The sequence below is a fragment of the Pan paniscus genome, chromosome 9, assembly GCF_029289425.2.
Source record: "Pan paniscus chromosome 9, NHGRI_mPanPan1-v2.0_pri, whole genome shotgun sequence".
Classification (NCBI taxonomy): domain Eukaryota; kingdom Metazoa; phylum Chordata; class Mammalia; order Primates; family Hominidae; genus Pan; species Pan paniscus.
Window position 1 is genome coordinate 131,540,951 of NC_073258.2, and position 72,089 is coordinate 131,613,039.

Below are 72,089 nucleotides of genomic sequence, written 5' to 3' on the forward strand. Positions count from 1 at the left end.
AGACATGGGGGTCTTCAGGGACTAAGGCTGAGTGAGCAGCCCCGTAACCACTTTTTTCAAGGTTACTGGTTGGTTGAGCCAAAAGGAAAAGAGAGCTCTGAAGGATGTCTCAGCACTTTTAAGTGGGTAGTAGGTTTGCTCATGTCTGATTGGCTAGAACTGGTCACATGGTATCATTCAACCAGGAAGAGTCTGGGAAGTACAATTCTCACAGGTGCCAGGAAGGCACAAAGCTGGGAATATTTGGCAATTAGTACAGCATGCAAAGTACCTAGCACTATGACTGGCATGTTTTTTGTGCCACTCCACGCCAGCTGTATTTTAGTTCAGATCTGTTATCTATAAAATGTTGTGCATGTATTGTTTAATATATTCAAAAGTGTTAATTGCTGGTAATTGATATATTAAGTCCTCCCTTTCAGAAGTTCCTACAGCTTAATAGAAATTCCTGGAGTGACTCAGTTCTCAGCCAGTAACTCAGTTAGTGGAAAGATTTGGGAAGTTTTCTGAAGGAGGTAGAATTTGAACTGGATTTGGATGTTTCGGTAGCATCTCAGTAACAAGCTATCAGGTAGGACTTCCGACGCATGGCACAGAGTGCCTGAGTTCTTTGCTTTGCGCATGCAATTTATTTATTTATGATTTGCCCATTTGTTTATTCATTTAGTTATTCATCAAATGTTTACCAAATGTTTATATGTGCCAGGCACTGGAGATATTAGCGTGGAAGAAGGCAAAGATGTTTCTCTTTGTGAAGCGTGCATTTTAGTAGGAGAAGACACTCAACCAAAAAAAAAGAGAGTAAATATAGTAATAGTATAGTAGGTGGTGATACGGTTATCAATGAATGAAGCAGAGTAGGGGGTAGACATGCAAGGGTTACAGAGAGTGGGAGGCTGTTGCTGTTTTGTTCGGGGTGGTCAGAAAAGCAATAGAAGGGGCAGGCTCTGTGCAAATCTAAGACAGGAGCATTCACAGAGTGACCAGCAAGGGCCACTGCTCTGAGGGGAGAGTCTTCTGGGCCTATTTGGGGAAAGAGTGAAATGGTGGAAAGAACAGACACTAGGAGCTGGGTTATTATCAGGGTTTTAATCTTGGCTCCAGTGTTGATTTGCTGCTGTACTTGGAGCTGGCAATAAATAAAGTGGTTGCAAGGATCCATTGGGAGCTAGGCTGCCTGGGTTTGAATCCCAGCTCTGCCCTTTACTAACTGGATAAGTGGGGTGAATTACTTCTCTCTCCAAGCTTCAACTCCTCCATCTGTACATGGGGGTGGGGACCCTCATACTTCATGCAGTCTTTGGGAGAATTAAGTGAGTTTAATCCACATAGAGCATGGAAACCAGGCCTTGACATGTGAGCCCTCTCTGATGTTAGCTATTGCTATTAGAGCAAGTTATTTCCCCTCTTTGGGATTTCATACTGTTGTCCAGCGATTGTGAGCTTTGGAGACATGGTCTCTAGCTTCTCTCAGGAAGTCTGAGGCTAATTTATATGTTATTCTGTGGACCATTTGCTTGTCATTTGTTCTCTCCTCAGGAACTGTGTTTTTTCACAGTCCTCTTGCTGGATTTAGCTTCTTTCCAGTGAAGTTGAGCATGGGATCTTTCATTTGTCTTTGCTAGACTTCCATTTCTCTCTGCCTCACTGGTGGGCTTTATTCCTTCCTGGAACTTTGCACACTACTTCAGTACATTTTGTTGATTAAAAACATTCTCTCTACAAACTTCAATACACTGGCAAAGGATCTCTGTAGCAGAAACTTTAAAACATGAAACTGCAGGCTGCTTTCTGTTTGGAGACCAAGCATCTGGGAAAGATGCCATTTGAACTAAGGGTGCACCAAGTCATAGACACTCTTGGATGGCCCTTCCTGCAACATAGTCACAAATGCCAACAAGCATCTTACTGCTGTAGCCATGTGCTCTGGTTGCTAATCATATAAAGTAGTGCATTTGAGAACCCATCCTATCCTTGGTCTGAACATTTGTCTCCATCCAAAATTGACAGATTAAAATCCTCAACACCAAGATGATGATACCAGGAGGCGGAGCCTTCGGAAGGTGACTTGGTCTTGAGGGTAGAGGCCACACGCATGGGATGAGTGCCCTCATAAGAGGGGCCTAAGGGAGCTTGTTTGTCCCTTCTGACATGTGAGGTTACAGTGAGAAGATAGGGTCTATGAGGAAACGGGCCATCATTTGACACTGAACCTTGCTCTCTGGACTGTGAGAAATGTTTTTTTTTTTTTTTTTTTTTTTTTGTCAGCTACCTGATATGGTATTCTGTTATGGCAGCTCAGACACAGTCCTGCGTCTTTAGAACTCAGGGTACACTGTGTGCTCCGTCAATGCTCATGACCATTTGGTACTCACGCCGGAGCGTGGGGGTTCGGAATGAACACTGAGACCAGCCATGTGGCATCTGTCCTCTCTTTCTGTGAAAAGTGCCGTTCTGTGTGTGACATGGACCCCTAGCTTTAGACCCTACAGATCACGGTGCAGTGTCTTTCACAGAGTGAGTGTGCTGGGTACTAGTGATACTAAGCTGGGTGATAAACCCTGCTAGGCCCCAGAGAGGTGCGGCCTGCATGGAGTGGAGAGTGTGTGACCAGGTGAAGCAGCCCAGACAGAAGTGCCAGCACCACCATCCACTAACTGGGTGACCTCAGCCATGCACCCGAGCTCTGGGCCTCATCTTTCCCGTCTATAACATGTGGGCATGTACCTTTGTTTTGGCAAATAAATGACAATATATGCTTTTAGAAACTGGTGGCTACTAATCTTATGTAAAGAATGTGTGTATTTATCTTGCCAAATAAATATATGGTTGCTCTTCAATTTCGGATCATGACAAGTCGATATCATAACGAATTTGTTGTATTTCTTGGTCAGGGAAGAAGGAGAAAAAAACCAGTGCCTAGTGATGACGCCAAGTCAAGGTGAAACCTGGCCAAGGGTGGACCTGGCTCCAGTGTCTCTTCCAGTTCTCCTTCACCCTGGGGATTACTCATTTATCTCTATGAATGCAGATTTATGGACCTATAAATGAATATATGTGTTAGGGCCACCATTGCTTGTTGTAACTCCACAAAGCATGTTGACCACAAAACCTATTGAGGGCCATAGGGGCCCAGCCTGCAACCCAGCCCATCTGCTCCCCGCATCCTCATCCACCGCCTTCCTTACCACCGCCCACCCACATGCCAGCACTGCCGCGCGGCCTCTGCTCCGGCCGTCCCTTGGCCTACACTGCCTTTTCCTAATCTTTCCCAAGGCGACTCCTAACACCTTTTAAGACTGCCTAGAATCACCGGGAAGGCTTCGCTGGCCCGCCCCTGCCCGCCCAGCTTCCCCAGGCTGGGGGAAGTCCTTCTTCTGGGGGCTTCTGTGTGCACCTCTGTGCCTCCACGTCCCTCCTCACACGGTGACTTTCTGATGATGCGCCTGCCTCCCCTTTCCATGGATAATGAATTCACCCAGGACAGGGCTTTGTCTTTTTCATTCCTGAATCCGAAGCTTACCTGCTACTAGAGAATTTGTGAATTTCCGTTGAACACATGGAAGACCTAGGAAGCTGTGGGGCAGAAAGAATGAATGACTTTCTTCAAGGCCTCCTGGCAAAGCAGCAGGGCAGCGGGAACCGGAGCCGGAGGACGCTGGCTCCTCACCTAGAGCCCTCCCTCCCTTGGGTCAGGGTGGCTCTTCTCTCCCATACCTAGCGTCCGGCGCTTGGCTTTGTTTCCCGGAGTGGGTGGCACTGTTTGGCCGCCACAGGCACAGCATCGCCCCTAGGCATCGCCCTCCGCACCCCCAGGGATGCGGTGTCCCCGGCCTTGCCTTTCTTGATGGCTAAAGCAGCAGCGCCACCTTCCGGCCTCAAGGCCACCGGGTGTGGCCGGACTTGGGAGACCTTGGGCGCCCTCTTGTGGAATTTCAGAAGTTGGGCTGCGAAAATGACTCCGCTATCCCCAGCTGACCATGAGGCCCGCTGGGCACTTCCACCTCTGAGGTTTGAGTGGTTCAGTGGGCCTGTGCAGGGAAACCCAGCCTAGAAAGCAAGCCTTTATAGCTACCTTGGTGTAGAAGATCAGAGGCATATGAGGTGAGAAACAGGTGACATGTCATGCTCCCTGGAGACAAAATGTCCAGAAAGCTCCTCTAGGCAGCAAATAAAGAAGTTATGAAAAGGAACCGTGGAGAAAAAAGAGGTGAAGGGAAAAGAAAGGGAATGTTATTCTGACCCACATGCCTCACCGCCAGGGCTGAAGTCACTACTAACAAGGCCATTTAGGAAGAGCAGGCTGGAGTTGACAGCCTTTCCCCAGGAGTCCTCTGGTTTCCAGGTCCCCCTGGTTTGAAGCACTCAGGAACACACTCAGCCCCTGAATCTTCACTCAGTTCCGTGGTGTTACTGGCAATCGTTGGCTATCCCTGGCTGGGGCTCAGCCTCAGCTCCGGTGTCAGCTACATAAGAATCTCAGCATCTTGGGAACGTGAGCTCAACTTGAAATACACTTCCCTGAAAGGATTACTTTGTTTTGGGACAAGGCTCATATCAATCTGTCCTGCCAAGAGATTACTGCTGTTAAACTGTTGGTTTTCATTGCTGTCAAACATAATCTTACAAGGAGAGAGAGGGGCAATCACCCTCAACACCCAGCTGCAAGAGAAGACTTTTGACTGGGCAGGACTTTTCCTGGCACTCTCTGGAGAATAAAAAAGGAATATGTAGAATGGCTGTTGTGTGATTAATGCTTACACCCACAGTGCGGCTGAGCCATTCCCAGGGGTGCACTGAGTGGGATCCCTCTACATGCAACGACCCTGCTGGCATTTCACAGGTGCCCGTGGAGAAGGCCCATTGAAGACCTGGGACTGAAAGTGCAGCTCCACTTTGCACATATGCTTGGATTTCCTCTCTACTCCAAGGCAGACAGTCCTCAGGGTTTGGCCTAACACACAAAGGATGGGAAGAATAAAGAAACGACGTTCCAACAGTATTTCTGCAGATCTAAGCTACTGAAGGGATGCTGGACCAACCACTATAGATGCTTCCTTTTCCGCAATGCCTCGAAAAACACTTAGGAGTGTGAAGGAGTGAAATTTTATGCTATTGGCTTTGTTCTCATTTACTTTTGATTATTATAAAATTATTCTAACGCAAAACCCATAAAAAATTGGTAACTCAGAATCTCGCCAGATGAACTGTTACATCGGACTACGCTCTAGAAAGAAGTATTAAAAATCAAAGATATTAACTTTCCAAGTGTTCATTTCCATCTGTTTTCCCTCTCTGGGACTCAGTTTCCTACTCTGTACAATTGGGACGGTGACCTACTTTCAAGGACCTTTATAGTTCAAATGCTCTTCGGTTCTGTGAAAAGAAGCCTTACGTCATCCCATGGTGGGCTGCATGTCACATTATCACACAGAGTGGTCCTTGCTTTACAGAAAAATATTCATTTGCTCATTCATTCACCTATCCACTCATTCCACAAACAGTGAGCACCTACGATATTCCTCACACTGCTAAAGGCAGAGCTGTAGGGTGAGCTGTGAATAAAGCAAGGTCCTGGCCCTCATGGGGCTTGCATTCTTATGGGAACCACACACGGTGAAAGATTTAAACATATATAGTGTAACCTGAAGTGATGTAAGCCAGGCACAGAAAGACAAATACCACATGGTCTCACCTACATGTGAACTCTAAAGAGCTGGATTCATAGAAACACTGAGTAAAATAGTGGCTAACAGGCTGAAGGGTTGGAGGATTGAGGAGATGTTGGTCAAAGGACACAAAATTTCAGTTAGGAGGAAGAAGTTCAAAGATCTATTGTATAACATGGTGATTACAGTTAACAACATATTGTATATTTGAAAATTGCTCAGAGTATATTTTAAGTGTTCTCACCATAAAAAATCATATGTGAGATAAGACATATTTTAAATAGCTTGATTTGGTCATTCCACAATGTAAACATATATCAAAATGTTATGCTGTACCCAATAAATCTATATAATTTTGTCAATTAAAACAAATATAGTATAATGTAATATAGTATAATAATAGAATATAAATCAATAGTAAGTGCTATGAAGAAAAATCAGCAGGATAGGGATTATGGGATAAGGAATGTTATTTTTTAGACAGGGTGGTCAGGAAAGCCTGAGAAGGTGGCATTTGTGCAGAGACAGTGGAGTAGGGGAGTGAACCATGCCGGGTAGAGGAAAGAGCAAATGAGAAGGCCTCATATTCAGGCATGTGCTTGGTGTGTAAGGGCACTGGTAGACCAGGGGAATAAGGCTGTATTCCTGGATGTGGTCTTAGGTTTTGATTCTAAGATGGCTTTAGAGTTTAAGAGCATTCTCAAGAGTCAGTGTTGTGTGCAAGGCTCACTGCTAGGCCCTGGGAGTACCCAGAGATAAAACACTAGTCTAGTGCTAGAGGACACTCCTAAGGGACATGCACTCATCTACACGAGAGAAGGTACTGACGGTGGAAGGACGCATGTGCCAAGCATCCAATGCATGGCGCAGACACTAGTTCTGAAGGAGCTCCAGAGATGGGGACTTGGGCACTGAGAGATGCCTGGGCGAGCAAGGGGAGTTTAATGTGGACCTTGAGGAAAGGACCAGGCAAACTGAGAGGCAGACTGTTCAGGCAAGGAAGGAGTGAGCAGAGGGAGTCGGCAGAAGTGGGCATGGCCTAATTGGCAATGGCTTGGTTGGAACAAAAGCATCTCACAGCAGAGCCATGGGAAATAAGGGGTGTGAAGAAGCTAACCAAGGAGGAAGGAAGTGGCCTGATTCCTCAAGGCTGGATAAGAAGGTGCTCCTCTGAATTCAGATGAGACTCCATGATCAACATGGTTAGGACTTTGATGCTATTATTCTAGGAAAGGGTTAATGGTTTCCCCTTGAGGCCTCATTCTCTAAGTGCTGAAAGGGCTGTATACCTCACAGGCCACTAGGCCCCACCTGCCCCAGAGGCCCAGTTAAGGAAGGATGGCTGCTTAGCGCTGCCTCCAGGGTGGAGTCTTCTCATGTGAATGGCTGCTCTCCGCACTCTGCCTAAGTCCTCCAGCTGCTCAAGGGCCTTGTGACCAGAAATCACCTTTCTGAAAGCCAATCTGACTGGCCCAGGAGTGAGCCCATCTCCATCCCAGCCTGTGTCTTCCTGTCCCTACTCCTGAGTATGAAGATGTGCAAGACCCTAACTTACTGGAGCACGGCTTGGAGCCTCGGGCATCAGACCCTGTGTCCACTGAGAACTGTGGATGTGGAATATGCCCAGGACTGCATTCTCAGCCGTGCCTGCCAGCCGCACACTGGTGCCCGCCTGCTGCACCATCTATGAGATAATGTCTCTCCATTTTGGGATTGTGACATAGTTACATCAGACCTCAATGGCCAGTGCTTGCATTCCAGGCCTGAGATCAGTGTGACAGCAGAGAAACCTGAGCCGCGAGGGACATTCTCAGGCTCAAAAATCACAAACCCGACAGGGAAAGGAATTTGATCAGAAAACGACACCATTTAGGTTATTTTAATGCCTGGATCTGAGCTGCCCTTTAAGCAGAGCCCCTTCTGTCGCAGGACTTTATTACCAAGTGACCCCGGCAGATGACTTTCATTTGTTTTTAACTGTAGAACAAGGTCATGTTTGCTTCGGGCATACTACATGGAGTGGACTTTGGGTGACAGGGTAAGCCCTGGCTCAGGCCTGTTTTTCCATGCATGCAGCATGCAGGCTGACAGGGCAGAGGCCAGGTTCTGAGGCTTTGTAGCAGATGGCCTCCTGTGTGTGCAGGGAGAACTTCTTCCACTCTTGCACATACGACTCCTAAACCTTCTACCTTTACGGAGGCATATACTGTTGAATGCCACCTAGGCATTCTTTGATCATCTGAAACTTGCGACTAAGAGGTGGGAAGAGACAACTGTCAACCACTTAGAGGTGACCATTAGTTCCCCGAACAGTCAATCAATTTAGGAATCAAGAAACATTTGTGTATCTATTTACTAAGCATTTTTTATGTGCAGGAGAGAGTACAAACCAACATGCAACATAGTCTTCATTCTTAAAAAAGTACATAATAAAGGTATGAAAAACAACATTTGTATTCAGAGAACTCTAAGACAAATGGTCAAATATTCAAATGGCCTGGCACTAGTGGTAATTCCAGCGGACAAACAGCATGAGAAAAGGCCGGGAGACAGTAATAAATACGTGCCCATTGCAATGAGTTACCCAGTCAAGCCCTTTTACCTCCTTAAGATGGCAGATTAGAAGACCCTCTTCCCCAGGAGAGCGGGAGCGTCTGCCTTCGGGCTGTCAGTAATATTAAATAAGAGTGCTGGATTTATAAATTTTAAAAACATAAGAAGGTTTGACATTCTGCCCAGAGCGACGGAGGGCAGCGTGGTTTACCAGCGAAAGGACTGAACAGAGTGCCAGGGGCCCTTAGCTCTAGACCTACTGAACAGAAAGACCTTGGGGGAACTTCTCATTGAAACACTGAAGGCTTTAGGTTCACACCTGTACACGAAGGATCGTCCTGGTGTAGGGCAGCAGAAATGCCACTGAGCTAGAAGCTGGAAGACCCAGGTCCTGGCTTTGCTAATAATAATGACATTTATTATGCACTGTGTGCTAGAGGTTGTTCTTAAACGTATGAGCTCATTTAGCTCCCGTGCCCACCCAATCTCTGTGAGGAAAGCTCTATTCTTATGAGCATTTAATGGACAAGGAAACTAAGCCACAGAGGTGTGAAATCCCTTTCCTAAGGCCAGACAGCTAACTACTGACAGAGCTGGAATTCTACCTGGTTGGTTGTCGGCATAGCCCACGTTCTTAATCCCCGTGCTGCTGCCTCCCAATAAACTGGGTGAGTGATCCTGGGCAAAAGACAAGCTCTCTGCATTTCAGTTTCCTCTTCAGTAAAATGAGAACATGAGTATTAATAACTTGCCAAATTACCTTAAACAGTGATTGTCAAGATCTAAATAAGACATTGGATATGAAATACTTTGTGATATAGAAAGTCCTATACATGTGTGAAGTCTGTTCCTCAGAGGAATGATGAAAAGATGAAATGAGATGGCTGATGGGAAACGCTCTGGGACATGAACATAAAAGTGCGACCTAGATGATCAGTGCCACCACCATCCTGGGAAAAGCTAACTGGCGGTGAGCATGCTCTTGGACTCCATGAAAATTTAAGGATGTGGCTTCTTTTTCATATCTGTATGGTATCTTTACTCAACTTGATTTTGGCAGGTTTAAAGAGGAAAAATGAAGGATAGGAAGTTTTTATCCTAGAAGCCTAGAGAAAGTGAAGTATATTCCTTTCAAGAAGAGAATCCCCGGGTTTCTTTCCTTTCTTCCTTCCTTAAATTGAGACCCAAATGAGGTGGAAGACAATCTCTACTGAGATGAGATGCATTTTTAGGACAAACATGGAGACCATCATCGTTGTTCCGGAATCTGGCCATGTGCTAAGAGACAGCTTCTGCTCCCTATCTGATATTACCAAGCTGGACAGCATCTTTTCTATGATCCAGTTCAACTTCTTTGTATGGAAGAAACTGAGGTCCAGGGAAGTGAAGAGATTGGTCCAAGATCACTGGAACCCACGACTACAAGGCAGCTCTTCCGATGCCAGGCAAATGTGTGTTCCTCCCCATTTCGCTGCCTTTCCTTTGGGTGGATTTGGGGGGAGTGAAATTTTTATGAGAACCCACATCATAATCCTGTGACAATTCCAAAGAACGAAATGATTTTTTAAAAAATCTCTTCTCTGAAATGGCTCCATCTCTGCCTTCATATTGCCTGAAGAGTTAAACAGACACAATCTGGATGAGTCTCAAAGATAGTAAGAATCACCTGTTTTCTCGTGGTAAGAAGGTGCTTCCAGAAGGCTGATTTTTCACTTCTCATGCCTTCCCTTTTCACACACTGGCGGCAGAGACTCTCTCCTACTGACAGGAAGAGAATTAGCCTCCTTTGGTGTTACTGCTCCTTTCCACTTTAGCTCAGCATTATACACACAAAACGGGTGGGTGCGGAGCCCTTTCACCAGGAACTGGGTTGCAAAGTCTGTTAGTGGAAAAAAAAGCAACACCCTTCTTGAGCCCGTAATTTATCAGATTTTTTTTCCTGTGGCGATACAGAGGCCCCTTCACCCAGCAACCAAGAGGCTACAGCTGGATATGTGCTTATGAGATGGGTCATAGTTAAGAGCTGCCAGCCTGGGGTCTGTTTCTGGGACATTTCCACCTTAGATTAGACAGGCATTGGAGTCAGGAGCTAGCTGGTTACTGTAGCAACAGGCCTTCAAAGCTTCACATTTCAAATGGAAGCTGCTACGCTATGAAACTTGCTCAGGACACCCTTTTTCTCAGTTTGAGGTTAAGTACTCCTCCGCCCCCCACCCCCGACCACACCCCATGCCCAGTATACTCTTAGAGCAGAGAGGAGGTCTGGAGGAGACAAGGGCCTAAGGCTTCACCCTTGCTCACTTGGAACTAGGCATTCTTGCTGTCATCTGGTTTAGTCAAGGGGGTTGTGAGGCGTGTGGGCTCCATTGTGAGTGTAGGAAAGATGGAAAGAAAATTGCCAGATGGGGATGAGGATTCCAAGCCTATCAGGAGGAAAGAAATATGTTACTCACTGCCACAAGAAGGTTGCCAACGTCATTTATGGATCAGCAACTGCTTGTAGGCAAAGTCTGTTACATGCCTGTCACTAGGCTATGCACCCGAGGATGGAGGCACTAGCTGAGGCTTACGAGTTAGAATAGATAAGGAGAAGATTGTCTGCCATGGTATATGCTGGAAAAACTCTGGGAAACAAGACAATCTGCCTCCAAGGGATTAACAGCCCAGTAGGGAAGACAGACCAACAGGCAAACCCTAAGGGCGGGTTAGAAAGAAGCTTGACTAGTGTAGGTGCTTCAAAATGAAGACAGCTGTGTATGTCTCAGTCAAGCTGTGCGGGTCCAGCCAATTTAAGATAAACTCTGTTTAATTACATTTTACGTTTTAAAAGGAAACTTCTTCATTACATTGCCTATCAGTGCAGTTAAGTAAAAAGGCACATGGAACTATATGAACAGATGCCATTAACAGGTTTTTGCTTTTACATATCATCTTTCCCATTTGAGCATTAATTACTCAGTATTTTCTCATCAGTTTTCAGAAAGTTTTTCGAGGATAAACTTGTAGAGGGATTTGGGGAGAGGAAGCTTTATTGGGATCTCTAAGGGCTATTTTATATTTTCCAATGTCTGAACTGTTTTTACAACAGATTTTCCACAGAAGGCTCAACAAGTCACTAAACTTTCTGAGTCTCAGAATCTGGGACTTAAAATCAGGGGAAGAGATGTGAATGGCTAAACTTTCTAGTTGTGTGAATAGTTTGCAACATATAAAGAATTGGTCAAAATGTTTATTCTTAGGGTCGGTAGTTATTCTGACTTCACAGAAGGGAATATCTGGCCAACTTTCCTCACAGAATATCAATTGTGGAATCAAGTATAGGGAATATCATGCATTTAAGGTTCACATATAGCCTTAAGTTGATGTCCATATTGATTTAACTATCAAAAAGGCAATTAGATTAGTGGGGTAGCCAAGTCACCCACAAAGACTGATGAGCTGATATAGAAAAAAAAAAAGGAATAAAGAAAAAGCAATTGTGAAGTTCCATGAGAACAGGAGAAATGACAGATATGAAGAGTTTTTTGAAGAAAGTTTCTTCTCTGTTGCTATTTAGTTTTAACAAAGGAGTTTCAGAAATGAACATAGAGAAGCAATTGGGTGAGGCTCCCTGCTAGATGAAGAAAACTTCTATCACTTGGGAAAAATCCACAGAAATCCTAATCCTATTAAAAACTTAGGTCATTCCACCCCAACAGTACTCTTTCTTCCATGTCCAAAACCATACGTGGAGCTTGCTTGTGTTTCAGTACAAGCTCTTGCCTCAGTCCTCTCCAGATTGCTAAAAGAAGGTGTATAACCCTGCTCTTCAGCAGAAAGACCGCAGGTATTCCCGCCGCATCCACATATGCACACTTACTTCCCTTGGATGTGTGGCAACGAGCTCTGCTGCTGCAAGTGTCATATGCCATCCGCACACCCACAGGGATGCAGGGTGCACACCTGAACAGGGGGTAGCCTCTGATGAAACATTTGAGCAATGGATTTCTTTACCTCACCCAAACAGATCCACTGAAAAGGAAACTTTTTGGGTTCCCACCCACACGCAAGATGTACAAAGCTGTCTGGGGCAGGTCTGGTACAGACTAGCCAGTGCCCTCCACTGGAATAAGTGGTTAATCTCAAAGAGGTTTACGGTGGTTTCTCCACATATCTTCACCCTTCAAGCCTTTCCATAAAAGTCACCAGCACCCTGTCTCTGGGATGTGGAAGGTTGGGAGAAAGGAATCAACAAAATGAAAGTAACAGTATCAAGATCCAGACTTACTCACAAATTTTGCCTCTTAAATAAACATAATCTTTAATTAAGTAAACTTTAATATTTATTTTGTACCTATCATGCACTAGGTATATACATATAGTTGGGGGGGCATAAGGACATAATAGGACTAAAAAAGATAAAAGATATGTTCATTGCCCTTGAAGAATTATAGTCTCTTACTGAGGACTTCATATACATGCACATTGACTAGAGAGGCAGTGTAAATAACTGAAAAGAAAGTGGGAAGAGTTTTGGCTGGTGCAATCAGACAGTGCTTCTTGAAAATGGAACTTGAATTGGTCCTTATGGGCAGAGGTAGCCTACTTGCCCAGCTGGAGAAGAGAAGGTAATCTACCACGTGGAAGGAAGGACATGAACCAAAAAATGAAAGCAGGAAGGAACATGGTGGTTTGGGCAGAATAAAAAATCCCTAGATTTCTTTGGAAGTTTCTCGTCTAACCTCCTGCCTAAACCATCTATAATACATTCTGTCCCCAAGAAAATGCTCTACTGCCAACTAAGCCCATGTGATTCTCCTAGAGATGCATGAGTCCTTAATGAAAGCTGCCCTCACTATTCTTGAAAAAGCCACTTGCATTTATAGATAACAGAGGGTAAACTTTAAACACAACTGCATAAAGTGGCAAGGAACTGGCCTGCCGTCAGCTCACTGAATTTGGATTCCATGCAAGCAGGATGTGTAAAGGAGGTAAACTCCAAAAGTGTTTTTCCTCCCTTAATAAGGTCTATTCTTCTTAGTGTCAAGGTATGAAAAGCAGTATTTCATATCAACGTTCACGGTTAATCTTTTTGATAGTTACAGGAGCAGGATGATTCTTCACCCAGGGGCGCGGGCAAAAGGGCTGATTACCTATGCTCACAAGTCACCAAATCCAGTTCAACACAGTATAAACAAGCCATTGCTTCTGTCGACATTTGAGTCCTTTTGTCTGCAATCAGGGAGTTCTGTGTTTATCTAGCTGCGTCTTTACTCTCATGGGTTAATCAACGTTTCTGGAAGTAATCGCAGCCAACTCTTCTTTGCTTATAACAGGGTGCAGCAGTAACATGGAACATAAGGTGGGAAAAGACAAAAGTGTGGATGGTTCATACATTATTCACAAACTTACCTTCCTAATCACTACAACACCTTAATATTAAAATTAGCTTACACTTCCTAAACAAACACTGACTGGTGACAGAGGGATTGGGTTAAAAGGAGCAGATAATGTCACTTCAAGAAATGTTTTCTAAGTTTGGATCTTGATTACTGTTACCTTCGTTTTGTTTTTTAAATTCTCCCCTCCTAAGCTTCCGCATCCCAGAGATGGTGTGCTGGGGGCTTTCACGGAAGCGCTTGCAGGTAAGGCTTGGAGAAGTGAAGACAGGTGGAGAAACCAGGTTTCGTCAAGCTGTTGAAGAGACATCAAAGCCAGGAGTAATTCTCTGCATCCTGTCACATGCTTGTTTCTGCCTCCAAGAAAGCAGAGTTAAAATGGACTTTCAGACCAGAGACAGGTGAGGATGACAGGGAGGCAGTGCAAAGGCTCCGCAAGTCTGAAAATAGCATAGTGTGTCTGCCAAGGTCTGCGGGTGCCCAGATTTCCCCCACCGCTTCACGGTGGCCTTGGCTTTACACACTGTTGCTACCAAGTCACAGAAGGAAAAAGATTCTGATGATTTTCACTTGTTTCACGCTTGACAATTAAAACATTCTTCTGGATTTCCTTTTTTTTTTTCTCTCTTAAACCAGTCAATGTTGTCTTTGTGTAATAAGAAATATCAGGTAAGTCTTGGGATGTGGACATCATGTTTGGGGCAATGTCTCCCTCACCGCCTCTCTCATCCTTTATACCATAAAAGAGTGATGGCAATATGCTAGCTGAAATTCATCCTTCGATGGTTTCATTTTCTTGTCTACAAAGGCAGGGTGAGCGACTGCTGCCCTGTGATTTCTGGCACTCCCAGTGGAAAGGAAGCAGAGGGGCCAAGTTATGGCAGAGTGCGCCCAGTTAGGCCTTCGACTACAAAAGTATCATGGTTTCCCTTCCTCCCCAGTTACCATTCTTTCCCTGGTTCCCATCCCCTTCCACATCCAGCAGTGTGGGCTAACCTTCCTTTTCTCATCCTGGGAAAACACATCTTGCTCCAGTGCAAAGTTAGATTGGACAAACAGCCGGTGTGGAGGGGGCTGTGGGAGGTACGGCTTGCCAGGACAACCTGGCTGAATGGGTTCCTGAAACAAGGCATCTCCAAATGCTCCCTGCCCCTCAAACAGCAGAGGAGTGTGATAATCATGCTGTCAACATTTTTAGAACATAGCACTTACACTTTTACTAGGCCTCACTCCGGACCTATTGAATCAAAATTTGCATTTTAACCCGATCCCACGTGAATCACACACACATTAAAATTTGGTAAGCAGTATTCTAACTCACTAGACCGCAGGTCCACAAACTGACTCATGGGACAAACCCGGCCAGCTGCCTATTTTTGTAAATCAAGTTTTATTGGAATACAGCCACACTTGTTTATGAATTGTCTACAACTGTTTTTACGCTACAGTGGAAAAGCTGAGTAGTTACAACAGAGACCGTACTGCTGCAAAACCTAATATTTAGTCTCCAGACCTTTACAGAGAAAGTTTGCTGGCTCCTATACTAGACTGTAGACTCCTTAAAAGTGAGAACCTGATCTTGTTCTGCTTTGTAAGGTAGAAGGGCAGTTTAGTATAGTGGATATACTACGTAGACTCAGAGGCAGACTGACATGGTTTGTATCTAGGCTCTGCCACTCCCTTGCAAATGACTGTGGGTAAGACATAACCACTCTGTGCCTCATGTTCCTCACCTATAAAATGGGGATATATTAGATTGGTGCAAAAGTAATTGCATTAAAATGGCAAAACTCCAATTACTTTTGCACCAACCCACTACATCAGAACCTACCTTTAAGGGTTGATTTGTGGGTTAAATAAGTGAAGATATGTAAAGACTTTAAGTAATGCTCTCAGAAGATGTTAACTATTAGCTGGTACCAGGCATTTTGGGAGTAGATAGGGGGTCTGCTGAATGTTGGCAGAATGACCCATCCCTAGAGCAGACATTGTCTATCAATACCCATTCTCTGCTTCTTCCTTGCTAACATCAATTATTTCTGTAGATATCTGACCTTCATGGAAGATGACCTCATCTCTGGGGGAAAATACTATTGAAAGCCAATCACAATGCCATTCTCAGTGTCAGTGGATTGGCATGAGGTGGGTGGTTCTAGCCAATGAGTCATAAGAGGTTTTTTGTTTTATTTTTTTTTATTTGGGGTCTCACTCTGTCACTTAAGGCTAGAATGCAGTGGTGTGATCATAGCTCACTGCAGCCTCAAATTCCTGGGCTCAAGTGATCCTCCTGCCTCAGCCTCCCTAGTAGGTGGAACCATAGGCGAGAGCCACCATGCCCCGCTCATTTTTTATATTTTTTGTAGAGACAGGCTCTTGCTATGTTCCAGGCTGGTCTTAAACTCCTGAACTCAAACAATCCCCCAACCTTGGCCTCCCAAAGTGTTGAGATTATAGGTGTGAGCCGCTGTGCCCGGCCTAGAAGAGGATTCTTGAAGGACTTCTGGGAAATGGTTCCTTCATTCCTTAGAAGAAAACACAGAAGAGATGCTCCTGTTCTTTTATGAATGTTATCTCTGGGTGTGATGCCTGAAACTGCAGCCGCAGGAAGGCAGGCAGTCTGAGAGCACAGCTGACCTAATTAGAATGGCAAGGAAGAAAGATGGAAAGAATTCAGGCCCCTTAAGAGGTCTCAGAGTTGCTGAATCACCAAACTCCTGGGCTTACCTACTCAAGTACTAATGTTATGAAAGAAAATAAATTTTCCTTATAATTTAATTCTTGTCCAGAGCATCCTGATTCATATAGCCAGGGACCATAGTTACACATATTTTTACTTCCTCCAGGACCTAACAACTGGTGTTGTGTGCTATGAGCAAAGGAAGAGCAGTAGCTGGAAATGAATAACCTGGGTAGGACACAGGAAGACTCAAAAATGTTCTAGGCTATGCAAATCAAAACCATGAGATAGCAATATCACCTAATACCTTTTAAGATGCCATTATGAAAAAACAAAACATTACAAGTGTTGGCGAGGATGTGGAGAAACTGGAACCCTTGTACATTGTTGGTGGGAATGTAAAATGGTCTAGTCACTATGGAAAACAGTATGAAGGTCTTCAAAGAATTAAAAACAGAACAATATATGATCCAGCAATCCTACTTCTGGGTATTTATCTAAAATAATTAAAAGCAGGGCCTCGAAGAAATAGTCATACTCCCATGTTCACTGCAGCATTATTTTCAATAATCAAGGCGTGGAGCCAACCTAAATGTCCCTCAATGAATGAACAAAGAAAATGTGGCATAGCCATACAATGGAATGTTTTCAGCCTTAAAAAGAAAATTCTGTCACATGCTGTAACGTGGATGAACCTGGAGGACATTATGCTAAGTGAAATAAGCCAGTCAAAGGACAAACACTGCATGATTCCACTTATATGAGGCGTTCAAAGTAGTCAAACTCACAGAAGCAGAAAGTAGAACAGTGATTGCCAGAGGCTGGTGGGAGGGGAAATGAGGAGTGGCTGTTCAATGGGTATAAACTTTTGGTTATGCAAGATGAAAAACTTGTAGCAGTCTGCTACAAAGCACTGTGCTGCTTCTAGTTAATAATGTACCGTCTCAAAATAAATAAATAATGTACTGTACACTTAAGAGGGTAGATCTCACATTATGTGTTTCTTTACAACAATAAGAAAATCACCTTGTAAACTGGAAATTTCCAAAATGGAAATTGGAGTAGCTTGTATTGATTTTAAAATTTATACATGCTCTCACTCATAGGTGGGAATTGAACAATGAGAACACTTGGACACAGGAAGGTGAACATCACACACTGGGGCCTGTTGTGGGGTCGGGGGAGGGGGAAGGGACAGCATTAGGAGAAATACCTAATGTAAATGACGAGTTAACGGGTGCAGCACACCAACACGGCACATGTATACATATGCAACAAACCTGCATGTTGTGCACATGTTCCCTAGAACTTAATGTATAATAATAATAAAAATAAAATTTATACATGCTCCTATGCTCAGATTTAGGAATTTATTTTCCATTTAGGTTTTATTAAGTCTAATCCAAAAATGCAAAAATGAAACTGTGAGTTATATGTGATGAAAAAGTATAGCTTTCTTGAATTCAAATAAGCAATGGCAAAGATCACATTTAGAATTTGACAGAAAGAACACAGCATCCCTGCCTCGTCTTTTTTATAGATATTAAGAAAAGGGAAAGTAGTCTTATTTCAAATATCAAAATTCTGACTTAAATGAATAAAATTTAGTCACGAGTAAATACGAAAAACAAGCAAACAATAAAACCTTCCTGGATCAGCACAGGCCCAATTCTTCCCTGCCTTTTATCACCCTGTCAGCTGGGAGTATCTTTTCCAGCTACCTGTGGCTCTCTACCAATTGTTACTCTCTTGTTGTCTGAACCTGCTACCCAAACTTGGCAGGTCGTTTTCAAAGCCAGATGAGTTCTGATTGTTCCCTTGGCAATATCCATTATTTCCCTCCTGGGTAGAAGGAGGATCTGAGGACAGCTTATCTTTTTGGGGTACATGGAGTAGAGGTGGGGACTCTTATATAATACGAAATAAAAATAAGTTCTTTGGGCTGGAAGTGTCAAAAGATTCCTTAGAATTTATAGCCACAGGGATTTCATGGTGTGTCTGATGTACTGATTTTGTGCCACATTTGAGCCAGAACTGGCAGCAGATTCAAAGCAACACAGGTGGCTAAGTACACATGAGGGGAAGGTATGGGGAGAGAAAAGTGGCATAAAACAAGGCTGTCCCCCTATGCTCATCGAGAATAGGATCTTAGCCCTCACTGAAGGAGCTTAATGATCAGCTCTAATACATTGGCTGGACTCCTGCAGGTACTCACGGAAGGTAGAGATGCTGAGCTACCTTTTCTTGTCAAAGTCTAGGGCTGGAGATGCTTCAAGAACTTTGGAGCCATAAAGTCACTGTAATGGTCAACTTTTAAGGCTAGAAGGGGCCATGAGACATCTCATTCATCTCCTTGCCTTTGGGCAAGAATTGCACACCTAAGCCTCCCGAATACATCAGACACAATTTAGGGTTAAAAGCCTCCAGAGGGGCAAAAAAGTAAAAAGATTTTACAACTTTCTTCCACAAACCACTTTAATTGTGTGCTCATCACCGACTTCAGAATCTAAGAGAACTTTGACACTTGTTTTTGACACCCCATTGCCTTCTCATCAGTCTAACTCCAAGACCTTCCTCCAAGTGGTAGGCTCTGGTAATTCAGCGAAAGCAAGGCGCTAACAGGCGAGTGTGAAGCCAAAGGGCTCCCAGTGACATCCTTGACATCTTTTTGCCAGCTATTCACATGCATTTAATATACAGCACTTCCCTGTGACTGTCTGCAGCCTTTTCTACCAGCAATTCCTCCTGATTTATCCTTCTCCAGCAATTCCCAGTTGCCTTGCCTTTCTAATAGATGTTGCAGTCTGACAAAACACCTTTGCCTTCATGCTGGTGTTGTTAAAGGACTGATTATAACCGTAAGGAATGGGAAAGAAGAAGCTATTCCTTGTAAGTTTGCTAATCTTACCTGTTCAGAATAATAAAAGTTCTCTGTCAAGGACTTAGGAAGGGAGATTTCATCCCCCAGGCTTGCTAGTCCTACTCTTTGTGCATTCTTAAGACTGGAGGCAAGTGCTTTCCATTCTCCTTGGAAAAACTGAGGCTGAATATGCAGCTTGTCATGCAGTTTTGCTGAAGATAGAGAGAGGGTCAAAAATTCAAAAACTCAATTGCTCTAGGGCAGGGGGTTGGGAGCAAAGCCAATAAATAAAATGTGTGGTATAAATGCCTTTCAGGAAAGGGTGTGAAGGGTGGGGTGGATTTCCCAGAAGCTTTGGCAGTCAGCTTTGAAGTCTTCTGGAAAGGAAAGTGTAGCCTCCCAGGCAAGCAGCCTCATGACATCTTCCATAAGGCTGATGTGTTGGGAAACAGCAACACATGAGCAAGAAGTTCCTTGAAAAATTTTCTTCCCTCCTTCTTCTTCTGGAACTGTTGGGAAACTAGATTAGACCCAGGAGTCTGGCTTTTGAGAATGGCCCTGAATGAATTTTTAGTTTCCGGGTAGGAACAGAGAGCTGAGAAGGTTGTTTTCTCCTCCAAGGAAATCTGGCCACAGTTTTTTTCCTGTTCTACCTAGAGCTTGTGTGCTGGTGGATTAAGCACATGTGTGCACAGGGCCAGGATTCTGGCAAACAATCTCAGGGAGGATGGCAAAAGGAGAAGCAAAAGGGGTTCATTCCTCTACCTCACAGCTTCTTTTCCCAAAGGAAACAGGATCTACTCACCAGCAACAATCCCAACATCACAAAAGGAACAGGGAAATAAACATGCATGCAACTGGGACACAGAGACCCCTGTCACCTGCTACAAATGGAGCAGAAGTGGGAGAGAAGTGAGCCACCGAGAACCTAGGCCTTCTTAGCTGTAGCCTACTTGAAGAGGGCACGGGCTTCCTGACTGGTCTCTGGTGGCCGAGTAACTCTACTTCCCTGACCTGGGAAGAAGGCGTGAATAACCAGCTAAGAGGAGACACCCATCCTCTTAGAGTTGCCTGGGGTATCTGAGGCAGAGGTGGTAGCAGCAGACTCCTCAACAGAGGCACTGAGATCCAAGAATTCCAGGATGATGTCCCCAAGGCAGTAAATCAAATGCCTGAAACGAATGGACAAAAAACTTAGGGTCTGGCTCAGTCAGGAAACACAAGATCCTGTTTATGACATTTATTTTCTCCTCCCCCATCACCGACACCCTAAACTTCAATAGCTTGATGAAACGTCTGCCATGAAATTAATGTTTTTTGAACTAATAAAGCCTCTGACCCTAATAAAGGCAAGAACAGTTTTTATACAAGACTAGTTTTATATAAGACCAAGTTTTATAAAATTCCATTTCTCTTTACATAGTTACATTAGCACTGCTCTGAAGAACTGTGATAAATCCTTGAGATGTCAGGTTACTAGACACTTTCAGAGCTCCTGACTACTGCTGTTTCTCATAATTAATTACCTCAAATTTATAGGCTGCCTTACAGGCAGTGAGGTAAAGCCAGGATCCTTGAGGAAGTTAACAAACACAGTCTACTTTGGGGTAGGGTTTGAGTGCAAGGTTACTCAATACTTTCAGAAGAGTAACAGCCCAAGGGATGGAATCTACCTCTTCTGGATTATTCTAGGACTCTTCACCCAGCATTTCTGGTCCCTTTATGAAATTCCAACCTTACTATCTTGTCTACCTGATATGAAGCAAAGACAACTCCTGGTCTTGACATGAATCACAGCTTTGCTATAAGGCCAGGGCTCATGGTGAACATCTTTACATGGTCTGTGATACACAGGCCAGGGTACGCTCTTGGAGCATTCACAGGGGCTGGCAGATGTTGGAAAGAGCACTGAGCAAGTACGCTGAACAAGCCTGGAGGATAAGAGGTCATTTTCAGCAGCTCATGTTGGGGCCTGCATAGAGTTCTTCCAAACACAAATGGTGGGTGGTCCAAGAGTGATTTCCTAGCACATGACGACCTGCTCAGAAGCCTGATGGTGTGGATTTTACTTAGTGTGTGGATCTGGACGTCAAACTCTGTAGTCAGTGCCCAGAGCAAGTAAAGACTACAATCCTATTCTTTGGAATGTGGGCTTTTCACTCAGAAACCTTGGATACCTCTGAGACCAGAGGTGGCTTTATGCTGATGTTGGAATAACATTTTCCCACTTACCTGTTGATGAGGGGTTGTTGTAGTGACTCCAGGACTAGACCCCAGCTCAGCCGGCATTTGTTCACCCCAAGAATTTCTACTACGAGATCTGAGGAGGAAAAAACAGATGGAATTTGCATGTTATCACTGAAGTTTTAGATTCTAAGGACAGTCTCTCCCCGGGATCTCTGCCGTTTTTACATAGGTTAGGTATTTCGGGCCTACCTCTAAACCATACAGCCAAACTAAAATCCTCACAAAACAGGAAAAACCTGAGAAAAATACGTTTCTCAAGTTAGGTGTCTACATAAGAATGGGCTTCAAAAATTATTTTGTAACCTGTCACTCAAATGCAGGTACTCCTTCCAATGTAACAGTTTAGGTTGGCAAACAGAGTTATAATTAATAAGGGTAAATAAAACTGATTGTCCAGAGCTAAGTTCACAATTGTTTCCTGGTTATCACAGCCATAGGCAACAAACTGCCTTCCTGGCCCTCTAAAAACACAATGCAAGGAAAAACAACCTTCTCAGATTTTGTTTTAACTTATTGCTAAAGGCCATGTACCATACTCAATGGCTGCAATTTATTAAGTTGGAGCTTCTGTGAGACATGTGATTTTCTTCCTTGGTCCCAAAATGCTATGAATTGGCAGAGAATCTGAAGTCTTCATCTCCTGGAAATGGCTCTGAGACCTGTCCCTGCAGGCAGAGCTTCCCCAGACCTGCCAGCAGGTAGAGAGAAAGTTATTAACCTAAATATCTGCAGGATTGTCACCTAGTATTTAGGGTGCAGCTGTAGAGTTCCTTTCCATTCCCTTGGCATCAGCTGAGCAATGGATAAAAGAATTGCAGCCCTGTTCATTTTCCTATTAGCCTGGGAAATGATGGGTCAGCAGAGTTTTGAATCTAGCCACATTCGGGGCCCTTTTACAAACAGGAAAAGGTGCAGGGGTAATGGTGGCAAAGCAGAATGGAAGAGAAATGTGATTGGTATAATTGATCTCATTGGTCCAATTACCTGGGAGGACTCCCATCAGGCTCTGCAAAGCCTGTTTCTCAGCAGCCAGTTTCTGCTCTTGGGTCCTTACGGGCCGTGGAAACTTAGGCAAAACTCCACCAGGCCAGATGGACTCCTGAAGAAGCCGGAGGTACTGCACCCAGCGCTGTGGACTTGTTAAATTAGCTACCTGCACCTCTAGCCACCTGTGGTAGAAGAGAGACGAAAGCTTAGATAAAGCTGAAGGAAAGGAAATAACAAGGCAGCGGACTGACTGTTTATGTTCCCCTGCAGATTCGTGTGTCAAAATCCTAACCCTCAAGGTGATGGCAGTAGGAGGTGGGGCCTTTGGGGAGGTGATTAGGTCATGGGGGCAAAGGTAAATGCCCTTATAAAAGAAACCTGAGAGAGACTTATCACCCCTTTTGCCATATGAGGACACAGGGAGAAGACAGCTGTCTATGAACAAGGAAAAGGGCCCTTGCCAGACACCAATTCTGCTGGTACCTTGACCTTGAACCTCCCGGCCTTTAGAAACTGTGAGAAATAAATTTCTGTTGTTTATAAGCCATTCAGTTTATGGTATTTTGTTATAGCAGCCCAAACAGACTAAGATACCATGAATTACATGAGCAATCAGAACAGGACAAAGTCAGCACTGACTCTTGCAAAGCAAACCAAGACAATTCAACAGCCTGGGATAACAGAATTTGAAGATGAGTAACAATAAGAATCGTGTTATTTATGGAGCGTTCACTATGTGCCATCTACCGTACAAGAAGTTTTACAGAACAGAACACTAAAAGGGCCTCGGTCTCTGGGTGAGCCTGCACCTATACCTTCCCAACTCTCCTCTGGCAAGGCAGCACCTATTATCTTTCTAGCTCTCCTCTGACGGGAAGCATCATAACCTTCTTGGTAACATGTACACACAGACTTCACAGCTACGGACTTAGCAATCTTTATACAAATTCCTCTCTCTACCTCCCCAGCCATATCTTCTGGTCCTCATGACTGTCTTAGGGATTTCCTACATCTGCCCTTTGTTCATAATAGTTCTCTCACTAACAAGGGCCTCTTCTCGCCTGGCCTGAAGAGCAAGTCTCAAGTCTGCCCTTCTGGCAAGACCTGTTTCAACCCTACTTCCTCCATGAAATCCTTGACCATCACAGCTGGAAGTGCTCTCCTTCTCCATAGACCTCCTTTGGCAGGTAGCTCTGGAACAATTACTTTGGAATATGAATCTTTTTAAAGGTGTTTATAGCTTTACTTCTTCAACTAAATTATAAGCTGTAAGAGTTCTGTGTCTTGTACTTTAAAAAAACTCCCCGCCGTGCTTGGTGCTCAAGAAATGGTTGACTGACTGATAACTGTTCTTATTTCAATGAAAAATTTTCCCTTTGTCTTACTTTCGAAAATGAGTCAAAATTTTCCCTTTATCTTACTTTCAAAAATGAGTCAAAAATGAGGGGGAAGATATACCAAATCTGGAGTTCAGCTGGAAACCTAGAAAGTGGTTCAACGTTATTCTTGATCTGTTCCTGCATTTTTTTCAAAGTGATATGGTCAGAAGTGAGGTTCAAGGCTGTTGAGGCCTCCCCTTCACCCACCTCATTTAAGACTGACATAGCTGTGTGGGTCATGGATGGACAATCAACCACTTCTATTCATGCACGGAAGACTCGTTTGATCCTGCACCACATGGCAGCTCATGCCATCACTCCTCGCTCCTATACTCGAGTCACTTGTCACTCATCCAAGAGCAGAGGGGGCTGCCAAGGCAAACTTTATTTAACCTCCACTCTGCCAGACAGTCTGCATTCCACTCAAGCTGGGCATTCCAGCCATGAGGGCTGCAATCCCCCAAGCCCAAGGCTCACAACTGATTCTAAGAATAGGAAGTGTGTAAGGTAATAGCAGGGCAAGAATGGCAGCCATCGATGGAGATCAAGAGTGGCACAAAGCTGTTCTTGTCCAAAATAGCCATCACGATCGTATTTGTTATTATTATGGCCGCATCTCCTTTTTATAGGGCTTTTCATTCAGTGAGCCTAAGACGCCTGATGAAAGGGATCCAGTAGCAAGAATTCCTGTTCCTGTTTATGTAAGAGGGTCACTAGAGGGAGGTGGCTGCAATGACCTGATCGGCTTCTCTGCAGGGGATTAAGTGACCCAAGGTCTCCTTTTTTCACCTCAAGCCATGTATACTTCTGCAATTTTTGCTGAGGAGAATGATGTGTCTTAGGGTCTCATCTAACTGTCTTGAGGGAGAGGGGCAAAGTCTTGCAAACTAAAATCTTTAGCCACATGATCCTTCCTAGACTGAACATGTTGTAACATGCCAGCAAGCCTAGGTACCTCAGCCATCTTCTGGCATGTCTTACAAAGCAAGAGTTACATTCTTTTGAATGAACATTAATTTATCTGATGGGGACAGGACCTCACATGGCATTAGGACAAGGATATCCTCCTTGTTCTCTTGCATGGTGATTAAGTGTCTCATGTCCATGTGTGGGATGCAAAATGAATTTTATCATGTGGCAAAATATAAATTTATAAACTTATACAAATCTATAAGACAGCTTTTCAAACTCTAAATGGAAATGTTGGGGAGAGACATAAAAGTAGGAAAAGTAAAAATAAGCACCTGATGATGAAGATGAGTCTACGAGTCAAATAAATTTGTGGAAGCTAATAAGCACAACTCACCGACGAAAAGGAGTGCCATCTCTGAGTAAGTATCAGCTGCTGATGAGACAAAGACACTGTCAAGCACTGTACATACAAGGCACAGAACTGGCCAACAGGAGGCCCTGGAAAAAGTCAGGCCCAGGAATATAAGAAACAGGACTTTCACAAACTGGCAGAAATAAACTCCCTCCAGGCCTACAAAGAGGGACAGAGTTTGGAAAGTGACTTCTAGTCCCTGGGAGCTGCAGAGTGCCAGCTTTCCTTATTCTTCTCCACACTCTGAAGATAAAAGACACAAACCACACACTTGCACCACACATGGTTTAAACATTTGCTCTCTTTCCTGGATTCTCCTCTTGCCTACGTTCTGCCCGCCCTTCCCCCTGTCAGCAAACAGAGGCTTTATCCTAGGCCTTTGGGCTCAGCATGGTCTTATTTCCTAGTCCCAGGCAGCCTGTGTAGAAGACCAAGTGCAAAAATCTTTCTTGTTCACAGAACTTCTGAGCGATGGTGTCTCGTTAAAAATGATGAGCACGCCAATCTGGAAGGAAAACATGATAAAGAGCAAACCAAAAAAATCACCACCACAACTGCCACTGCCCTCACACAATACAATCTCTAAATTTTTTAAGCTGTAATTCAATTTCTAAGACACACTTTATTATCACTCACTATGCCTTTCTTAAGTTGTAAATGGCTGTATATTCAGGGATTTGGTATACTTTGCCTTGCCCAACACCTGGATGGAACCAACTGCCACTGGTTCTTGAGAGCAATGAAGAAGGTGGAGATTTCTTCATCCAAATATCTTTCCTCTCCCTTTCATCCCTACCTTCCCTTCCTTTGGTTCTATCATCCTTCTCTAAGGTAAAGCTCCATACACACCACCATTTCATTATCTAACTTTATTAACTCCCCTAATCATGCTTGATTTATTTGGAAACTGGCTAGAGCACGGAAGACAAAGACATTAGGTGTAGGATTGTTAAAAGGGACAGAAGTCTCAACTCCTCTCCATTAACTCTCTTCATCTCGCGATTTCTACACTGCATCTTTCTATTCTTATCATAGGAGTGGGAAGGTTAAAAAGAGATTCGTAACCCTATAGAGCTCTCTTTAAGTGGAAGGGATGGAATTTATGTGTCTGAACTCTAATACATCATAGGAGGTTTTCCAGCATCAGTTTCTGGACTTTGCTGGTACCATTTACTATTAGGCTGACAGAAATCTAAAGCTTCAAGGTCAACACACACACACGTTTCTCTTACTGTTCATTAGAAATTACTTGTAATAGGCCGGGCATAGTGGCTCACACCTGTAATCCCAGCACTTTGGAAGGCTGAGGCGGGCAGATCACCTGAGGTCAAGAGTTTAGACCAGCCTGGCCAACATGGTGAAGCCTCGTCTCTACTAAAAATACAAAAAAAATTAGCCGGGCACGGTGGCGCACGCCTGTAGTCCCCAGCTACTCGGGGAGGCTGAGGCAGGAGACTCGCTTGAACCCAGGAGGCAGAGGCTGCAGTGAGCCAAGATCACGCCACTGTACTCCAGCCTGGGTGACAGAGGGAGACTCCATCTCCAAAAAAAAAAAAAAAAAGAAATTACTTATAATAAATCATTTACTAAATACAAATGCTATTGTTTATGTAATACAAGATGCATGAAGTAAATATGCTAAAATAAATATGGTAGAGAATAGCCTCAGATAGCACTGGTTTTATTTTCCACTACTATTCCAGGTCTGATATTTGATTTAGAGATATCTCTTTCTATTATCCTGCCTTCATCCCAAAGAAGAGAAGAAAAAAGAACCCAAACCAGGTCTCTTGTGTCAAGCCATCTCTGAATGATTCAGAGCCTTAATAGGGGGCCTAGAAATAGCCCGTAAAATGGCCAAAAAACCCCACTCCACAACCACATTTTGACCCCAAGACATTCAAGAGCTTCCCTTATGCCAGACAGGGGAGACGAAAGGATGTGGAGATCAGGGCTTGTCAGTAGCTGGGACTGCACATCCACTCCATGTTCAAGGGAACCTGGTCTGAAATAGCCGCAGATAGGGGAATGAAGCAATGACTAAAAAGGAGACAGTTTAATACTAGGGCTTAAGATGGCACTTCAAGGTTAGTAGAAGGTCATTTCCCATCAAAACAGCAGAATCAAATCTCATGAGTAAGGAGAAGGCTTTAGAGACCATGTCTAATCCAATTAGCCAAATCCCCTTCATTTCTTTTCTAAGACAGCAGCTATGGCTGAGTGAGAAAGGGTCTTGAATCAGTATGGCTTAATGAAGAGGAGAAAGGGAAGAAGATATTAAAATCATAAAACAGAAAATATTCATAAGATCCACAACAATATTCTAAACAAAAATGCCTGGTGCAGTCTAAATATAAGGAAAATAACAGGTCCATTCCTTCCAGCCTATTTATCTATTGGCTGTACCTCTATAGACAATCCAAGGGCAATTATGCTCCAACCTTATTTTAAGATACCAAATACAGTTCAAAGGAAAAGAGACAGAAAAGGAAGATCAAGTTAAAGCTTCTATCATCCTAAATACACCTTCAGTAAATTAGAAGTATGGACTTATTTTATTACCCTTAGAGCAGGGTTTTCAACGTTGGTACTACTGATATTTTGGACTGCGAAATCTTTGTCATAGGGGCTTTCCGGTGCATTATAAAACATTCCACAACATCCTTGCCCCTCCTCCCCTCAAACTAGATGCTAGTTTTGCCAACCAAACATGTCTCTAAACATTGCGGCATGTCCCCTGAGGACAAAATTGCTCCAGTTGAGAATTACTGCCTTAGACTCAGGGACTTCTGGATATAATTGTATCAGGCTACTTTCACAGTCATTTTAAACCTCATGGTTGTAGCGCAATGTTTTTCGACCTGTGGGCTGGACATCATTAGAGGTCATATCATCTGTTTTGTTGTTTGTGATAACATAAAAAGGCATCTCATGTTTGGAGACACTTGTTTCGTATGTATGTACATATATATGTATATATCAGATCTGCGTGCATGCATATGTGTGTATGCGCCTGTGCCTATGTGTATGCTCATAGTGGGCTGCAACGTACAATGCATTTTTTACTGTAGGTTGAAGTTTTAAAAAAAGTTTGAAACCACTCATGCAGTGTCAAGAATTAGGAGTTCCGAGAGAAAGTAGGAGAAGCCCAAGCCACATTTTTAGCTTCCTGGAAATGCTCCCCATCTCCACCCACCCAAGCACCCTGTAAAATGTTTGCAGGGGCCTCAACCATGAACACTGTGTTCTGTACTGCCAGTCCTAGCACATAAGTATGAGTATTGGCTCATCCAATCAGTAGCAGCAATCTATAGGGTGGGAGAGAAAGGAGGTCTTGGAGGTGATGGTGTAGATTCAGGACATTATTCATTAAACAAAATGTTTTTGCCCATTTCACACCTGATAAAAGTTACACTTCTTTTCTCTCTGATGCCGTTCCCAGGCCTCTGTCTTCCTGCCATGGCCCCTTCTTGTGTTTATAGACAGTTTCCCCTGTCAGCTCTCAGCTCTAGGCTTCTGTCCTGTAACTATCCAGACCCAAGTTACTCAGCTGTGTCTGAGAAAGTTCAACACTGCTGCCCTCTGACTGTGTATCTAGGTCACCATCCTTTCCTGCCCAGTGCTGGGGAAGAATGAGGAGGAAATGAACCCCGAGGGCAAGAAACTACCACTTCTTTCTCCCAATACTACTGTGAAATCTAAAATGGCTCAGAGTTGGCACAATTTCTTCTCTGATTTTTGCTTTCATGTTTTAAATCATGGATCCACATCTTTGAATCATGTACTTCCAGGGAAGACTTGACATTCTCCTAAATACCACAATGTAAGAATCTGAGTTCCATACATTTATATCTAGCCACAAACAGTTTTTGTTTTTGATTAGTAATGTACACATCACAGACATAAAATTAATATGTATTAAAAAATGGAAGGATTCTTAAGGAACTTCAAAAAATCATCTGTTCAACCTCAGTGGTTTTTCCAGTCTCACCAACTCTACATATGAAAGCACTGGGCACCAAAAGGAAATATTTTACATCAAGTGGCTTCTAAGAACATACAACTTGAGAGTTGGAAGGAAACTTAGAGGTTATTTTATCCAGTCTCCTCCCAAAGCAGGAACCTCCTCTGTAATATAACGGCATAGACAAGGGTTGGGTCCTGTGAATCCAGAAACTTGGGCTTTTATCTTAGTTCTGCTACCCAATTAGCAATGTGACCTCAGGCAAGTGGCTTAATTCCTTAAAAGCATAATCTAAATTCATTGAAGATGCTTCTTAAACCTTGCCAACCCAAATCGGCCTCCTTGTGTTAATAAATTCTAGTCATTGGTCCTAGTTCTACTCTCTGGAGTTACCAGATATTAGGTTAAATCTCTTCCAAAAGACAACATTTTGCATTTTTAAATTCAGCTATTATTTCTCCCCTATGTCTCTTCTACATCCCATACATCCGTGATTTTGCCAACCTCAAAGACACTCAATAAATGTCTGATGAAAGAAGGAGAGAAATGAACCACTCCTCAACCTGGCTCCATCCTCTGGGTGTGCTGCTTAGCTTTTCTTTTAAAATGATGTGCCCAGAACCAAACAGCTCTGAGATGTGACCTGACCAGCAAAGAATATAGGGGATTGAGCCTTCCTTTAGATTTAGATACTATACTTCTCATACAGCCGAAGATTGTGTTAGCTTTTTGGCACACACGTCAAAAGCACTGACTCATATTGAGTTTTCAGCCAGCTAAAATCCTAAGTCCACACAGGTACATTACAAAAAAAAAAATCGTGTGCCCCTCTGTTAAGTATAGTCTTGCCCTTCTGTATTTGTGCAATTAAAAAAAAATCTAAATTATAGTTCATCTTGTTGGCTTTAGATTATCATTCTAAGTTTTCTAAATGTTTTTGAATCTTAATTTTCATCATCTAGAGTTTTAACTACTCCTCTAAGATTAGAATTACTTGCAAATTTTCTGATGAAAAAATTGATCAGGATAAGATGAAGAGCAGTGCTCTATTACTAGAAATTTCCCTCTAGGATGGCATCAGTTTATGATATTATTTAATACCCTTGGGCTAAAGACACTCGACTAGCCACAAATTACTTAAATGTACTATAATGCAGGCAACATATTCCATTCTGTCCATATGGATATTATGGCAAAAACTTGTTGGAATCCATACACAATGTAACTACAACTGCATGCTAATCAGGCAGGGCACACTCCTACTGAACCCATAATGGTTTCTAGGGTTCCCCATTGCCCTTCCCAAATGTTCACAAACATCTATTTCGTCATCTGCTTCAGAAATTTCCAGAAATAAATGTTGGGGTCAAGAACCTTTAACCATTTTTAAAAAAGGCAAGATATCTGTGCATCTCTAACCCATATGGACACATGGCAATGTTTCTTAATGACCTTAGGTCTTTAATGTTAAATATAAATTTGTTAAGTTTCATGGGATATAATTCATCTAGGCCATGTACAGGTTTAAATGTACAAACTTTAAAATAGGTTACGTGCTCTATTATTATTTTCATTTCTATTTTGGTCGCCAATTCTACTTTAATCATGTCTGTTCAATTCTTCTTGCTAGGCCATTTTCCTTGACAAAGAAAATAGAAAACAGCCTAGCAAATAATAGACCCATTCATTCACTGCTGAATGAATGAATAAATGCTTTCACCATGTAATCAGTTAATACTACAGCATCTGTCCCAAACAATTACCTACATATATTTTTTCTTGTTAGTAACATGTGACATGTGTATGTGTTTTTCACCTAAGTCTTTTCCCTTAATATTTATCTACAACCTCAGCTCCTTCTGAGTTGAAGCTTACTGGACCCTGTTCTTATTAGTTCTATTACTACTATTTTTGCATTGTTCAGTATGTGTCCCCTCTTTCTATTTTTTAAATATGTTCACCTAGAATCTGATCGCAGTTAACTACCCTGGTTTCATTTGATGCTGACTCTTTTTCTTCCTCACTGGAAATGTGTGTTTAATTTGTTCATTCATTTACTCAAAGCATTGGTTGAGCTTCTTGTAAATGCCCCCTGACCCCCCAGAAAAAGACTATTAAGGTTTTGAAGGCAGAAATCTTATGTAATTCATTTTGACATCTCCTTTAGCATTTAATAGTGTCATTCACAAATAAACAATCAAATATTTACTGAATGAATCAATCCTGTTGCAAAACTTTGAGTGATACCTTCAGGCGTGAATTTTAAGTTAATCTGTTCTTACAGCATGTAAAACAGTTTTTATCTCATTCTGTTACGCTCCTGTGAATTCCAGTACTCCCATCTAGCTCTGCTTTCCTTTCTGTGTCAGCTGTTTTTCTCAATATCCAGTTTTAACTTTATCTGAATTTTTTTGTCAATGTCTTACTCTTCACTGGGTTGATGGTCTGCTGACAAACACATTCTTTCTACTATTTTTGAGTTGTATTCTGTCTGTGGTCAGAAGTTCACCATGTGAATAATCATACGTCATGGCACAGAAAATCTAAAAACCTTGCCTTGGTACCAGCTACAAGGTTAGCTATTCATTCTCTGTTTTCATTTTTCTTCTAAAGAAACTTACAGATAGAAAAAAAGTTGAAAATATAATCTGGGCCTTAAGTTTTCTACTAAAAAGAATCTCAAAATTATTAGAGATATAGTACAGGCTTCTCTGGGTGCATCATTGATTTTTATATAAATCAGAGTAGATACTAATCTATTACTTTAGTAAGCAACAGGATTTTAACCACAACCCCGATATGCTGTTCAGAAAGATATTACCCCATCTTTTTAGTTATGCTTCTCAATCGGCAAGGTGGAAAACTGTGTGAGTCATTCTTGATTTGTCTTTTTCTCAACCCTAATCCAACACCACATAATCATTTAAATAGTCACTAAATATAGGTGATCCTACCTCCTCAATATCTCATGAATCTATTACCCCTTTACCATCTCTATAGCAATGATCTCAGTTGAATGCCTCATCACCTTTTCTATCAATGAAACTCCTCCCTAATTTGTCTTCCTGTTTCTAACTTTGGCCCCTTCAATTAATTAATCCTCCACAGCACTATTTAAATGATTTTTCTCAATTGCAAATTTGCTCATGTCATCATCTGTTTATGTTTTGTAAAATTGTTTCCTATCAAATGAGTGACAAATGTTTTGTTCTTGGAATGACTCACAGGAGTCTGAATGAGCAGACTCCCTTTAAACTCTTCACTGTTATCATCAGCCATTATTCTTGCATATCATATATTCCTAATCAATCATACTAACTTCTTTGAGTACCACAAATACACTATATTGTTTTACTGCTCTGCCTTGAATGCTCTCTCTCTCTCTCACTGTCCGCTGGCAACTCCCCACATTCTTTAAATCTCATCTCTGATGTCATCTACTATAAGCCTTCCCTGCACCTCTCATAATTGATAAATCCCTTCTCTGAATCACATATAGAGTTCTTTTCAAAGCACTGATTTTATACTACAACTCCTATTTATAAGTTTGCACCTCCAATTGGATATCACACTTCCTATGGTAGGGATTTTGGGTCTTTTTTTTTTTTTTTTGTATTTTGATCACTTAACGAAGTGCCTACCACAGAGAAAGCAATCAATAAATATTGGTTACTAAGTGAATTCATGCTGTATATGGGACAAACACTGGTCTTAAAGCATGGCACACAGTTCAAAATAGGTTCTGCAGAAAGCATACATCCCAATACTTACAACAGCAAAAACATTGAGCTCTTAATTATTCATGCTTACAGAGGAAGACAATTATAGATTTTAAAAAATCATGGACAGTATAAAAATCCTTTGTATTTGGCATTCCATATATGTTTATATACACGTCTGACAGATTTACTTTCCTAATAATCTTTTGTTTAGGCTAATAATAAAATGAAACTGTGGGCTAATACACCAGCGATAGAGCTGATGTTGTAACGGGTATGCTAGGTAATAAGTCAGGTGGTCTAGAACTAAGAATAATCCATGAAATGGGCATTCACACCTGGCTATGCATTCCTCTGGAAGGGAAGAGAGCTGGAAGGCAAGGGAGTGGGTCAGCCATGCTTCTTATCTCACACTATAAATTCTGGAGGAGAGAGACAGCTGCCAGTAGCTTATGTTTGGTCAATTTTCCTGGGAAATAGGCCCAGAGGATAGAAGAGATTGAAAGTCAAACAAAAAGCAAAGGGGGGTTATGAGGACTATGAGTCACACTTGTATTTTGGGAAGTGCCTCTGACGGATGGAGCAGCATTGAATTGATTCCAACCCATTATTTGAAACTAGTAAGAAGGAAAGAGAGGAAGGTAGCAGAATGGGGGAGGAAAGACCAAAAGCAAAGGTCAGGTTACCTTTCTAACAAATGTAGAATGAGAAAAAGACACTTGGGGTCTGTGTATTTTTAGGATAAATAAGACTGATTGTAAAGGGAAAGCTCTAAAAATTTCTATATTTGAGTATTGTGACATGTTTAAGATTTCAATCTGAAAGTTTTTTCTTTTTTTTTTTTTTGAGACAGTCTCATTCTGTCGCCCAGGCTGGAGTGCAGTGGTGCAATCTCGGCTCACTGAAACCTCCACCTCCTGGGTTCAAGTGATTCTCTTGCCTCAGCCTCCCGAGTACCTGGGACTAAGGGCATGCGCCACCATGCCCGGCAAATTTTTTTTGTATTTTCAGTAAACACGGGGTTTCACCATGTTGATCAGGCTGGTCTGAAACTCCTGACCTCAAATGATCCACCCACCTTGGCCTCCCAAAGTGCTGGGATTACAGGCATGAGCCACTGCGCCCAGTCAATCTGAAAGTTTTCTATACACAAATCTAGTGTGCCTCTGAAGTCTTTCAAGTCAACCTTTTTTTGGCCCCATACTATGTTGCTATCGACATACTATAATCCAGTTCTGAGAAAATCAGGACTGACAGACTTTAAAAATGACACTGAAAAGCGACAGACAGGTTTGAACCTGGCTTAACCACATAAAAGTTGAACAAACTCTCTGAGCTCTGGCTTCCTTCATTATAAAATGGGCAAATTCTTGCCTTGCCTTTTTCACAAAGTTATCATCAAGATGAAATAAGAAAAATAAAAAGTATTTCTAAAAGTGCTTGTGTGTTTGCACATGTAAAAGAGAAAAAGACTACTTCAGACCTTCTGTAAAAATTCAACCAGGTTCAGCGAACTAATGATGGCAGGATCTGGAGTAAGCTTTGCATTTCATGCCTCAGTTTTCTCACTTGTAAAGCTTACTCTTCCTGGCAGGCTCAGGGAAGGAAATACTGAAACGGGTAAAGCATTTGGTACTGAGTAGTTAAGAAAATTGGGACGAGGCCTCAGGGGGTTTTGGATAATATGAAAACTCTATTTCCGAATCCTTCCTAAAACCAGACCTCCATGTACCAACCAATAAAACTTTCACTGCAGAGACTATAGGATCCAAATGTCTCTGTCTCTTCTTTCCTTGTCCCCGTGTGAACAGCAAGCCTGGCTCATTCTCAGTCCCCAGGTAGTTATCCTGAGCCTGCCTTTCTCAGCAGCAAGGGCAAGGGCAGAGAGGTGGGGTGGGGAAGGGGGAAGGTAATTAAAATGGCCACCCATTCAGAAGAAAATTGAGTCCGTGGAGGAGAAAGGGCAGGGAGAGGGAGCAAAACCCTTAGTGCTGAAGCACCAGGAAGAAAGGCAAGACACAAAAGAGGGAAGAAGGCAGTAATTTAGTGGTCGTCTTGACAACCAGAGTCCCTATTGTTCACGGGGGCTTTACCTCACAGGGAGATCTCCCTGTTCTGCTCTGCACATACAACTCCCACCACAGGAAAGGAGGATGGGAAGGGAAGGGTTGCAGGAGGCAGAAGTGATAAGTAATGATGTGCTCGCAGAAGGGGCTGACCTCCAAATTTCTGCAAATATTACGGATAACAGATTTAGAGTGTGCTCAGCCATGATTTGGAAGAAAATTATTAGGGATTTATTTAAATCAGCAGACATGGGAGGACTTCAAATTATGCTGTGAAAATGGCTACAGGAGGCTGGAAAAGACCAGCCTTGAGGAGAATAAAGAATACATATATGAGAAGCAGATGCCCAAGATAAACAAAGAGAAAAAACACTGAGAGGGGTGTAGAGGAGAAGGAAAAGTGACTATCATTAACACCATCACCTTGGTGTAGAAGAGCTACCCAAAAGTATTTCCAGTTCCCTGTCTACAGGCTGAACTGTAAAACCTTTCCAAGTAGAAGGCCATCTATCCCGTTATGAAGGACGTAGGGACACCGAAGTGGCAACTCCAGAATCTCCACAGAATAGGAACTTTGGGAGCACTGACTATGGGTAGAAAACACAGAGGAGTAATAAATAAAACTGGAAAAACAACAAAAAGGAAACCTGGGGGAGAGAGGAGGCAGGTGTTGAGGAACTTACCTTGATGCTGCATTTGCACACCAGCCTCCCTCCCAGGAAGGCTGAATCCTCTCCGAGAAATCTTTCGGGGCCAGCATTATATTAGAGTTAAAGTATATTTCCCACCAATTTACCCAACTCCCTCCCTGCTCCAGTACCAAATAGCTCTACTTCTCCAAAGGGCACTTGGAGAAGCCTGCAAGGACAGAGGTAAAGATCAAAAGTAAGCAATAACATATGGTTGCTTCTCCAAAACCAAGTTAATGGGGGAGAGCCAAACGGTCTCCATCCATGGCCGAAAGCAATAGGGAATGTCCTTGATTATGTAACAGGTTGATAAGATTCCTAACATCGGGGCTATTCAGCACTGACAATCTCCATCTTAGTGAATACATAATGTATAAGATTTTAGGATCACAGGAGACCCTGAATATAGGTCCAAGTAGTTTATACAGAATGTTAACAAAATTCTTGCAATTCAGATGTCTAGCTGGTCTCATCACCACAGACTCTGTTCTGCTCACTCTGTTCTGAATGAATCAGCTCCAGCACTGAATTTTTAACGGGTGGGATCCACTCAAAGGGGCAACTTCTGGTCATCCACACCACTCAGAGAAGCAAGCATATGCTGAAGACGCATTAGAACAGAAGGAAGAAGGGTGAAAGATCAAAGAAACAGGGCTTATCTAAAAGTCACTGGCACTAAGGAGTAGGCAGATAAGCGGCCTCTAAACCGTAGAGCAAGCCAGGGAATGGCTTCAATATACTGTATCAACATCAGGGCAGGGGACCTGTAACTGCAAAACAAACAGGTCTTCCTCAAAGGACAGTGAATGGTATTGTTTAACCTGCAGCGCCACCTGGTGCCCATAGAGAGAATTCCTGTGCCCACGCCATGCGGCAGCAGTTTGGTAGGCTTTTTGTCACCTATTTGAAACAATAAAAGCAACACACATTCAGAAAGAAGCTGGCTAAAAATATTCCAGGTTGCTTTTTATTTGAAAGTAGAATGCCCCTCCTCCTGTTTTAAAAATGTCTTAGTGTCTAGAATATTATTTAGCCTAAACCAGTCTAAATGACACCTATCTCACAAGATCTAGCTGTTATACCTTCCTCTATAAAGCCTCTCTAACATTTACCTCTAAATTATCTCTTATCCCCCCAAAGAACTTCATGCACTAGGCTATGATTTCTATTTCGACAGTAACAGGCAAAGGAAGTTAAGTGGTTTGTTCTAAGTCACATAGCCTCAAAGCAAGATCTGAATTCAGATCTGACTTCAAAGTCCAAGTTCTTGCTTTCCATGTGGAAGGAAAGAGGTGGAGAAAGTACAACAGCAGGAGATGCTTCCAGAGAGGGCAGGCTCGGTGGGGCTTCATACTGGGAGGCCCAGGTTGGGGAGGGGCGCTGCACTCTTTGGAAAGGAGAGAGCCATTAGAATGGGAGATGGCCTGAAGGGCCCCCAAACCTCTTTGCTTAGGCCGTACCATGGCTCTGGGAATCAGAATTCCCCAATTAACTGAAGATCTGGGTATGCCCTGTGTGGAGGGAATGAAAGACTCAGTTTCCATTTTGCTTCTGGTCCCCCAGCACTGTTGAGGAAACCCTAAGATTCTTAATAGTGATAAGCAGAGGGACTGCCTCCAGTAGAATGACGTGTGATCTTCTGTGTTCATTTATTTGACACAAATTTACTAGGTGCCTTCTATGCATGGGGCTGGGTGTTGAAGATATAATGGTAAATAAGACACAGTCCCTGCCCTCAGGATGCTGACATACATTCTAAAGCTGTCATCAAAATGTCAAAATCTTAGGTTCCTGTTTGCAGTCACAGATGGGCAAGAGACACCAAGAACCTGACTTGGAAAAAAAGGCTCTGAGGTTTAAATACCTCATGATATTCTGTTTTTTGTTAACTTTTACAATGAGCAATTTTGTACCTCTATTTGAGTATATGAGACTTCAAGAGCACACACACACAGAAATGCAAATGCAATGCACAGGCACACGGCTGTCAGCTGCCATCTACCTGCTATAATCTCAAAGATATATTCCAGTAGAGACTGTCACTATGTGACAGGAAAGGCATGATGTCTTCATCCTAAGATGGGTGTAGAATAAGTGATACCCAAGAAATATGACAGGCAGACCACTCATATGACAGGGGAAACTGCTAGGGCCCATCCCGGCCCAGTCTATAGAAGTCAAGAGCTTCCCTTTGGCATGGCCTAATGGAAGAGGCCTGGGACAAGCAGTACTCCTTCCCAGGGAGCCACAGTACAATCTGAGCAAAGCCATCAATGAGAAAAATTAATTTCAGCACCTCTAAAAACAGCCCAAGCCAATGACTGGAGAGCCAGAAAATAACCGAGAATTCTGAAGACTGAGCTTGAGTTAATTTTGTATTTGGGGGTCTTGCAAAAGTATGCGTATTTCTAGAAAAGCTGTGCATAGGAAGAGATCGGGTATAAGACACAGTCAGGCATCAGAGCTGAACTGGAAGAAAACGTTACACAGCAAAGGAAAAAACTGTAATCTATGCTTCCTGAGAAACTCTGAGTCTTAATGTTGATAATCTTTTCCTGATTGTGAATAGCATATAAATAGAGATAGCTAAGAGACAATCTCTGGCTCAGAAGTGCTTTAAAAATAAAATCAGAATATGCAGACAAAAATAATTTATATGCTACCATCAGATGCGTGTGTCCCTGAGACCAGCTGGATGGAAATCAAGAGAGGCTAGATGGGAATATGGCAAGGGAACTTTCAGGTGAACCCAATTCTAGTGGCCACTGCTTTGTGGGAAAGCTTCCACGGAGGGGAAGCATGGCAGAGCAGTGGGAAACACATGAGCTCTGAGGCCAGGATGACTTAAGTGGAAACTTAAGGCGTGGTTGTTACGACTTTTATGATTTTGGGAACGTTATTTTACCTGAATGTAATTTTCTTCACTTATGAAATGTAGAACTATATGTCTATCTCATAGAATTGAACATTAACATAAACAGTACATAGCTGCTTTCCTGGTATTAATATTGTAATAAGCGTCAGTTCCTTTCCCATTGCAACTACTCGTGCCCTTTTGGTGGCAGACCTGGAGGTTCTCTTAAGAAATAACCAATGTCACAAAGAACTGTTATCCACCTGCTAGTTAGACATGCCCACCAAGAAAGAGGCCCTGGAAGTAGAGTTCCACTCAGAAAGCACCTTGATTCTGGAGCGTTCTAAGAGAACAGTGGAAGCAAGAGGGTTCATGGTCAACCTTTCCCAGCTGTCCTTAGGGAGGTGGACGTTGCGCCTTGCAGCACAGCACTCTCCAGTGCTCCCAGACTCTGCCGCAGCTCTCCTGGCCTTTCCTAGGAGATGGTTTAGAGAGAGACATCTTCTCTAAGAAAGTGATTCCAAGGTCTGGTGTAAGGTCCAGAGCTTGCCATCAAGTTTCTCCTGGGTCCCCTGCTTGTTGGACTCCTTAAACCTGCACACTCTTTCTTTTCTTCTTCCTCTCTGGATACTTCCTAACTTTACACACTTCACGCTCCCCTCTGCCAGAACCTTTCCCCCCGGCTTTCTGCCAAGCCATTCCATTCCCACATGTCCCCAACACTCACACACACACACACTGTCTCTATCTTACACACACACACACACACACAGACACACACACACACTCCCTCTTTAACTGAGAAATCCTGACGCAGATGCCAGGAATGTGTCTGCTGCCCTTTTGACACAGGTCTGATGCCATCGTTGGGGCCATGGGGAGGGCAGCGCCGCAGACGTGGCATTCACGCATTCTGCTGCTGGCATGGTTCCTATTTTTATCGTGGCATTGCTCTGGGTGTCCAGGCAGGGCGCCGGTCCAGCTTCTTCTCATTCCTTCACTTTCCATCAGGACTCCACACCAATCCTACCCCTTACCTTGGCTGGATCTTCCTGCCCCAAACCCCCTACCATCAATGCAGCACAGTGTATCTCTCCTCTTTCCCTCCAACCCAGTCTAACTCTGAGTACTTGCCCAGTTTGCTAAATCTGATTCTGATGTTTGCAGAGATATTTTCAAGTTTCTTCTGTTTTCGGGCATGAGCAGAGTTTGCACAAGCCGGATTTGCTCCTTGGCTCAGACTGCTACCCGCTCTCCCCTTCCCCTCCCTTTGTCTCTCATTCCAAATAAGGAGTGTTTCTTGTTACATAATTGGATGTTCCCAGCACAGAAGCTGACACATGAGCTTAGGCGCACATGCATGCAAGACTTCCCTTTGACTTAACAATGCCTTTTTTGGGCATCTAACTTCTCTTCAGCTCCCCTCCCACTTCTCTCCACATCATCAACAATCAACGGAGATTTATAAGCCTGGCTCAGATCAGAGCTCTTCCAACTTTGGCTTAGAAGGAGGGGTTATGAGGTCGAACTTACTCTGTTTTTTTTTTTTTTTCCTTTGCAGGATAGAGAGTGTGCTTATAATTTGACAGAAGTCTATGGCGTCCAAGGCAGTAATGTACACAGGTCTTTTAAAGTTGCAAGATGGGTACACAAAGTTGGAAGCAAAGGAATAAACTTGCCTGCTTGGGGATAATAATACTGGAGGTTGGAACATGAGGACATTTTAAGGAGGAGATGCACTCAAATCTGGTGACTATAGCATCCCTGATGGTCAAACTGCAGTGAGTTCTAAATAACTAGAGAAGTGGCAGTACCACGTGTGGCACCAACACCAACTATCCTGCTCTTTTAAGCACGGAACTTAAAGGAAGAGAACCCAAGTACCCTGCAAAAGCATATGGCTCAGCTACCCGTGGTTTCAGGGAGGACAAACATGTAGCCTCCTAGGCAGCAGTCATGGGGATGGGAGGCAACGGGACCTCATATCATGCCTCTTGTGGGAGATGCAGGGGGTACAGTGGAGAGGTGCTGCAGCTCTGGAGATGTCAAGTTTCCAGCATATTGGCTTACCAAAGCAAATAAAGCTGAAGCATGCAGCAATGCATACACCACTTTTTAAAATTAAAACCTGCAACTGTCCCAGGGATAGTAACATGGGCTGTCTTTAGACTGCAGGACTGCCCTTAGGTTAGCTGCAAGTGTGTAGATACGGAGATGCAGTTTGGATTCTACAAACTGCCTGATAATCTCCAGTACTTGGAGACAGAGATTTTTGGGTTGGCTTTTATCCTGCTGAATTGCAGGGCAAAGATCTGATCCTGAAATTTAGACAATCATCACAGCTATAAATCAGAAAAACCTGGGTTCAAATTCTGCTTGTGATATTTATTAACCCTGTGATTTTGACTAGATAACCCACATTCTTTATAAACCTTAGTTTCCTTGTCTTTAAAATGAGGGTCATAATACCGCTTTCACAGGACTTGGAGGAATTAAATGGTATTAAGTTGGTGCAAAAGTAACTGCGGCTTTTGAACAGCATGTGCATACAGTGTTCAGTACAGTATTTGTACTAAGTCAACTCTCGATAAACATTTGCTGGACAGCAAATGTGCTGATGCTGACGAGATTACCAACGTTTACACTCTGAATGCTAAAATGTGTTAGCTCCATGTCTATAATGCACAGGGTGCTTGCAGGTATGAGACCATGGGCCACCAGTGCCAGATCTTTGGAAGCTCTAGTGGAAGAACCGGTTCTTTCTTTAGATATCATGACTTCTAGCTTCCTATCTTAAGGAGGCTTCAGGAAAACTGTGAAACCAGCTATAAGGTACTTCAGAAGAGGGCCAAAAATGTCATTAAAAAGATGGGAAAAATGATTTGTAGGGATACATGAATGGCCTCAAACAGAGAAGTATGAGATTCTTCATTTAATTCTAGTCTGTGGAAGCTTGGGTGAGGAGACTGCTAACCAGATGTGGTCCTATTTTCATTGCAGCTAATACAAAACCAAATGGGCTAAGGATAAAGTTGTATTCTTAGATATAAGAACTTGTTGACAGGAAGGGATATGAGGTAACTGAACATGTATAAAACATCTTCACCTGGAAATATGTACAATGAGCCAAAGATAACAGGCCATAGTTACAATAAGTTTTTCAAAAGTAACTAGCCGCAAAATGCTGTTCTTGCCCAATATTCACAGTGGCTTCATTCAAATTCACCAAATATATTCAGAGTTTTCCCACTTTTCCCATCACAATAGTGATGCTTTTCCATAAAACAGAATAAGACAAAACCAAAAACAAAAAGTCAGAACGTGAAAAGAGGAGAAAGTCTAGGGAAATTCAGCTGTAAGCCCTCTCCCTCATTTCCTTTATGGCATGAGCTACATTTGGGTTTTGCTAGTCTGCATTCACCAGACTTTACCCAGCTCACTGGAGTTGTGGTTGTAGTTGGGGAGTGTCAGGGATAGGAATGGAAAGGTGAGGAACTTGCCTGGGCAACATAGTGAGACCCCATCTCAACCAAAAAATTTAAAAAATTAGCCAAGCACGGAGGTGTGTGCCTGTAGTCCTAGCTACCTGGGAGGCTGAGGTGGGAGGATGGCTTGAGCCCAGGAGGTTACAGTGAGCTATGACTACAGTGCCACTGCACTCCAGCCTGGGCGACAGAATGAAATCCCATCTCACTGATATTTCATATATTGACATTTTATCCTCAATATATGAAAAATGAAAAAGAAAGAAGTCTCACAGCCTCTGCTCTGAACTCTAAAATGAGCCCTGTCTTTTCCATGTCTGCCACGCGCCTGGAGCTTGCTTCCCTCGTATTTAACTTTTCTGCCTTAGATCTCCCAGGGCCCTGGCTACATGAAAAAGTACTTCTGTGATCATTCTCTAACTCCCAGAATATAGGTATTTCTCCTTTATCTGGACTAGCCCAAACCCTTGAGTATTCTGAGTTATTCAAACTTCAGGTCAACTTTTTCCTACCCCCTTTATATAAGGATCTCAATCTTTTTTGAATTTCTCCTAACTCATCTATACTTTTATCCTCATACTGAATAATTTCTTGTGTTCTGAAACCAATCTGTCATGTAAATGACCTCAAGGAGAAGGGGTCATATTAGATCACATACTAGCTAGTTTTGGGATCTTCTCATTTTGTTTTTTTAAACCACTTAGAAGATTAGCAAAGGGAAGTCCAAAAAAAGAAGAAGAGAAATGAAGGCCTAATTAGTGACATCCAGAGGTGACAGAATAAAACTAAAGAGACTATACTTTCAAGTGTAAAGGTACTGGGAAGGGAAATGTTTATTTCTTTATTCAATATTTAATGAGTACCTACTATGTCCAGGCCCTGTATAAGCTGCTGGGGAGACAAAGCTAGTTCCGGTCCTTAAAGAACTAATAGTCTACACAGCATTTCTCAAGCTTGGTAACACTGATATTTTGGGCAGGATAATTCACGTTGTTTGGCATGGTGGACTGTCCTGTGTAGCTGCAGGATGTTTAGCAGCATCCTTGGCCTACACCCACTAGATGCCAGTAGGCATCCCACATCTCCTTCCCAGTTGTGACAACAAAAAATATCTCCAGATAATGGCAAGTGTCCCCTGGGGGACAAAAGTGTACCCCAGTTGACAACCACTAGTGTAGGAAAAGCAGATCATTTATATAAACACACTGTGACAAGTATTATTATCAAAACTTTGCAAGTTAGAGAAGAGGACTCCTTAATTCTGGGGGAAAGACAGCAGATGCTACAGAAGGTTTCACAGAATAAATGACATTTTATGCTTAATATATGAAAAATGTTTTGCAGTAGGCCAAGCAGACAAGAAGAGGAAAAGTTAGGAACACATGGAAGGAACAGGGAAATAACAGGTAGAGAAAGACCATTCGAAGGCAGATACAGGAAGACGAGCAAAGGCCTGGGGGTAAAAGACCACAGAATATTCAGGCAATGATGGACGTTTACACGGTGGAAAATGAAAAATAAGACTGAAACCAGATCATGCCAAGTAAGAAAGGAGGTGGAATTTTAATATAAAGAAATAAATGCATATTTTAAACAGAGTGGAGCCCCTTTTCAAACAAAGCGTTACCTAGAGCCCCAGTATATTAAACTGATCAAAGTGGAACTTCTTTGGTTGGGTCATGGTCCACTCAGTTTTCCCTGAGCTTCTAAGTTGGCTTCAGAAGCACTTCTGCAGAACCCTAGAACTCTAGGACACATATTGGAAAAACCACTTTTGTAGGTAATAGGATACTACTGAAAGATTTTAAGTGCAGAATATATGTTCAGATTTGTTTTTCAGAAAAAGGCACTCTAGTGGCAGGGCTGAATACTGAGTAGGAACAAGGGGAAAAGCTTAAAGGGACAAAGACCAGTCAGCATTTTATATGTAGGTTTCACTTGGACATCAGTCTTAAGGCTACAAGATACATGAAAAAAGCACATTGGCTTTGAAGTTGTACAAATCTGGTTTAAAATTCTAAGTGTGCTACTAATGACGACCTTGGGCATGTTAGTTGACTTTGCCAAGCTCTATTTTCTCATTCTGTAAAATGGGGCTACCTACCTCACTTGACCACTATAAAAAAATCCATGTAAATGGAGATTGGGCGCTGGCATAGATAAGCGCTTAGCAAATATAGATGTGCATCATCTTCTTTCACTTGGTCTCTTTATGATTCAATTTTATTAAACCTCCTTGATCCTACATAACTTAGAAAAGGGAGATTTAATTGCTTGCTGTTAATAACTTTTCGACTTGGTAAAGAATAGATACATAATTATTTTTTATAAGGATGTATTTTTTGACTGACCTGTTAGCATGAGCCTCATGCTAAGAGAAGGTCAGCATTTGGCTTCCTCTTACTTTGGGATGTGCCAGGACGTCTCATAAGAGGGAGTTCAAAACAAGAGTAGCCAAAACCCAAGCACTGCGTGTGTCTGCCTGGCTCAGAGAGAGTGTTTCTGGCCTACTTCAGGTTAACAAAGCTTACATCAGTTCCATAGTTAGAAAGTCAGCAGCTAAAAACTCCACCTGTGTACAAATCTTTCAGGAGATCAAATGGTGTGAGGATTACAAAGACTGGATTAGAAAAGCCAACTTGCAAATCCAAATTTCCCTCTATTCTTTACCATCCTGTGTCAGTAATTCAGCTGGGAATATTTATGCCCCTCTCAGAGAAAACAATCTTTATTTCAAGAGCACTGATCTGTTTTCTCCTTTTCTTTCCCACTGTTTATCATCACGGTGATGACATAATGTCAGTTGAGACAAATGTCCACCATAACCAAGTGAGAGGTGCAGGGCTGGAGGATATAACTGGGTGGAAAACTGAGAGGAGGAAGAGTTCAGCTAAGTATTTTAGGATCACACACAGTGTCTGCAACTCAGTACATTATGCCAGAAGTCTTACAGTCTCACTTTCAAATTGTAGACAACAAGGTAGTCAATAAAAGCTTTCTGATACTCTCAAGGCATTTTTCATCCCTGTAACCCCTGTAACAGAGAATCTATCTTCTCTTACGGCTGCAGATTCCCTGGACACTATTCAGCATCACATCCACCTTCTCTGCAACTTGAGATTCTGATGTGAGGGAGAATTCAGCAGTCTTACCTTTGAACTAGGGTCCCAAAGATAAGACGAAGAAACTTTTGCATGTTTTCGGTACATAGCCATTTCCACTGTTCTGTTAGTAGCAAGAGGAGCAGATCCAGGGCTGTGTCAGCTAACTCTGTCTCTGTTCCTGAGGGATAAAATGGCATCAGCAGTAACTCAGAAGAGACTCATACTTGAGGAACATCTTTCAAGGTACTGGTGGCACCTGTGTCTCTCTACCTTCATGCCAATCATCTGGTATTTTTGCAATCCCTCTACATTCAAATCAAAAGAGGTTTAACTCATATCTAGAAGGTTCAGTGACAGGCTCAGCATTTCTTTACAATTTTTATTAATGTTCCTGATATTGTAACCTAATAAATGTTTCTATGTTTTTAAAAGATATATATCTTCTAATTATATATATATCTGCTAAATATATATATGTGTGTATATATACATATATATATACACACACACACACACACATACCCATGCACTTATTTTGCCTACTTAGTTTCTATTTCTTCTGTATTTCCCCAGGATGCTGAATACTTTCTGTTCCAAAGAAAATCACAACTAGTGACTAAGTGCAACTGGCAAGGCCTCCTCTCTTTCCAACCTTGCATTCCACTCGCCCCCACAAAGCATTATGGAAACACCGTGGCAGAAGTGGGGAAAGAGTTGGCATTCACTTTCCTGAAAAACCTCCATTACACAGAGCTGTGGGGTTAGGATTCAGGAGGCTTCAGTCTGATTTTGATAACATGTGGTTCTAGGAAGAACACCACACCTCTGGTAAAATGCCATAACAATTACTACGTTCTTTCCTGTTTCAAAGACTGTAAGGGCCACAAATGAGCTTATACCCATGCTAAACTAAGGTTTCCTGAACAAATGTATTTTGTGGAAGGAAGCATGTGCTGTTTAAACCTGTCCTGGGGTTCCAGTGTCACGTCTGATTTGCCTCCAAGTATGTGATGTTACAGAATGGATCTGAGATATCTGGTGCCACTGCTGTGATTAATATTATAAGTAATATCAACAATGACTTTGTTAGTGTAGGACAAACGGATATTCTCTGGATCACCTTGCCCAACCTCTCCTTGAACATGAATGACTTCTGATTTGGACAGATCTACTAGAACTGAATCATACTTCCCTCTTAACCCTATATAATACATATTTTCTTTTCTGTTTGTATTGCAAGGATTGGGAGCTGATATGTTGTGTGATTTCTAATCATCTTCTCAAAGATGGGATATTGCATTCCTTGGGAGACAGCATCATCCTGAGCCTTAGTCCTCAATTGTATGATTCTCTCAGGTTTAGCATTTGCTTGGAGCTGCCACCATGTGGTAACAATTAGTTACAGCAGTGAAAAATAAGAAAGCAAACAAGGTACCACCAAGTCAGTCGCCTTAAAGAAAATGGTAGATTTTTTTTTTTTTTTTTTTTATAATCATATGAGCATTTTGAGTCTCTCAGAGATAGAAGAAGGGTTTCAGGCCTAAACCATCCCTCTAGAGATATGATGTTCAACATGTACAGGCTGGACTTTGCCTAGAATGATATTCTTACCACACTGCCCCTGCCCCCCACCATCTTTACAGTCTCTTAGAGTTCTCTGATGCTTTCACTGTCATATCACTTCATTTAGTTAACTGTGAGATGTGTGAAGGGATGGGGCTGTCAACCCCATTTTTCACAGACTTAAATTGAGGCCCTCAGAAGAGATGTCAGGTGATTTGTTCATGGGCACCTCAGAAAGAATAGTGAAATCAGCTTTTTCCCCAGTTTTGAATCCAAGATTTTGTGATCTTTTATTCTCAACAGAGGGCTTTATCTTGATGGAACTGATATATTTATTTTAAGTTCTTGTTCAGTAACCATGCTGATTAATATCTAGGGCTTTGAATTTTTCTTCTACAGAGTACACATCTGCTCTTCTTCTCCTGGAAGGCAAAATTGCTCTGCCTCCAATGCATATAAGGAGGAAGTAAAGCTTTCACCTCTTCTCCCTCCCTACTTTATGTTGGGTAACTAGGTGGTATCATCTGCCATGGCAGTAAATAAAGATAAAAAGAATAGATCTGGGGAAAAAAGACAATTTCCATCTTGAACACGTTACATTTCAGTTGCCCTGTGGTATGTCCAAGTGAAGATATACAATATTCAATGTTTAAGGCATCACCACACACATGTTAGAGCTGAAGCCAACACTACAGCTGGAGTCACCCTGGAAGAGTGTGTAGAATAAGGACAGCGAGCCAAAAATCAAGCTCTGGCAGGTGGATCATGGAGCCAACAGAGTGGACTAAGAAGCCACGAGAAAGGCATGAAGGAAACCAGGAAACTGAGACACTAAGGGAAGAAAGTTTCTAAGAAATGCAAGAGTCTGATATGCCAAAGCATGCCAAAAATAAGTTTAATGAGTTATCAATATTATCAGCATGATCTCATCCTGCTGGATTAGAACTTCCTGTGTTTGTGCCCTGTTCTGCTGCTTGATTCCGCTGTGGCAACTATGTACTACTCATCTCTGTGCCCCAACACAGCACCTCCAACACTGGAGTTCAACACATAGCATGCTCAGCTGAATGGAACAGAAATCAAAGTTACAAACTCCAACTATCCCAAGTACCAAGTGGATGCCACCCTGGCTCCCTTCTCCATGGGAGCAGAGACCTCGCCACTCACCTGGATCGCTGTTGCTGGGGTCTTGGGCTGGCACAGCTGCATCTGACACGCAACTGTCCACACGTCCTTTGGGAGGTTGTTCAGGATCTTTTTCTGGGGCTTTTGATGGCTGCATTTCCAGTAACTTTGTCTGTTTTTCAATAAAAGATTCCATCGCAGACATGGATAGAGTCTCAGACTCCTAAGAAATAGTCAGTGGCATATCACATATGGAATGCTGACAGTAGGGGAGCAAATGCAGCACTCTAGGTTTCCCTGCCTCTCCCCTGCATAAGTACCTTGGGTATAAAACCCAACTGATGCTATGACTCCTTTAGGAAAGATTTTATTTTTTACCGAAGTTGCAAGTAAAACAGGCCTGCCCTGGGATTATCATTTCTGCACCCATTTTTGGTCATCCATTTTTTTTTCCAGGAACTAGCTTTCTTTCTTATCTTGTCATCCATTATCCGAAACCCACCATGGTTGAGAAGCCAACCTGCCAACCCAGAACTGGTAGGAATTCCAAACCACTTAGAGAAAATACTTTTAGCATAAAAGCTGGAGATCCAAACGTTGATTAAGTCATTTAGCAGGACATTTCTGACTTTAGAGAATATCTCAACTGCCTGTAAACTGCAGGACCAACATCTCAAATATTTTTGCCTCACATTCTCTGGGTTTTGGTTCTTACCACATTGCCTTCCTGGAGACAATAAAGAATCTTGTCTTGTGCTTCAGTCACACTTAGTGCTGGAGAAATTTTACTGGATGAGAACCTCAGCCTGGACCTGGTACAGAAACAAAGAGCAGAAACAGGATGTAATTTATGGCCTTGAGCCTCACACTAAGGGCTGGCAAGTATTGATAATAAATCACAACAAGAATATCCATACTTATTCTGGGGAGCTTACTGTGGTCAGAGCTGCCATGAAAGACTCGGCCCTGCAATCCCCCAAACAATGTATACTCTAGCAATTCTTGATAGATAATGTTAACGCATACACTAAGCTATGTCTACAGTGCACTTGTGAAATGGCTTCTGCTAAGTAAAACTGGCATCAGTGTGTATTATGGTTATATTCCCACAGGATAGATTAGCTAACACATAATAGGCACTCATTAAAAATTTGCTGAAGATTAAACAGACAGGTGGCATAGAGCAAGTTTTCATTATTTCTATTCATGGTGTATCCTTTTTGGACATCCATTTATTCCCCTTGTGTTCCAAATAAAACCAGAAAAGGAACTGCAAGTGATAACATCAATGTTTCAAGGGACAGAGACTCATAAGCAGAGGTATCACGGTCATCCCTCAATGTATGGGCCCACTTAAGAAAAGGTTAGGTACTGTGAGTCTGTTATTGCTGGCCCACGAAACATAAGCACAGAGACAGAGACACACACACACACACACATGCTCTCTCTTTTTTCATAAGGACCCAGATATAGATGAAATTTCCAGTAAGGGTACATGTGGTGCCCTTGCTTGCCACATGTTGGCTTTGAATGCTGCCAGGGAACAGCTAGGGCCCTAGTGCAGGAAAGAGTAGCAGTAGTCAACCAGTTACTAAAATAGGCCCTGCAGGTTTCCATTCTAACCCTTTCCTCTTTATTGCTAATATATGCAACTTCTGAGCCAAGATTTCCAGAAATGATGGCAAACAGAGATCAGTTATGAGCCTTAATTCTTAGTAGGAAAGAAACATCTCAATTTTCCAGGAAAAGAGGAAAGAGAATATCCTAGTCAAAAGAGAATATTCCTCCTAGTCAAACATCCCTGGTCAGTTGGGCCCCAGGTTCCCATGGCAAAACCAAACATTCAGCAGTGCTGCCTCTGCAGCACCGCAGGCTCCTCCGGGTGGAAAACTGAGGAGCCTGGGGTCTAGCTTTGCCTAAAAACTGGTATGTCTGACCCACCTCCTTTCCTCTAGGGCTTGAGAATAGGGTGAGTGTTGGCTGAGGATTGGGGATCAATTTGAGAACTGGGGAAAGGTCCCTGGGTAACTGAGGGCTTCTCACTTGCTAGCCTTCTTGCCTTCTGTCTGGGACTTGCTTTCGGTCTCGGCCTCACTCAGCTCCTCTGTGGGGCTCTGGGGTTCAGAGCGAGGAAACGCTGTCTTCAAGGTGTCCACAATGGCACTCACCACCATCTGCAGGGGTCAGAGGTGCAGGGTCAGTCCATCCACATCCACAGATGGAAACCGCCAAGCAAGCAGTCGCCTCACAGCACTTTATGCAACAGGACAAGGAGAGGGGCCAGGCTATCTAGCAAAGCCTTATCCAGTAGGAAGGTCGAATACCAGCTAATGACTTAGTGCCAACTATCTTTCCTTTTTTCCATGGCCATAAAAATCTTTTTCCTTGAGGAGTAAAACAAACAACGCCATGGGAAAAGAAGCCAAAACCAATAGTGAGAGAAATAAAAACCTGAGTTCTGCGGGCTGGTGATGTATTTTTCAATTTCTTTCTTTTTAAGTAAAAAGGTGATTTCTAGTTTCCAAATCGGTAACACCTTCATCAAGATGTGCATCAGTGGAAGTACATAGGTAGGAGTATAAAGAGAAAGGAAAAGTGAAGAAGATGATCAAAAATAAAAATAACAGTTAAGGGGCATAGTAATATTAACATGCTTAGAGTAACTTACACAGAGCAAACAATCAGTTTTTCTAGTCAATTCAAACAATTTCTCTTCTTTAGGTACAGAAAGAATAACAAAGATCACTCAGGTCAAAACTAAGATATCTGGAGTTGAGTTGTTATAACTTATCTACTCATAAAGACCAAATAAAATAATCCTCACTAAAGATTAACTCCATTTCTTCAGAATGGCAAAATGACATACAGATATTTGCTAAAAAGGACAATGTACAAACAAAACCTTAAACTAACAAAGAAACAGAACGAAACATTCACTCTTCCTCTGGTGCTTCTTGCTAACTAACACTGCTGGCTCAGAGCAGCACCATGCCTTCTTTGACTCATTCTTGTGGTATTCCTCCATAAGGAGTAAGCTAGCATAGCCAAGACAAGGCTGAAGAGAGTGGTCAGCAGACTACAGTAAAGACCGGGGGAGAACAAACCAGGGAAAGAACACTTGAGGATGCATGCATTTAGATAATGCAGCTTAGAAAATACAACTTGTTCTCCAGGATCACAGAACTGTAGTCTGTGAGGGTGGGGAGGTCCTTATCTGTCTCATTCACTGATGTATGAACAGCAGCTAGTAGAGTGTCTGGCTCAAAACAGGCATCCAGTAAGTAGATGTGGAAATAACGGATGAATGGTATCTGCATGGAACTCTGGGCATTTACCCAGTTGATCCCTTTTTAGTTTGTAGTTTTTTCCATAGCAGTGGATATCCCCTAACACCTACTACATGAAATTCTATTTTATTTGTTGCTCCAAGCCTAGATGAGAAGAGGGAGGCTACTCTTCCGCCAATGCATCAGTGTTTCCCAATCCTATAAAACACACATCACTTTTGATAAACATAAGCCTCAGACTTCTGCCCCAGAGATGCTCATATCAGTTGGTAATCACTGCTTACAAGCTCTGACATGTTACACAAATGTCCTTCTTCCACCATCTCCATAGGTGCTGAGATAACCTCTTGAAAAAGATACAATTCTCTCCATACTCTGTTCTCTAGCGGAGAACCATGACAACACTCTAAATCCAGCCTCAGGTCGTCTTAGGCTCTCTTTCCTGGGTGACCCAACACTGGAAATGAACTTTACCCTCTGAAAGACCACCCCTCATGCCAGCTATCTGTGAAGACACAGATCAATCTTTACATGCCTCCAACAGTACAACAATATAATGATACCCCCAGGAGATATGTGTACACTTAAGAGTGTTGGGGTACTGTTTCCCAGCAGCTGTTTCCTGTGATTCAGCAAGCTGATGATTCAACCAATATTTGGCAACAGGTCTTGACAATTTAAGTCCATGTTCTATTGACGGCTCTGTGCTGCCCCTTCCCACACCCTACTGCTCTTATTTTTCAAGGACTGCCTCCATTCTGATGAATCCTCCCCATTTATAGATCAAAACTAAAGCTGAGCACAGTGGCCCTGCTGGTACCTTGTCTATTCTAGAGACCATAAATGGTTTCTTGACAAAGGCAATACGAGCATCTGTGTTCAGAGCAAGGAACTCCTGCACCTCCTCACTGTTAGCGATCTCCGGAATGGCACAGAGTTGCTGCAAAAGTAAAACACACACACATTTTAAAGAGAAATTCCAGTCCCCAAATCTCTCCACCTTGGCTTGGGTGTTCTGGGGTTAGACACCCAGGTTAAAGTGAGAACAAGGCCAAAAGAGAAGGATGCTGACCTTTAGGAATGATTCTAGGAGGCTCTTACGGGCTTCTACTCTGTCACTGTCCATGTTTCCAAATGGAAGATCTGGAAAGAGCTTTTTAGGACCCTTCACATCTTCAAAAAAAAAATCAAAATATTCACTCATTTAACATTCACAGAGAGCTATTCCATATAAAACATATAAAGAAAACAGAACTATTGAATATATTTCCTTGGATTAAAAAAAACAATTTCAGGACTTCCAAATATACATACAATCCATATGATCCATATAACACTAAATTGTTAGAAGAGAGGGCTCCGAAGTCCAGAGACCCAAGTTTAAATTTGGGCTCAATCCCTACTATAATGATGATCTTAGGCCATTTGTGTTATCTTTCTGACTCTGTTTCTCTTCTACAAGATGAGGATAATGAGGGCACCTATCTCACAGGCTGATGGGAGCATTAAAAGAGCTAACACGTGTAAAGTGCTTAGGAGAGAACCTGGCACGTATTTTCAAGCTTGGCTCAGTATTAGCTATTGTGTTAAGAAAGAAAATACATAATTTATGCCCAAACTTATTCAACTATTTGGGTAATCATTTTTAAAAAACAAAGTAACCAGTTACTAATTCTTAAGAGTGAAATTTTATTACATTAAACAATATTTGGCTGGGCGTAGTAGCTCACGTCTGTAATCCCAGCACTTTAGGAGGCCGAGGTGGGTGGATTGCTTGAGGTCAGGAGTTCAAGACCAGCCTGACCAACATGGTGAAACCCCATCTCTACTAAAAATACAAAAATTAGCTAGGCATGGTGGCGGGCGCCTGTAATCCTAGCTACTCTGGAGGCTGAGGCAGGAGAATCGCCTGAACCTGGGAGGCGGAGGTTGCAGTGAGCCGAGATTGCACCATTGCACTCCAGCATGGGGGACAGAGCGAGACTCCATGTCAAAAAAAAAAAAAAGTTCCCCATGCCTGAGAGTTGTCAAACAGCACACAGAAGATCTGGGTGTTAAGGAAAGAAGGTGGCAACAACTTCTGTGTAATATTTTAATATTTAAGAACCACCAATCTATGAATCTGGAAAAGTTAATTTAACTCCTCACACCAACTTACAGGCACAGGTGGAAATGTGAACACTTATTTTTTAATCTTAAACTAGATGGGGCTCCAGAACAAAGCAGTTGGCAGTAAAGGACTACCTCTGAAAGAATGTGATTGCTGCTGTCCAGCACTAAACTTCAAAACTCCTGAAGCAAATCCAGGGAGCAGAGAACCTTGAAACGGCATTCTCCTCCCCGATCCCTCCCATAAACCAACAGGCCAATCAGGGTGGCTCGATGTGGGAAGCAAGCGGGCAGTAGGGGTTGGGGAAACTCCTGACTTTTGATGAACTTTCGTAGATCTGGTTTCTCCTCCAGACGGGTCTGCAGATTCAAGAACTCCCGATAGCGACGATTCACAGTGTGGTAAGCCAGCTGCTGCAGGCCGCTGCTGTTTTCACCGTCAAGGGCTGTCTCGTACTGTTCAATGAACAAATTGATTGACTGAATCAGCCGGGTTTCAGCAATCTTCTATTCTGGCTTTACTGACTACTTGGTCAATGGCCACATAGCAAGAGTACGAAACCAAGAACAAAGGGAGGGAGTATGTTCCTATTCTGTTCCAGAACCTCCTATATCTAATTGCTTAGAAAGTCAGAAATGAGTTTCACTCCTCCTATATCTAATTGCTTAGAAAGTCAGAAATGAGTTTCACTCCTCCGCACTACTACTTTCATCTGAAAGCTCCCTCTCCCAGATACTTTCTTTACTTATAAAAATGGCTACATAACTGTTTTTCAAATGAATATTTGAATAGAAGGCATAACATCCATAAAAATGATACTGCCTCTATCACCTTTAAATTACAGGGCTAAACATCATAAGGGGCAAACCATTTTTCCATTATACTCTCCCGTGATTATTTATATAAGTTAAGGGAAGAACAAGTAATCCAAACAGCAGATATAAATCATTTGTTTATCTGGAATAAATTAAAGGGTATTTGTTTTGTTTCAGGCAGATTAATTTTCCTAATTGTTATTCTTAGAGCTAAACTGAATTTTTCCTAAGTACGTATCATCTGTATCACAGAAGTCACATGAAAATTGGAGATGTGATAAGGGGTCAAAGTCCACTGTCTTCCTAAGCTTAGAGGGCTGGTATGTGGAAAAGACGACTTATATCTCATGTTCCCCAAAGAGTGAATACCACGGATGGCATGGAATATGCAACTCAGCATGGGGGCACACTTCTTGACAGGGTAGTTAAGACACAATGAAACGCTGTGGGAGAAGTATATATGTGCGCCTTCTCATTAGGAACGGGCTATTATTTTTTGGTTGAGGTATACTGTGGGCAAGAGGTGGAAAAAACTACCTCCTTGTTGGTGGGAGTTGTGGCTGGTGCTTTACAATTTTCTGGAGACAGGGTATTCATTATGAGCTGATGTGAGCAAAGCAGTCCCTCAGAACAGCACTGAGAAGGAAAGACCAAGTAAGAGCAACGGGTGGCATTCAGGGTGGGGCTCTCAAGCCTGGAGCATTTGGAACTATGAGGCTTTCTGTGGAATATGCTGCTCCTCGAGGGCCAATTTTCAACACCGTTATGGTTACTTCCATCACATAAACCGAAAACTATTTACTATCAGAAAGTATAATAATATTGATATACAATTTAAAATCAGTTATATGTCCATATAAAAATCTAAACCCAATTTCAAACTACTCATAATTGGCTATATTATTTCGTTCTCATTTTTTACTTTACTCTTTTCTAATGCTTAATTGAAGCAGTAGCAGATGTCAAAATCCAGCCAACAACAAAAAAGAACAAATAATGGGAGAAAGACTGGGAACTTAAACATTCTATCCATCAACTTAATTTTTCTGCCAATGAGGAGGGAAAAAACCTGCTGTTTTATGTCAGTATTGGAATAGTCATTAAAAAAAGATGAAATAACCAGAAGCCAACACTTAAATGTGAGAAAGGTGCATGGCATAGGGGCATCCAGAATTAGAACAAAAAGGCAGGAAAATGTTAACAAAGTTATACCAGTCCTTTGAGGCCAGTCTGTTATTTTATGACCAGACATCTGTACTTCTACAATTTGCCTATAAGGAGTGTGTGTCTGTGTGTTCACACATATGCATTTCTAATTACTTCCATTCCGTCTTACTTGAAAATGTCATAATGTTACTTTCTAAAATGCTATGTCATGATGCAGCTGTGTTGAGCAGATCAAGGAAGGTCTTTTCCCTCTTAGTTGGATTGGGAGTTTGGAGGAGTGTAGCAAGCAGGCTGTCCCTGGTGGTAGCTTGTGGACTCAAATGAGAGAAATTCGAGTGGAAGGCAAGTAAAATCCAACGGGTAGGATCTTGTCCAAGAATTTTCTTTCTAAACTTCTTCCCTGCTGATTTCTTTTTCAAAATACTGGTACATTTTGTACTCTGTTTTAGGAAGGTAGGTTATTTACCTATGTCTATCTCAGAAGATAGCAAGTTTTTGACTCTTGGAGGTGTGTAAGCAGACTTGGGAACAACTTGACAAGAGATAACATGAAGAGGGTTGGTTGGATTAGAGAGGCAATTCCCCAAGATGGCCTTAGGACAGGCTGACTCCATGTTATCTGGAGAGTTCTATTTGAAATATAAAATAAATAAAATAGAGAATCCAGGGACCCCTCCTTAGAAATTCTCATACAGAATCCAACAGAGTCTGTCAGAATCTGTATATTTGAAAGGCAGCTCAAGTGATTTTGAGGTGCAGCCAAGTTTGGGAACCACTGAAAATATAACCCTCAGCATTCTAGCAGCCCTGAGGTTCCAGGATTGTTTGTGTGAGTACAGGATAAACGCTACTCTGCCTTACATATTAGCTTCAGACCATTCACAGAGATAGATGCCTATTGAAAGAACCACTTCAAACTAACAGCATCTCTCCCCCAAGAACATTTGCTTCATGACTGCCTTCCAAACCCACTCCTAGCCCGGGTGAGCACCCACAGCTTTAATCCTGTTACCTTCACAGTATAGAGTGTGTATGGGTGGAATCCAGTGCCACTGTGCTCTCGGGCTGTAATGGTGCCAGTGATACGAAGGTTCTGGATGATAACTGGACCATCGGGACTGCTTAGGGGCTCAAAGCTGAAGGTGGCTGAGCTGAGAGGACCAGGTGGAGAGGAGGAAAGCAGAACTGGTGGCAGAGTAGGATCAAGGGAGCTCACATCATTGGTGAGATCCTTCTCTAAGCATGACGGCCGTGAGGGGCAGGTCTTTTCTGGGCCCTTCAGCAAAGCTGTAACAGAGGTGGTAACATCTCCTTGTTCTATCTCCTTGTCTGCTGTGTCGATGTGGATCTCTGGGCAGGAATTCAGTGTGGAGACCGGCAGGCCTGTCTCTGTTTCTGTCCCTGGACCCTCCTCAGCCTCTGCTCCTTCAGATGCCTCACCATCTGTGGGTTCCAGAGCCTGGGAACCCTCTAGGGCACACAGGGCATCCTGAATCCTGTCAGAGAGAAAGCGGCCTGGAGTCATGAGCATGATGGTTTCTCTGCCCAGTTCAGACAGCGGAGACTCCAGCTCTGAGTCTTCACATAAGAACAGGGGACCTCGAAGATTTGGCTGTAGGAAATGAGATGAGTTGTTTCCTACTTTTCTTTCTTCACACATCCCACCCAAATCTCCCTCTACAGCTTCGTGGCCTTCTTCAACCTCTGGAGAGGGGCCTGCAGAACCCTCTGGCTCACTGTAACTTAGGAATACTGGGGCTGCTACTGGAGAAGCTCTCCCTTCTGGAAGCTGCTCTACCTCAGCAATCAGTGGCAGAGATGTGGGCACTGAGGGCTGTTCGGGGGCACTGGCTGGGCAGGGTGCTGGATCTCTGGCCTTGGAAAAGATACCCACGAGTACAAGGTGGATCCAGTCAGGATCTGACAGCCTGCTGATCAGTGGTAAGATTACATTGCATGTGATGAGTTCGACCACCACATGGCGTCCGGTACGAGTCTCCAAGTGGGGCTTGGGCACCAGCCCTTGAAGCAACAAATTCACAACGCCACGCGTATAGGTGACTTCAGCACTGGGGCTGTGCACAGCAGGATGTGGGGCAGTCGCCCGGCAGTAAGCCTCCCAGAGGTGGGAAGGCTCAACTGGACCATTCTTCCCTGCAGTGGCCTCCTTTGCCTGGATGTAGCTCTGCAGGTGACAACCGCAGAGAGTCAGAACACTCTGGGCAAGAGCATGACTGTCCATCACGCTCATCCTTCTCCGAAGCTCCTGGACCAACCCTTTCATGGCTGCCTCCATTTCTTCCTCAAAGGCTGGCTCCTGGCTCACGGAACGGTACCAAGATAACACAAAATCTCGAATAATCATCTGGATGGTGCGGTTGATCTCCTGTTCCAGCTGCCTTTCTGCCTCAGGGCATGGAGGACAGGTGGCCAATGGGATGAAGCGTTCCAGATGCAGTCGACCTGAAGCCACTCCAGCGAGGCTGGAGCCCAGCCATCCTCCCAACACCACTAGCAATGCCGACAGAAGGCACAGCAGCCACACGTTGACCAGAAGGTGTATGACCAGGAGCCAGCCAAGCAAGACCCCCACAGCCATCAGCTTCTGGCTACTCAACAGGTTATTGAGGTGACAGCTCGATCCAGCTGGAGTTTCCTGGAACGGTGGCACTGTTTCTGTCTTCATGGCTGAACGGACAAGGTGGCTTCTCCAGATGACAGCCCTCAAGATTTTACTTCAGAGTTAGGGAAGGGGGGCATGAACTGTGTCTCAGATATGGGGCGATCTGGGTGCTGTTCAGGGAACCGGGGCTCCGGGCCCTCAAAGTCCTACAGGCACTGCAAAGCGACAGCTGCAGCTCCGCGTCTCCCCATGGCTACCACTAACAGAGCCCTCCAACTCGCCCCTTCCAGCTGAGGTGTGGCTTTGGAGGAAAACTCTGCGGCCTTCATATTGCCCCAGGCGGAAGGCCTCTTCGGGGCCTCGGGGCGGGCGCTGCAGGGCCCTGGGGCCCACGGACACTTACACACGCAGAGGGCAGCGGCCGGCGAAGACTGGGTCACACGCCGCCGGGAACCGCGCGCCCACACTCAGCCCCGACCTGAAGTGGACTCATCGCGGTCCTCTCCGGGAGCCTCGGCCCTCTGCCGCCGTAAACCTGGGCGACTGCGCTCCGCAGCCGGGGCTGTGTGAAGGCTGACCGCCGGCCGGCCGCCGGCGACAGCTTCCGGGTCGACGTCGACGGGAGCGAGGCATGCTGGGAGAGCGTCCGCGCGCGCCCCGAGGAGCGGCGCTGCCCGGCGCCCTCTGCTGGCGTGGAGCCGCCCTGACGGCCCTGCGCGCGGTAGTCTCTGAGCCTGAGCCTGCCTGAGCCTGAGCCTGAGCCTGAGCGCGCACGGGGCGCGTGCTCGCCAAGAGCTGGCGCAGATTTACGAAGTGCCACAAAACAGAGCCGCCGCAGCAATCACCGCTAAGACCCAGACTTCCAGACGCTTTAAAACGCGTCCTAGTTCTGGTTATTAAATGAAGCCTGTCCCTTACTGCTTAGGCACGCTGTCAACAATCCGGTTTATTTTAATTTCATGGAGGAGAAGTTTCATTGGCCTGATGTGTCTTAACATTTATCCGGTTTCCCCTAGAGCCGGTACCCCGCGTCCCCAGCACAAAGACCCTCATTTGTTGTCAGGAATTGCAGAATATAAGGCATGAAACAATACAGAGCTAGATTTATGTTGTACATTTCATATACTGTATCACAAAATCAAATTTGTGATTGAGGGTTATTTGCTGGTGGCATTACACAAACAATCAAATATTTTGAGCATCTGCTGTCTTCAATGTGAGAGGCAGCGTGGACGAATAGAAGCAGACCTTGTCCTCCAGGACCTCCTGCTAACTGGGGATGCCAGCGCTTTGAACGCGATTGGCTATCTAGTAATGCCAGTCAGCGTGCGATATAGTAAAATACAAAATCTTATAGGAATTCAGGGGAAGGAGAGATCACTGTGGGTTGCAATGGTTAAGGAGAAGCTCACAGAAAAGGTGCCTTTCTGCTGAGTCTGCAAGGATGAGGGTTTCTATTTCCCTCTATCTCTTCTCGCCTTACCCTCCCCAAAAACATAGGAAAGGAAAGCAGAGATAGAGGTGTCCTTTCAGATAATCCTGTAATATATTTGCTTTGGAATATGCTCTATGTTGGATTGTTTTTGGTTTTAGCAAATTTGACTTCACTTGTCTACACAGGAACCTATAGGAAGACAAAATATCGGAAGCACTGACCAGGTGTCAAAAGTGTTAGTGTCAGTTTTGCGTGAAGCCAGCTTCCATGTCCACCTTGGGCCCTAGGAGCTGTGCCCGCGGGGTGGGTCTCCTTTCCATTTAGGCATAGGATTCGCATCGTTTGCACAGAGCTGCTCATGGTTGCCCTTCGTCCACCTTCTCTGTGCTGTGAGCAGTCTTTCATCATCATGGATTACTCCCTAGATGTTTAAAGGAATCTTCAAACAAATCCCAACCCAAAACTCTGCCAACAAGAAGTGCGTTGCAGCTTCCTGTCTCGTCCCTTGCTGCTGTTGGGGCACAGACTTCCTTTGAATACGAAAGAAGCCATCATTTAGATGTGACCCGTAGTTTACGATTCATCACTTCTGAAGCAAATGGTTTGATTTAGGATCAGCGTCCACTAAGCAGACTGGGCACTCCCGTGAGATGGCAGAATGTGAATCCACGGTTTCATGGTCCATACCTTTTCACTGCTGCCTGCCTTCCCGCAGAAAAGGAACCCGAGAAGTGGGCTCTGCCCCTCTACCTTCCCAGACCATTCTAATGTCCTCAGGAGCACTTAGAAAATGGCAACAATGCTCTGGAGAAATGTCCCTGCCACCTAGTTGGGAGCTAAAACAGAAATGTGAATGATGAAGGGACTACCGATGGTGCTGAAGACTTCCTGTGGCAGTTCAAAGAGAAAGTTTACTTGGCAGCATAATCTGGAGTGTTCAGGGCAGTAAGGAAGTGACCTTGCAAGTGGGCGCTATGCCACCTGACCAGATGGTCTGGAGCATCAAGGTAGCCAAGAGTGCCTTCCTGATTCTGAAGCGGGTTTGATGGACATGCCCGTGCACTTGTCATTTGGACGGGTGTGAGCTCCTGCCTGGGGGTCTGGGCAGGCCTTGGTCTCCAAACAGATTAATCACCGGGAGGAGGTGAGAGTCAGGACTGATGTGCCCTGGTGTGTGTATGTGGGGTGGGGAGACTTGGCCACACCACTCACCATCTGGAGACGTCCTTCCTTCTTTCCTTTTCCCTATTTCTCAAAACATTAAAGGCATAGTGCTAGAGTGTTGGAGAAAACAAGACAAGTAAGATACAATAATTCTCCTCGAGGGACTCTCAGTCTAGTTAAAGGAGAGACACCTAAATATATAAATGTAATGAAACATGATCACGTGTGTAATGTGATGTGTTCTGGTGTGTTGTAATAGAAGTGCATACAATAAAATCGAAACACAAAGGGGGTGGTCAGCTGTGGAGGGGGGTGGCTCATAGACAGTTTTCCCTTAAGTTGGGAAATGAAAAAGAATTGAGTGTATTTTAGGAAATGTTGGGTAGCGAGAACAAGGGGCAAACAGAAGGAAGGTCTTTCAGGCAGAGGCCTGCTCATAAGAAACAGGCAGAGACCATGAGAGCAGGGGGGCCTGTCACATAGGCCCTGCCAGAGCCAGCCCGCACCCCACTTCAATTTTCTCTCAAAATAGAAGACCAGGAGGCTTCCTAAAGAGAAGCTCAGTGAGGGGCAAGTGAGTGAGAAGAGGCGATGGTATGGAATTATTGCTGTGGGATATAGAAAGGGAACTATCGAAGGTCAGGTAAAAAGATAAAGTGGGGGCTGGGCGCAGTGGCTCACACCTGTAATCCCAGCACTTTGGGAAGCTGAGGCAGGCAGATCACGAGGTCAGGAGTTCAAGACCAGTATGGCTAACATAGTGAAACCCTGTCTTTACTAAAAATACAAAAAAATTAGCCAGGTGTGATGGTGTGCACCTGTAATCCCAGCTACTCGGAGGGCTGAGGCAGGAGAATCGCGTGAATCCAGGAGGCGGAGATTGCAGTGATCCGAGATTGTGCCATTGCACTCCAGCAGCCCAGGCAACAGTGTGAGACTCCGTCTAAAATAAAAAAAAAAAAAAAAAAGAGAAAGTGGGGCTGAGGGACCTATTTGTAGTGGCACCAATACATATGGTTGAGTTATTTTCTCTGGAGGTGTTTAGGATTGTATTAGTCCATTTTCATGCTGCTGATGAAGACACACCGGAGACTGGGCAATTTACAAAAGAAAGAGGCTTAATTGGACTTGCAGTTCCACATGGCTGGAGAAGACTCACAATTATGGCAGAAGGCAAGGAGGAGCAAGTCACATCTTCCATGAATGGCAGCAGGCAAAAAGAGAAATGAACTTGTGTGGGAGAACTCTTCTTTATAAAACCATCAGTCTCATGAGACTTCTTCACTATCATGAGAACAATGGGAAAGACTTGCCCGCATGATTCAATTATCCCCTACCGGGTTCCTCCCGTGACACATTGGAATTGTGGGAGTTACAATTCAAGATGAGATTTGGGTGGAGACACAGAGCCAAACTATATCATTCCACCCCTGGCCCCTCCCAAATTTCATATCCTCACATTTCAAAACCAATCATTCCTTCCCAACAGTCCCTCAAAGTCTTAACTCATTTCAGCATTATCTCAGAATTCCACAGTCCAAAGTCTCATCCAAGACAAGGCAAGTCCCTTCTGCCCATGAGCTTCCAAAATGAAAAGCAAGTTAGTTACTTCCTAGATACTATGGGGATACAGGTATTGGGTAAATACAGCCATTTCAAATGGGATAAATGGCCAAAACAAAGGGGCTACAGGCCCCATGAAAGTCCGAAATCCAGTGGGGCAGTCAAATCTTAACACTCCAAAATTGATTCAAAAAGTGGGTTCCCATGGTCTTGGGAAGCTCCACTCCTGTGGCTTTGCAGGGTAGAGCCTCTCTCCCAGCTACTTTCACGAGCTGGCATTGAGTGTCTGGCTTTTCAAAGTGAATGGTGCAAGCTGTTGGTCAATCTATCATTCTGCAGTCTGGAGGACAGTGGCCCTCCTCTCACAGATCCACTAGGTGGTGCCCAAGTAGGGACTCTGTGTGGGGGCTTTCACCCCACATTTCCCTTCCTCACTGACCAGCAGAGGTTCTTAATGAGGGCCAAGCTGCTGAAGCAAACTTCTGCCCGGGCATCTAGGCATTTCCATACATCCTTTGAAATCTAGATGGAGTTTTCCAAACCATAGTTCTTGACTTTTGTGCACCCACAGGCTCAACATCATGTGGAAGCTGCCAAGCCTTGAGGCTTGCACCCTCTGAAGCCACAGCCTAAACTCTACGTTGGGCCCTTTCAGCCATGGCTGGAGCAGTTGGGATGCAGGGCACCAAGTCCCTAGACTACACACAGCACTGGGACCCTGGACCCGGCCTATGAAACTCTATTTTCCTTCTAGACCTCTAGGCCTGTGATGGGATGGGCTGCCGCATAGAAAGGTCTCTGACATGCCCTGGAGACATTTTCCACATTGTCTTGAGGATTAACATTCAGCTGCTCGTTTCTTATGCAAATTTCTGCAGCGGGCTTGAATTTCTCCTCAGAAAATGGGATTTTCTTTTCTATTGCATTGTCAGGCTGCACATCTTCCAAACTTTTATGCTATGCTTCCCTTATAAAACTGAATGCTTTTAACAGCACCCAAATCACTTCTTGAACGCTTTGCTACTTAGAAATTTTTTTCTGCCGGATATCCTAAATCATCTCTCTCAAGTTCAAAGTTCCAAAATCTCTAGAACGGGGACAAAATGTCACCAGTCTCTTTACTAAAACTTAACAAGAGTCACCTTTGCTCCAGTTCCCAATAAGTTCCTCATCTCCATCTGAGACCACCTCAGTCTGGATTTCGTTGTCCATATCATTGTCAGCATTTTGGCCAAAGCCTTTCTACAAGTCTCTAGGGAGTTCCAAACTTTTCCACATTTCCCTGCCTTCTTCTGAGCCCTCCAAACTTTTCCAACCTCTGCCTGTTACCCAGTCCCAAAGCTGCTTCCACATTTTCAGGTATCTTTTCCGCAGCCCCACTCTACTGGTACCAATTTACTGTATTAGTTCCTTTTCATTCTGCTAATAAAGACATGCCCGAGACTGGGCAATTTACAGAAGAAAGAGGTTTAATTGGACTTACAGTTGCATGTGGCTGGGGAAGCCTCACAATCATGGTGGAAGGCAAGGAAGAGCATGTCTTCCATGGATGGCAGCAGGCAAAAAGAGAAATGAACTTGTGGAGGGGATCTCTTCTTTATAAAACCATCAGATCTTGTGAGACTTACTCACTATCATGAGAACAGCATGGAAAAAAACTTACCTCCATGATTCAATTGCCTCGCACTGGGTCCTTCCCACAACATGGGGGAATTCAAGATGAGATTTGGGTGGGGAACCAGCCAAGCCATATCAAGTATCCTCGGTATAAAAGAGAAGCAAGCAGGAGGTATCAAGGTAGATGAAGTGAAAGGAGAAAAGATTAGGACCTTCACATCCTGGGAAGAGAGTGGTTACAGTGGAAAATCATGGAGTCTAGGTATCTGGGAAAGAAAACGAAGCCAGGAGAGAGACAAACAGCTGTGAGGAGAGGATGAGCTGTACTGGGAGCAAGTGAGTAAGAGCCAGAAGAAAAAGACCTGTGGCTCAAGATTGGTCCATCAGAGCCTGTGTTTGTTCTTTTGGCTGCTCTACCAAATGACCATCAACTTAGCAGCTTGCAGCAAACATGTTTATTCTCTTACAGTTCTGAAAGTCAGGAGTCTAAGATGGATTGAGAGGGCTTGTTCCTGTTGGAGGCTCTAAGGGAAAATCTCTTTTTTGTCCTTTCCAGCTTCTACAGGCTGCCTGTGATCTTTGGCTTATGGCACCACATGCTCCAACCTCTGCTTCTGTGGTCACATCTCTTTTTCCCACCTTGACCCTCCTGCTTTGCCTTTTTTTTTTTTTTTGATGGAGTCTCTCTCTGTCACCAGGCTGGAGTGCAGTGGGGCGATCTCAGCTCGCTGCAACCTCCACCTCCTGGGTTCAAGTGATTCTCCTGCCTCAGCCTCCCAAGTAGCTGGGATTACAGGTACGTGCCACCACACTCAGCTAATTTTTGCATTTTTAGTAGCGATGGGGTTTCACCATGTTGGCCAGGATGGTCTGCCTTCTTCTTAAAATGGCCCTGTGATTACTTTGAGCCCTCCGCAGTTATCTAGGAGAATCTTCCCATCTCAAGACCCTTAACTTAGTCTTATCTTTTGTTTCTTTTACCAAGTAAAACAACATACCTACAGGTTCTGGGGGTCCAGATGTGAAGATATTTTGGTGGAAGGGGGCATTATGTGACCTACTACAGAGCCTACGTGCCTAAAGATGAAAATGTTTTTGTGATAATAAAGTCTGGGTGTGGCCAGATGAGTTTCTGAAGTAGGGTCTGGATAACCTAGGGCTAGGGTTGAAGGAGACATTTTGAGTCTATGTTTTGGAGAAGGATGATCTACATGGGCAAGGAAGTCACTAATGTTAGGGTAGAGAGGACCAGGATCTTGGTACAAATGTTCTCAGTAAGTGAGAAGAATGACCAGGAAGTTGGAAGGTGATGTAATACGAGGAGTGATATAGTTTGGTTCTGTGTCCCCACCCAAATCTCATGTAGCACTGTGATCCTGCGTGTTGGAGGTGGGGCCTGGTGGGAGGTGATTGGATCATGGGAGTGGTTTCTAATGGGTTAGCACCGTCACCCTAGCGCTGTTTCGTGATAGAGTTCTCGTGGGATCTGGTTGTTTAAAAGTGTGTAGCGCCTCCCCCTTTACTCTCTCTCTCCTGCTGTCTTATGAAGATACGCTTCCTTCCCCTTTGCCTTCTGCCATGATTTTAAGTTCCCTGAGGCCTCCCCAGCCATGCCGAACTGTGAGTCAATTAAATCTCTTTTCTTCTTAAATTACCCAGTCTCAGGTAGTTCTTTACAGCAATATGAGAACAGAGTAATACAAGGAGTAAAGAAAGTATGGTGATACCAAAATAAAAGAAGGAAATTGTGCCTAATTTGGGAAATAATCATCTAAAAGCATCCATGAAGAACTAGGATATTGCCAGGAGCATCTCCACATCCTGCCTTAGGCGCGGTGATGGAGCAAAATAGCCACCAGAGGGCAGCAGAAAGTATGGCATCTTAAGGAGAAACTGCATCTTACTTATTCATTTGTCACTCCCATGTCTATCCATTCACCCCACGAGGATTAAGCCAGATATTGGGAATTCAAACATGGTCTTTATATAGTTTACCTTCTTAAAGAATTCACAATCTAATGCAAGAGATGGATATTGACACAATGTAAAAAGTGCTATAATCAAAATATGTCAAAATATGGGAAGGCAGAAAATTAGGAACAGTTGCACAGAAGAGATGACTTTTGAGCTGGCCTTAAAGGATGGGTTGAATTTCCCATAAAGACAAGAGTAACAGGCCCGGCATGGTGGCTCACGCCTGTAATCCCAGCACTTTGGGAGGCCGAGGCGGGTGGATCAAGAGGTCAAGAGATCGAGACCATCCTGGCCAACATGGTGAAACCCCGTCTCTACTAAAAATACAAAAATTAGCTGGGTGTGGTGGCGCGCCTGTAGTCCCAGCTACTCGGGAAGCTGAGGCAGGAGAATTGCTTGAACCCGGGAGGCAGAAGTTGCAGTGAGCTGAGATTGTGCCACTGTACTCCAGCATAGTGACAGAGTGAGAGTCCGTCTCAAAAATAAATAAATAAATAAATAAATAAATAATAAAAAAAGGTTAAAAAAAAAAGACAAGAGTAACAGGTCATACTAGGAATAAGGGAGACATGAGAAATACTGAGTAAGCTCCCATACTTGTTTGCTACGGCTCAGAACAAACTACTACAGGCTGGGTGGTTTAAACAACAGAAATTTATTTCTCACAGTTCTGGAGGCTGGAAGTCTAAGATCAAGGTGTTGGCAGATTTGGTTTCTCCTGAGGCCTCCCTTCTTGCCTAGCAGAAGGTCACCTCTTCAGTGTCTTCCCTCTGTGCACACGCATCCCTGGTGACTCTTCCTCTTCTTATAGGGACACAGTCGTATTCGATTAGGGCCCGCCCATAAGACCTTATTTACTCCTAATTACCTCTTTACATGCCTATCTCCAAATACAGCCACATTCTGAGGTATACTGAGGGCTGTGGCTTCAACATAGGAGTTTTGAAGGGACAGGGTTCAGTTCATACTACCTCTTTTCTATCTGTGGGTTATGTGAATGGTCATATTTTGATTATGAGGATACTAAAAAGGAAGATAATAATCTTGATAGTTCCCAATATTTTTTTTCATTTCATTCAAAAGTGGAAACAGCACTGAACTACAAGTTAAGGAGATCCAGGCTTAACTTCCTCATCTGGCTGCATACAATACTAAATGCTCGAATAGCCCCTCCCTCTGCAGAACAACCAGACACTGACTAGGAAACGGTTATTGATGAGTTAATGGGCTCAAATGAGGACACAAAATAGGTGAGAAGTCCAAGGTACACTATCCCATCCCACTCTAAAAACAAAACTATTAAATAAGAGCAAAACGAAACAGAAAACAACTCTGAGATGAGGGTAGAACTGTCAGTGGAGAGCAGATGAAAGGAGCAGGGTGGCCCCAGGGGCAGACGTCCTTATCAGATCTGTAATTCAGGTTCTGAGCCTTGTTCCAGCAGGAGGAGGTGAAACTGAGCCCCTGACTCCACTTGGAGCCACAATCCGTGAAGAGGTTTGAAGAAGTTCCAGGCCAGTGGCATTTCCAAGCTTCTGGAAGACACAGAAGCAAATCCATTCTGGAAGAAAATATTCTCATGGTAAGACCATGAAATAAGCACACATTTAATATAGAGTACTATGAACTCTAAATCCAAGACCATCCATTATGAGAAGGAAGGCTAACATGAGTGAGAATCAGAAAAAATAAACAACAGATTGAGAACACAAGGACTGTGGATATGAATATTGTCTGCTGCTTAAGATAGAAGATCCATGTGTGAGCTCAAAATGAATGAAATACAAGTATGTTCTAACAATAACAGATTGTCAAAGATGCCCATACAGTTTCAAAACATAGCCAAATGAAACTTTTATAAGTGAAAAATAGGACTACTGAAATAAAATACTTAATGTATGTGTTAAATAGTTGATTATATATAGCCAAAGAAAAAATTAATGACCTACAGTATTTGTTGAAAGAAATTACTTAGGCTATAGCATAGAGAACTAGGGAATTGAATATATGAAAGAAAAATGAAGAGAAATGAATGCTAAAATAAAAATTCTAATATTTATATGATCAAGAGTTCCAGGAAGATAATAAAGAGAATGGAGGAGGATAAAAATTTATAGAGATTTTGGCAGATAGTGTTCTAAAACTGGATGAAAACATAGATTCAGGAAGCATCAATAATATAAAGTAAATCAAAAGGCCAAAAGTTGATTGTTTTAAAAGACCAGTAAAAAAGAAAAAAATTTAAGTAAATTGATTGAGAATGAAAAAGAGATAAATAGTAAATAATATGGAGCCTGATAAAGGAGACATAATTATGTATGCAGTAGAATTAAAGGAATAACTTAATGACGGCAAATTTAAACTCTAAAACAAAATGGAAAAAGTTTTAGAAAAATATAAATTACAAAATAATCTAAGAAGAAATAGGATGTTTGAATAAATCTACGCCTATTGAGAAATTAAGTAACATTTTAAGGTTTCTCTGAAAGCAAATATCAGATAATTTTATAGGCCAATTCTCCCAACCTATTCCAAATAGAATAGGTCATTCCAAATTTATATAATCTTATATAAACTCCTTAAGATTTCTTAAAAGTACATACTTTGCAACTCACGAATATAGTGTAACCTTGAAATCAAGACTAGACAAGACAGAGAAAGAAAGAAAATGTATAGGTTAACCTCTCTCATCAACTTTTAGATGTAAACATTTCTTTCTTTCTTTTTTCTTTTCTTTTCTTTTTTTTTTTTGAGACAGAATCTTGCTCTGTCACCTAGGCTGTATTGCGGTGGCGCGATCTCAGCTCGCTGCTGCCTCCTCGTCCTCCGAGGCTCAAGGGATCCTCCCACCCCAACCTCCTCAGTAGCTGGGGCTACAGGCACAAACCACCATGTCCAGGGACTACTTTTTACATTTTTTGTAGAGATGAAGGGGATCTCGCCATGTTGTCCAGGCTGGCCTCAAACTCCCGGCCTCAAACGATTCTCCCACCTCAGCCTCCCGAAGTGCTGGGATTACATGTGTGAGCCACCGCATCCAGCTAGATGCGAACATTTCTTAAACAAAATATTAGCCAACTAAATCCAGCAGGGTACTTAGGTGAAACCCCGTCTGTACTAAAAATACAAAAAATTAGCCGGGCGTGGTGGCAGGCGCCTGTAGTCCCAGCTACTTGGGAGGCTGAGGCAGGAGAATGGCGGGAACCCGGGAGGCGGAGCTTGCAGTGAGCCGAGATCGCGCCACCGCACTCCAGCCTGGGCGACAGAGCGAGACTCCGTCTCAAAAAAAAAAAAAAAAAAAAAAAAAGTAGAATTAATGTCTGCTCTGAATTCCAGAGCTCCAGGAAGCTCTGATTATAGAAACAGGCCTCCTGGCCGGGCGCGGTGGCTCACGCCTGTAATCCCAGCACTTTGGGAGGCCGAGGCGGGCGGATCACGAGGTCAGGAGATCGAGACCATCCTGGCTAACACGGTGAAACCCCGTCTCTACTAAAAATACAAAAAATTAGCCGGGCGTGGTGGCAGGCGCCTGTAGTCCCAGCTACTCGGGAGGCTGAGGCAGGAGAATGGCGTGAACCCGGGAGGCGGAGCTTGCAGTGAGCCGAGATCGCGCCACTGCGCTCCAGCCTGGGCGACAGAGCGAGACTCCGTCTCAAAAAAAAAAAAAAAAAAAAAAAAAAAAAAAAAGAAAGATAACACAAGGGGGGTTTGACATTAAAAACTCTGTAGTTTAATCCCAGGCATGGTGACTCACGCCGGTAATCCCAGCACTTTAGGAGGCCGAGGCAGGCAGATGGCTTTAGCTCAGGAGTTTGAGACCAGGCTGGGGAACACGGTGAAACCCCGTCTCAACCAAAAATATAAAAATTAGTCAGGTGTGGTGGCTGGTGCCTGTAATCCCAACTGCTTGGGAGGCTGAGGTGGGAGAATGGCTTGAACCCGGGAGGCAGAGGCTGCAGTGAGCCGAGATCACACCACTGCGCTCCAGCCTGGGCGACAGAGAGAGACTCTCTCAAAAACCACAAAACAAAAAACTCTGTAATCATCAGCCCCTATATTAAATGAGAAAATCTACACGTTGTCTCCGTAGATGTGGTAGAAACGTTTGACAATATTCAATATTCGTTCATGATTTCAAGTAACAATTATAGGAAGGCATTTCCTTACCTCAAAATATTATTCTGAATGGGAAACATCAGAAGCATTTCCCCGGTTCAGTTATTTTCTTATATTTAAATATTTTAACAGCTCTATTGAAGTATAATTGACATAAGATAAATTGCAAATACTTAAAGTGCACACTTTGATAAGTTTTGACATAAATATATGCCAATGAAACCATCACCACAATAAAGGTAACTAACACATCCATCATCTTCAACTTTCCTCCTGCTCTCCCAGCATCACCCTGCCCCCTTTCCCAGGCAACCACTGATTTGCTTCCTGTCACTTTAGACTAGTTTGTCTTTTCCAGAATTTTACATAAATGAAATCAATATAATGTACCTTTTCGTGTCTGACTTCTCTCACTCAGCATGCATAATTATTTTGAGGTGCATCCACGTTGTCGTATGAATCAGTAGTTTATATTTTTATAGCTGAGTAGTATTCCATAGTATGGATGTATGATAATGAGTTTATTCTTTACCTGTTGATGAATATTGTCTCACTTTTTTGTTTTTGTTTATTACAAATAAAGCTGGTGCGAGCATTTCTGTGCAAGCCTTTGGAGATGTCCTTTCATTACTCTTGGGAAAATAGAGGTTAAGCATTCCTAACCCAAAAATTCAAAATCTGAAATACTCCCAAATCCAAAACTTTCAAAGCACTGACATGATGCCACAAGTGGAAAATTCCATATGTGACCTCACATGACAGGTCTTAGTCATAACACAGTCAAAATTTTGTTTTTGTTTATAATTATTGAAAATATTGTGTAAAATTACTTTAGGCTATGTGTATAAGGTGTATATGAAACATAAATGAATTTTGTATTTAGATTTGAGTCCTACTCCAAAGATTTCTTATTATGTATATGCAAATATTATTCAAACATTCAAAAAAATTCAAAATCCGAAACACTTCTGGTCTCAAGCATTTTGAATAAGGGATACTTCACCTGTACCTATCAGTAATATGATAGGGTTGTGTGATAGGCATATGTTGAACTATTTAAGAGGCTGATAACCTGTTTTCTAAAGTAATTATACCATTTTATATTCCCTCCAGGAGTATATGAGGGTCCCAGTTACTCCACAGCCTTTCACACACTTGGTATGGGGCTTTTTTTGTATGGTCTTTTTTATTTCAAACATTCTAATATGCAATTGTGTTTTTATTTGCATTATTCTAATGAATAACAATGCTGAACATCTTACAATGTGCTTATTGATACCTGTATATATATTTTTGATGAAATGTGTGTTACAATCTTCTGCCTGTTTTTATTGAATTTTTAAAATTACTATTGAGTTGAAAAAGTTCTTTTTATATTATAGATGCAAGTGCTTTACCAGTACCTTCTCCCAGCCTGTGGCTTGCTTTACGTTATCTTTTGAAGAACAAAAGTTCTTAATTTTGAAGAAGCCCAATTTTTCACGCCTCTTCCCACACCTCTTTGTCACCAACTTTCCAATCATGGTCCAGCCAAGCCCCTGACCATCTAGCCTCACCATTGGCCACAGCCCGTGAGTTGGTATATAATTGCACGACTGGCCACTTTCCTTCTGGGATGGTTAATTTTGGTTGTCAACTTGACTGGATGAAGGACTATGTAGAGAACTGGTAATGCATGATTTCTGGGTGTGTGCATGGTGGTGTTCTCAGAGAAGACTGGCACATGAGTCGATGAGCTGAGTGGGGAAGATCCTCTCTCAATGTGACTGGTACCATCCAATCAGCTGGGGGCTCCAATAGAACAAATCGGTGGTTTCTTCTCTCTGCTAGAGCTGGGGTGCACTTTTCTTCTCCTGTCCTTGGACATCAGAACTCCAGGCTCTCTGGACTTTGAACTCTAGGACTTACACCAGCACCCCTCACCTCCCAGGTTCTCAGGGCTTCATTCTGTTACGACTGAGAGTTACACCATGGGCTTTCCTGTGTTCTGAGGTTCTTGGACTTGGATTGAGGCATGCTATCAGAGTCCCAGGGTCTCCAGCTTGCAGATGAATTCTCATGAAACTTCTCAGTTTCCATAATCACATGAGCCAGTTCCGCAAATAAAGCCCCTCACATATATGGGTATATATGTAATACGTACATATATATGTGTGAATACATATGGATTTTATCCTATTCATGTACAATCATGTCTGGATACTTTCCTTCTGTGATGGTTAATTTTGGGTGTCAACTCTCTATATATATCTTGTTGGTTCCGTCTTTCTGGAAAACTCTGACTAATACACCTTCCAAGCAAAATGAACAACTAGGTGCACAGCTTGAATTCTGCTCCATGGAAAGATTTCCCCTCACCACTATTTTCAGGGGTGTCTCAGAAACGGGCTCTAGTACTGCAGTTGTCCATTCTGCATGGTGCTTGTGTATCAGGCAGAATCGCCTGTAAACCAAGCCTGAGTTTTCTCTTCCTCCATCAACTGATTATGGGTAACTCCCCATGAGGCCATAAGTACAGGCTGGGAGAGAGAAGGCACTGTGGCAGGAGAGAAACCATAGGCATTTGGGCCACTTC

General features: G+C 43.2%; 1 protein-coding gene and 1 long non-coding RNA gene across 5 annotated transcripts in view; both read right to left on the reverse strand.

Moving 5' to 3' along the window:
- LOC100991503 (uncharacterized) overlaps window positions 1-5,200 on the reverse strand; it is a 19,344-nt gene extending 14,144 nt beyond the window's left edge. The window contains exon 1 of the long non-coding RNA XR_008620302.3: window positions 3,524-5,200. This is a non-coding gene — a long non-coding RNA (uncharacterized LOC100991503). The remainder of the gene's footprint in view (window positions 1-3,523) is intronic.
- A 2,804-nt stretch (window positions 5,201-8,004) lies between these two features.
- SNX19 (sorting nexin 19) lies at window positions 8,005-58,278 on the reverse strand. Of its 4 annotated transcripts, none has more exons than XM_003819860.5 (11): window positions 56,035-58,278; window positions 53,357-53,495; window positions 52,003-52,103; window positions 51,751-51,870; window positions 49,687-49,817; window positions 48,359-48,455; window positions 47,686-47,866; window positions 45,004-45,133; window positions 22,369-22,553; window positions 21,370-21,457; window positions 8,005-20,309 (listed from the first exon to the last, which is right to left on the reverse strand). In XM_003819860.5, the coding sequence occupies exons 1-11, from the start codon at window positions 57,706-57,708 to the stop codon at window positions 20,177-20,179; spliced, it is 2,979 nt and encodes a 992-aa protein (XP_003819908.4). In that variant the 5' UTR covers window positions 57,709-58,278; the 3' UTR covers window positions 8,005-20,176. The 4 variants fall into 4 exon arrangements, with proteins under 4 accessions (XP_003819908.4, XP_024786576.4, XP_008971523.4 ...); XM_008973275.4 differs by having other exon boundaries at window positions 17,634-20,309; window positions 58,049-58,259; XM_024930808.4 differs by lacking the exons at window positions 53,357-53,495; window positions 56,035-58,278 and adding an exon at window positions 53,175-53,277.
- Window positions 58,279-72,089: the final 13,811 nt, after the last annotated feature.

Excerpts from the sequence above, each read along its gene's own strand:
- SNX19 (XM_003819860.5), bottom strand. The coding sequence starts at position 57,708 with ATGAAGACAGAAACAGTGCCACCGTTCCAGGAAACTCCAGCTGGATCG. Across the intron at positions 51,871-52,002 it reads TCCTAGAATCATTCCTAAAG|CAACTCTGTGCCATTCCGGA; the intron begins GTCAGCATCCTT and ends TTACTTTTGCAG. Across the intron at positions 20,310-21,369 it reads CAACAACCCCTCATCAACAG|GCATTTGATTTACTGCCTTG; the intron begins GTAAGTGGGAAA and ends CATTCGTTTCAG.